This window comes from Puma concolor, chromosome E2, assembly GCF_028749965.1.
Source record: "Puma concolor isolate L17-30 chromosome E2, mPumCon1.1.hap2, whole genome shotgun sequence".
Classification (NCBI taxonomy): Eukaryota; Metazoa; Chordata; class Mammalia; order Carnivora; family Felidae; genus Puma; species Puma concolor.
This window is the reverse complement of record NC_141681.1, coordinates 25,802,997-25,875,085: the sequence shown is the minus strand read 5'-3', so window position 1 is coordinate 25,875,085 and position 72,089 is coordinate 25,802,997. Positions and strand designations below refer to the sequence as shown.

The 72,089-nt window shown below is 39.0% G+C and overlaps 1 long non-coding RNA gene across 1 annotated transcript; it reads left to right on the top strand.

Annotated features, from left to right (window-relative positions):
* The first annotated feature begins 20,448 nt into the window (after positions 1-20,448).
* LOC147573432 (uncharacterized) lies at positions 20,449-46,987 on the top strand. Its single transcript, XR_015244515.1, has 3 exons — positions 20,449-20,493; positions 43,604-43,722; positions 46,255-46,987. It is a non-coding gene; the product is annotated as an uncharacterized LOC147573432 (long non-coding RNA).
* Positions 46,988-72,089: the final 25,102 nt, after the last annotated feature.

The following is a 72,089-nucleotide window of genomic DNA, read 5'->3' as shown; positions in this document are numbered from 1 at the left end:
TCTCTTCTTGTGCTAAATTCCCGTTCTAATGTTTTAAATGCACCAATGAAGGGGCGCCTGGGTGGCTCAGTCGGTTGAGCGTCTGACTTTAGCTCAAGCCATGATCTCACAGTAATTGAGTTGGAGCCCGGCATTGGGCTCTGTGCTGACAGCTCAGAGCCTGGAGCCTGCTTCAGATTCTGTGTGTCCCTCTCTCTCTACTCCTCCCCCGCTCACACCCTGTCTCTGTCTCAAAAATGAATAACGTTAAAAAAATAAAAAAATGAAAAAAATAAATGCACCAATGAAGAATGAGCCAAGGAAACCCTAGGGCTCTACTCTTGACCACAATAAAAGCAGAACCTCAGGCCCATATGCTCGAGTGCTCTCTCTCTCTACCTGTGACCTTGCTCTGTGGCCACAGGTGTGCTATGTAATTTCCAGTCTTATAAGTAATGAACTTTTGTTTTTTTCAAGGTTTCCTGATGGTTGTTGGGCACCTGAGTGGTTCACTTGGTTAAGTGTCTACCTCTTGATTTTGCCTCAGGTCATGATCCCATCTCAAATGTGGGTTTGAGCTCCGTGTTGGGCTCTGTGCTAACAGCACGGAGCCTGCTTGGGATTTTCTCTCTCCCGGTCTCTCTGACTCTCTCTCTCACTCTTGCTCAAAATAAATAAATTTTAAAAATTAGAAACATTTCTTTTTAAGTCTCCCGATGGTTGTTGCTGGAGGGACTCTTTCAGTCATAAGAACTACAAGGGTCTGTCCGTGATAACGTTGGTTTGGAAAGGGGGCATGTCTATGAGAAGCTTACCAAGGTCCAGGTGAGTGTCCACAGGCATTTTTAGTCATTTTTAGCATTACTATAGATAGCCTGATATAGACACAATATGGTAAGTAAGTCTAGTTGGCTTAGCTAATTTCTCAGCGCTGAGTCTCACAAGGATGAAACCAAGGTATGGGCCAGTCTACTTTCTGGTCTAGAGGCTCTCAGGAAGAATCTGCTTCCATTCTCATTCAGGCTGTGGGCTGAATTCAGCTTCACATGACTCTAGGACTGAGGTCCCCCTTGTCTTGCTAATCGTTAGCCAGGGATCCTGCAAAGCCCAGCTTCTAGAGGTTAACTGCATTTCTTGACTCAAAGCTAGCATGGCAGATCAAATCCTTCTCACCTTCTAATCTGTCTGCTTTGTCTCTCCATTGTCTTCCTCTTCCACTGCATCTTTATGACTCCAGCCAGAGAAACTTCTCTGCTCTGAAAGACTCAAGAGATTAGATTGGGCCCACCAGGAGAATCTCCTTATTTTGAAGACCACAACTAATTTTATCACTGAAGTGTCTTTTGATATGTTAAGTAACACATCCACAGCTATGAGAGCAAAGGTTAAAATTCATGGATGTCAAATTCCTGTCAACCACATGAGTCTCCTTTTGAGAGGTGGACCGTTCTTAGCTTTACTGGTGAAGTCCAGTTTCTAGAATTGTCAGGCATGTTGCCTCATGGTCACAAGATGGCTGCTGCAGCTTTAGACATCATGTCTACTTTTAAAGGCAGGAAGGCATGTGTGTTCAGGAAGCTGAAGGAAAATGCCCTTTTCCTGGAGTGAGTCTCTCCTTTATCCCCTACCTCAGCAGACTTCCTATTATGTTTTACTAGCCCAAACTGGTACATGGCTACCGTTTTAAGAGAGGCCACAGGGGCGCCTGGGTGGCGCAGTCGGTTAAGCGTCCGACTTCAGCCAGGTCACGATCTCACAGTCCGTGAGTTTGAGCCCCGCGTCGGGTTCTGGGCTGATGGCTCAGAGCCTGGAGCCTGTTTTCGATTCTGTGTCTCCCTCTCTCTCTGCCCCTCCTCCGTTCATGCTCTGTCTCTCTCTGTCCCAAAAATAAATAAACGTTGAAAAAAAAATTAAAAAAAAAAAAAAAGAGAGGCCACAGAAGTAAGTAAATAGTATTCCCCAGCTTCCACAGTAAAAGACTAGCAAGGGAGAAGGGAATGGGTGATAGCTATTGGGCTGTCTCTCTGTCTGCCACAGATATACTACAGAGGATTAAATATAAGAAGGAGGTTATGAATATATATATTTGTTAAGAAAAAGTCAGCTATTCTTTCCTATGTTCCACCTTCTTGACAGAATTTATTGATGGTATTCTGGGCTGTGTTACTAGATGCTCTAATATTTTCATCTTAAGAGAAAGAACCATTTTTCCATGCTATTAGAGATGAGACACATCCCTTGGAAGCTGAGAAGGCATGGGATGATTGACACTCAGTCTGCATTCTTATTTTATTGAGATGTTACCACGCCACTCATTGGGAAATAGACCGCTAAATGACCTTCACATTTACTAGATGGATTGTCAAGCTATAGGCAATGGCATCCCCTCTCCAGAATATAACTTAGTGCCTGATGCCACTTTGTCAGGAGTTTCAGATTTGATGTTCCAGAATAAGTTGGCTCAAACCATATAAGCTCCCTGCGTGTCTTCCTGCTTGGGTTGAGCATGGTGCATCTCTAAGGTCTCATCCGAAAACATACACAATGCCAAGAAAAATTATCCTTAGTCTGCTGATGCCATTAAACTACATCTCCTTGTTTTTGGAATGTTTTTTTCTTAAAATTTTGTTTTAACGTTTATTTATTTTTGAGACAGAGAGAGACAGACCATGAACGGGGGAGGGTCAGAGAGAGAGAGACACAGAATTTGAAACAGGCTCCAGGCTCTGAGCTGTCAGCACAGAGCCTGACGCGGGGCTTGAACTCATGGACCGCGAGATCATGACCTGAGCCGAAGTCAGCCGCTTAACTGACTGAGCCACCCAGGCGCCCCTGGAATGTTTTTTTCTGATATGACATGTTTGACCTGCTGGAACACTGTGAACAGGGACATCCAATTAGAAGTCATATATGAGGCCTTAACTCAAGGGATTTCGTTTATAGACCTGAGTATTCTCAAATCTTTCGGAATTTGAAAAACATGAAGCCAGTGATTGCGTGTCCTCCCCTGCATGAGACAAATGAGAGCTTTCAATAGACCCCAATTCTGAGACTGTCTTCCTTTTTTAAACTGATCTAAATTTCAAAGACAGAAATTAACTTCAAGTCTATTACTAAGTAAGGAAACAATAACAAGAGCAACTTATATTCTACCTTTTGCTTCATATTTTTTTTTTTTTAAATTTTTTTTTTCAACGTTTATTTATTTTTGGGACAGAGAGAGACAGAGCATGAACGGGGGAGGGGGCAGAGAGAGAGGGAGACACAGAATCGGAAACAGGCTCCAGGCTCTGAGCCATCAGCCCAGAGCCCGACGCGGGGCTCGAACTCACGGACCGCGAGATCGTGACCCGGCTGAAGTCGGACGCTTAACCGACTGCGCCACCCAGGCGCCCCCCTTTTGCTTCATATTAAGTACTGTTCTCACTTATTTAATACTGGTGGTAATACTGTAGGCTAAACACATGCTATTGTTATCTTCATTCTACCGTTGAGGAATCTGAGGTCTTGGTTTGCTCGGACTGTGATTACAAACTACTTTAGACTTGGTGGCTTAAACAACAGAAATTTATTCTCTCACAGTCTAGAGGCTAAAAGCTTGAGATCAGTGTACTGGTATGGTTGGGTTCTTGTGAGGGCTTTCTCCTTGGTTTGTAGATGGCAGCTTTCACACTGTGCTCACACCACCTTCTTGAGCAGGCATGTAGGGAGAAAAAGCAAACTCTCTGGTGTCTCTTCTTATGAGGGCATTGACCACATCATAGTGCCCGCCTCTCATCTAACCCTAATTACCTCCCAAATGCTATCATATCCGGAGTTAGAGCTTTAGTATATGAGTGCTGGGGACACCCGCATTCATTCATAATAGGCACAGAGAGGCCAAGTATCTTCATCATGGCCAAATAGCTAATAAGTCAGGAAACCAATATGGAAACCCATAGAGTCAGAGTCCAAAATCCTTACTCTTAATGAATGTACAGTGTAGCCTTTTTGATGTCTTAGTAAGTAGGATTGGAGGAAATAAACACATGGATCAAAATTTGTATGGAATTATAATCTCAAAATGATCTTCCTTCAATGTGTTCTGTCAGAGGAATATATTTACTCTTTTAGCATATTGACCACAGACTTTATAGTCAGCTTTCCCAAACATCAAGCCCCCAGACTTTAAGCATTCATAAAATTATAATTAAGATTCGTTATTTTTAAAAAAATAGTTCAAAAGGCCTAGCCAAATTTGTTAACAATTCTCTGAAGCCTTTTGTCTTTGCTTTGAGTTAAAGTCACATTAATTTGGTGCAGTGACACTAATTATTGAATCCTGCTAATAGGCTCTGATTGACTTTTCTTGAAATCAGAGAAATTTCTCACAGGTAATTGAACCTGGTCTATCTGTGTACTAATAAGCAATAAACTCCTGCTAGAAGTACAACCAACATGATACTTCTAAAAATAGGGGATAACACTGAGGGTTTATATGTTAACTTAGTATTATTATTTATTATTTATTAGGCCATGGGTCTGAGTGTGACTTAAAATAGCCTGCCATTTTGAATTCTCAGCTATCTTAAAGCATGGAGTAACCGACTGAGCCACCCAGGCACCCCTGTCTAATTAATTTTAATAGGATGAATATATGTATTCATTAGCACCATGATTCTGCTTTTGTGATCTAATCTTTAAAAAATTTTTTTTAAATCCTTATTTATTTTTGAGAGAGAGAGAGAGAGAGAGAGAGAGAGAGCATGAGCAGGGGAGGGGCACAGAGAGAGGGAGACACAGAATCTGAAGCAGGCTCTAGGCTCCGAGCTGTCAACACAGAGCCCGATGCAGGGCTCAAAATTACGAGCTGCGAGATCATGACCTGAGCTGAAGCTGGACGCCCAACTGAATGAGCCACCCAGGTACTCCTTGTGATCTAATCTAAATCTTAAGTTTATGGGCTAAACAAACCTAAGGGTGGAATCAAAGAAGCCAAAGAACAGTTTCATATAGGATGCATCAAACACAATAGAGGTAGGAGGGGTAAACTTGGACTTTAAACTTCAGAACATTCTGATTTCTAGTACTATAACTCACTTTACTGTATCTGTGGTCTTGCATTCAACATGTCTGACATTTAGGGATTAGCCCTGAACAAAATGGATGCATCCTTTGCTTTGAGTAAGCTTATAGTTTAGGGAATAATTATACAATCTATTTCTTAAGGTTCTGTTTGTGTAACTTAACCATAGAAGTTATCACTTCTCTATATAAATCTTCTTTTGCAGATATTTGAAAATGAATCCCAAAGACACTGCTTGGGAATGAGCATTTGGGACACCAAAATGTATTGTTTATCAAAGATAATTTTGCATTGTTAATAGGATATATATGGAAGAATAAATTTTTATGGTGCACAATGCAGTGATTTAATGCCCATATACATTGTGGAATGGTCACCACAATCAAGTTAACTAACATGCCCATCACTGCACATAGTTACTTTTTTTTTTTTTTTTTGAACAGTTGAAGTATATCGTTTTCATTGTCCATCATACCTCAGTAAGGCTGGGGAAAAAAAGAATGTTTTGGTGATATTGCATTAGCCTGTCCCCATCCCCCACGAAAGAAGAGACTGAGATATTGAGGATAAATTATTTCTTATAGAAAGGGAAGGAGGTACGTAGGGAAGAGTAGACTACTGAAAAGAGTAAAACAGACAATGAGGGAAAGGCAACATGAAGACCTTAGACAGGGACATTGGTCTTCCTGGTTCTACAGCAGGCACTGGCTGCTTCAGATACCAACTGGAACACCAGCTGTACGAATTTTAGACTTGCCAGCTCTGTAATCATGCCAATTAATTCCTTATAATAAACCTTTTAATATGTATATGATATATATAAAATAGTATATATGTATACATGTGTACATATGTGTATGTATATGTTCATGTATATATGTATATGTACATGCACTATTGTATATATATATACAATATATAGTATATACACACACATACATATATACTGGATATATTCACACACACACACAACTACACACACATAAATTCTGTTCTTTTTCTGTGGAGGAGAACTTTCTTCTAGACTAGAAGTTTTCTGAGTCCTTTGCAGACACATGCAGATGTCTTTTTAGAAAAGATCTAGGGCAGACATGGAGAATGAAGTGATACCATTCAGGTAAAAGTACCATCAGGTCACATCTGTGGGAAGCCCGGTGGCTGCAACAATAGTTGGATTCGAAATTAGGTGGAGAGGATGTGAAATGGGGCACAAAAGGCATTTGACACATTTACTTATAAAGAAAAGTTATATAGTTTTTAAGTTAAACTTAAGCGACTCACATATACTCTTTTATCTTCATTTACAGCATTGAAATATTCTGGGTGGCTCAGATGGTTAAGCATCTGACTTTGGCTCAGGTCATGATCTCACAGTTCATGAGTTCAAGCCCCATGTCGGGCTCTATGCTGACAACTCAGAGCCTGGAGCCTGTTTCAGATTCTGTGTCTCCTTCTCTCTCTGGCCCTCCCCCACTCACTCTCTCTCTCTCTCTCTCAAAAATATATAAATAAATAAACATTTTAAAAAAATCATAATTTCCTTGCTTATTTCAGTAATTTTTTTCTTCCCCAAAAATCTGATTCTCAGTTCCACTGAAAGTATAAGTGAAAGTACCATTCTGGACATCATAACTGTTTACACAGAAAAGCATCAATGGCTCAAAAAAAAGAAAAAAAAAGAAGGAAGTAAACAAAATACGATGTGTCTTTGTCTTTAGTGACAGGATTTTTATGCAATGCATGATTTATTAAAGGAATTTGAGCTATTAAATCAGGGCAAGAGAGAATGAAAATTCATATCCTGTTTATAACGAGGCTTTGAAAATGAGGCCAATTCATTAAACAGTCACTTGATGAATATTTATCAAGAACTTACTATATTCCAGGAATTTTGCTATGTCGGAAACATTAGTGAATTACACAAATATACTTCCTTCCCTTGTGGAGATTACTATCTAGTGTGGAGCACAAAGAAATTACCATGTGAACAGCTTGCTGGGAACAAGAAGGTTAAATAAAGGTCTCCCAGAAAATCAAATACGATCTTTGCTCTTAAGAAATATAGGACTTCAATAATAATATTGAATAATATACAAGACAAATGCTACAATATACAATACTACATACAAATGCCAAGAGCCACAGATATGCTCTTTTAGCTTAGATAATGGGAATTTAATGTCCATAGGATCAAAAGAGTTAAAAAGAAAAAAAAAAAAAAAACAGGAATGAAACAAACCCTTGATAACCATAGTCAATTCTCAGTAAGAATTGGAACGTCTTTCCAAAAGTTAGAGTCTCTCTTATTATTTATACATTGAGTGTTTAGTCATCTGGTCTCTTTGCAGTACCTACTCTAGTGTTTTTCCATTAAGGCAGCTTAGTCACTGTCTCTTCTGCTTCTATACTTTGCTGACTTCAACTAATTGCTTCTCTGTATAACTTTTATTGTGGGAGGATGATTGGGCTGCAAATCATCCTTTTGAGTAAGCCTATTATGCCAAGTCTCTTATAGGCTTCTGTGCAATTTGTCAGAAGGCAACGTGTGCTGTGGCAATGGAAGGTGATGATGTCTAATGCAATAGCCTGCAGCTACTTCTTTCAGAAGGGAGGGCAGTCATAGAACAATAGATCTCTACATTGCAGAGACAAGATGTATAAACACATTCTTTCATTCCTTCTTTCAGGCCAAAAAAATAAAATAAAATAAATGAAGATATCTGCATCACACAGTGTTCTAATACCTAGAAAAAAACAAGGATGTCCTTGATTATTTCCATTCTTTTTTTTTTTTCTGTTTTAAAATTCTTATTCTCAATTCCATTGAATTGGTTCATAAAATATAGCTTATAACACCAGGGAGCCTCCTTTCTCCAGTAGGAGAAATGGATACCAAAATAGAATCTCACAAATAAATAGGCACCTGAGAAAATATTGGAAATCTCTGTGCACCTCAGATCTGGTTACAATGAACTTCCACTCAAATTCCACAGGTGTATGATCTCCTTTATCTCCCCCAAATTTCTGTGAGTTCCTAGGACATCCTACCTTATTCTTGCCTCCACCTCTATACTTCTATGTTCTCTTATCTGGCTTGCTTCCACATTATGAAAGAACTATGCATAAAAGTCAGTTGTTTCACTGATTTCCACCAAAAAAAATCTGTTAGCTCCTAGCCATTTGAGGTTGATTTTGCTGACAGTTTTATGAGTCATAAGGTAAGGTCACATCTCAGAGGGCATGACCTTCTTCTGCAGAGTCGCGCCATCTACAATAATTTACTTTCCCATATCTTTCAGCTTCTTCCTCAATAAGAGTATCCCAGTTTTATTCAGAGTAGCAATGTGCTCTGTTTCCCAACTTCTCTTTTATTTCTTTATTTTGTTTTATTTTTTTAAGTAGCTCAATGCCCATTGTGGGGCTCAAACTCACAACCTGAAGATCAAGAGTCACATTCTCTATTGACTGAGTCAGCCAGGTGCCCAACCCTGCTTGTCTTTTAGATGTTTGTGATAGGCAGTCTCCAAGATGGCCCACCATGAAACCCACTTCCAGGTATTCAAGCCCATGTATAATTTCCCACCTCTCAGTGTGGACTGGAGTTATTGGCTTACTGGTAATGAATAGAATATGGCAGAAATGGATACACTGTCAATTCTGAGATTAGGTTATAAAGAAGTATGACTTCCATGTTGGATATTTTCTTATATTCTCTCTCAAACTGCTTGCTCTGGGGAAGTTAGCTAAGTGAGTCCTGTGGAGATGTCCATATGGGTGAGTTTGGGAATGTATGTTGTCAGGCATAAAAATACCACATGAATGGACTTGAATATGGGTCCTCCTCAGGTTAACCTTGAGATGACCGCAGGCCCCGTCAACATTGATTGCTTCCTAATGGGACATCCTGAGCCAAATCCACCAGCCAAACCACTCTCAGATTCCTAGCCTCCAGAAATTGTAGAATAATAAATGTTTGTTGTTTCAAGGTCTTAATTTTGGGGGGTAATTTGTTATGTAGCCGTAGATAGGTAATACAATGTTCAATTTAATTGACTAAATATTTATTGAAAGCATATAAAGAATAGGCTTTCAGTACTACTGTTTAGTACAGTGAGAGCAGAAAGAAGAATTAGAAATTGTTTCTGCCCTCAAAGAGCTTCTGAACTATTGGATATAAATCAGGATTTGTATAAATGGAAAGTAAAAAAGAAGAAATCTAGTCAATGAATATCCCATGCCCCAACCCCCCTTTTTTTCTTTGTCTCTCTTTAGCCCTTTCCTTTTGGTCTCTTTCAATTTTATTAATGTGCTTAGCTCAAATAGTGCGTTTTACAGGAAAACCTAAGGACATTCTCTGTATGTATTATCAGGTAAGCAGGTATCTGGATTTCAGCACAGTTGTAGTAAATAACTGGGACTAGAGTATCTTAATTTTTCCTGCTGGAATCAAGCTTATATTTGACAATGTTGTTTTATACCAAGTATAAGAGGCTTAGCCAGCACAATAAAAATCTCTTGAGACAGCAGTGTGTTGCAAGCTTGAGCTGAGCGTTATAAGACATACCTTGGTTTTCTTTGTTTTATTGTTTATTTTAAATGTGCCAGATTTGAGATTAAACTGTTTCACCAAAGAGAGTACAGATTTAGATATAACCTTGTTAATAAGCTGCTTCTGCAGCCTCATTTTTCATTATCCATTGAAGCTCTATGTTCCAGTCAAATGAAAACTTTTGCATAGTGCCAGTGTTCCAAGACCTCTCCTAACCTCCAAACCTTAAAACATACTCTTCTGGAGAGCCAAAGCATAAGAGACTCTTAAAAACTGAGAACAAACTGAGGGTTGATGGGGGTGGGAGGGAGGGGGTGGGAGATGGGTATTGAGGAGGGCACCTTTTGGGATGAGCACTGGGCGTTGTATGGAAACCAATTTGACAATAAACTTCATATATTGGGAAAAAAAAACCATACTCTTCTCTCTGCCTGGGATTCTTTTCTCTGTTTACCTGGGTAAAGCATACACACTCTTTAGAAATGATATATCAGGTCTTCCATGATGCCATTAATAAGTGATTCAGAGAATTCAATCATTTCCTCTTCCCATAGAATTTTTTTTATGATATTAAATCATTTGCTTAAATGTTAAGACCAGAAGTTGGACACCAGAGAACCCACAGTATATATAGACTCTATCCAACCACAGGCATATTTTTTGGTAAAAACAAACATACAAAATAAAAAAAAATAATGTTGAAAATTATAAGAGTTTGGGCTCAAAATTCTCCTAATCTGTCACTGGTCCTTATTGTTTTGTAAATGGCTGGCATCCCCAGTTTGCATTACTTACCAGCCTCTGTGGGATTTATATCTGACACCTGTGACCCTTGAAGATAAGGACATTTTTTTGTTGACTTTCACGTCCATAGTGTATGTCATTGTTCTTGGAACACTGTATGAACACTATTGAATGAATGAATGATGAATGAATGAATGAATGCATGAATGAAAAATTTAATTATTAATCAATAAACAGTCATACTCTAAGCTCTGTATAATTAGGACAAAGTCCTCTCTCTAGCTTTGGTGTCAGATGCAAACTGTTTGCCAGCAAACAGCAAATGGATTGCCAGCTTTGTTCTCCACAGGGAGCCATTTATCAACATTCTGACGAATGAATGGATTCCAAATAAACTCTGGAGAGCCAATCCACTCCCATTCAGTCCCCTGTATTTCTTATCTCCTTGGCATATCTCCTTTAAAAAAAACAAACAAACTCCTCTTTATATTGTCCTTATAAAGGAGATGTATTGTGAAATATTTCTTTCAAATAATTTTGTTCCATTTTTTCCCTCCAGCTCGGAAAGAGAGGAAAACGCATATGTTACATACAAAACTCTTACCGATATCAATGTTTTCATCAATAATTTGTTTTTTTTACCTACCTTACCAGGCAAGGCTCTTTTTTGGCAAGAGATGGTAGCCTGACTCAAACAAATTTAACCATGAAGAATTTTTTGGCTGATCCAGCCTAGAAAACACCTAGTCTTAGCAATGACTCCAGAAAAGTACAGACCTTTATAGCTCTTTGTTTTCTCTTCTTTTTGAATGTGATTCTTCTTCAGACCAACTTTTTCACAGTATAGGAATCCTTTATACAGGGGCTTAAAGCTCAGCACTATCCTTTCTGCACAATCGATACTGAATCTCAAATTGGAAATCACTGTAAAAAGAATCAAGAAAAGTTGCTGATTGGTCCAAGAAAAGACAAGTGCTCTAAGTTGGGCCAATCATGCTGCTCAGAAGAGGATGATGGGCTCACTTCTGGGTCTCCATGCCTTGGTTAGCCAGCTCCTGTGAAACAACATGAATTGAAAGGGAATTTCATAGAAGCTGAAGGTGGTTGGGTGGGTCTGAGCTATTCTGCACACAAAATCAATGAATATCCATGATGACTACCTATGTGCCAGGAAGTATAGATGAAAAGGAGAATAAAATGTTGCCTATGCCCAGAGGAATTCCCAATCAAGTTATGGTGTCAGGTCATATCATTATAAGTAAATAATTATCAATAAAATTTAAATGCAAAACAAGTATTAGAGTCTTGTGATTCAGAAGAGCATAACTCACTGATTTTCTTGTTCTGTGTGTAGTAAATTTTAGCAAATATATATATTGACATTTTCCTTCCTAGATTCCTACCCCATCTCTTCTATAGATCAATTAAAGTGAATTCTCTTTTAAATGGATTTGGAGCTTAGAGATAAGAGGTTAGAAATAGAATCACCTTAGACATAATATAACCCAAAGTGGTTATTTTGTGTCTGAGAAAAGAAGCCCATAAAATTTCACTTCCAGAGAGTCAAGTGTGCTATTTAATACTAGAGGAAGTATTTTTTTTAAGTGTTTTAAGCCTTTCTTACAAACTGTTTTCCTTTAGCTTCTCTTACAGACTTCAGTGTCACTAATGTTCTAATTAATATAAAAAGCAGCATTAAGTTTACTGAGAACAATGGGAAAAAGACCATAGAGTCCCACTTAAGAAAGCTAGACATTCAGGAGTCATCCTGGCTTCCTCTTCTTCCCTCCCTCCCACCCTCATTCTTCATTTATGTTTTTGCCACATCCTGGACATCAGTGTTTCTCAACAATGCACAGAAAAGTTATCTGCCAACAAAAAATTATCTGCCTCAAGATGTTAATCATTTCAAGGTTGATAAACCCCACCGCAGAATTTGTCTCCAAAGAATACTCCATACATGCCCACTGTTCCCTATCATCAACCATACTGTCCTTTTTTCCATGATCTGTTTCGGTCGCTTCTTCATTGGTTTTATTCACTCACTCCATTCCTGTCCCCTATAACCCATTCTCCATAAAGTGGCCAAGTGAACTTTTAGAAAAATAAAACACTATTGTGTAAATACTGCGTAAGCCTGTCTAATAGTTTACTATCACACTTAGGGAGAGGTTGGGAAATAGACAAGGACCAGATCACATAAAACCATGGAAACCAAGTTAAGGAATTTGGGTATTACTCACACACCATTCTCTTTCCTTAGCTCATTATCTTTTTGTCATCTTCCTTCTATTTGAAAAATATCCCAGGGGCGCCTAGTTGGCTCAGTGTATTAAGCCTCCAACTCTTGATTTTGGCTCAAGTCATGATCTCTGGGTGGTGAGATCAAGCCCCTAGGTGGGCTCCATGCTGGGTGTGGAGCCTGCTTAGGATCCTTTTTCTACCTCTGCCCCTCTCCCCTGCTTGTTCTCATGCTCACTCTCTCTCTCTCTCAATTAAACAAACACACAAACAAACAAACGTTAAAAAGAAAAAGAATATTCCAAACTCATTCTGGTTTATGGCTTTGGTACTTTTTAATCCCTCTGTCTGAAATGCCCTTTCCATGGATATTTACTTAATTCACTTCTTCTTGTCATTCAGTTCTCAAAGAGATCTTTCTGTCTACTTTGAAATTGCCCACACCTTCCTGTCCTCTCACTTTCTATTCATCCTCTATCTTATTTATATTTACATTCATATATGTTAAATTTATCTTGTTTTTTTATCTTCATGTAGAGTATTATCTAAAATATGATTTTTAGGGGCACCTGGGTGGCTCAGTTGGTTAAGCGTCCAACTTCGGCTCAGGTCATGACCTCCCAGTTGGTGGGTTTGAGCCCAGCCTCAGACTCTGTGCTGACAATTCAGAGCCTGGAGTATGCTTCAGGTTCTGTGTCTCCCTCTCTCACTACCCCTCCCCCCCCCCCCGTCTCTCAAAAATAAGCATTAAATTTTTTTAATATAATTTTTAGAAAATGGTAAAAATGATATCTCTATCCCCATACTTCATAATGAAAGCCTATGGAGTAGGCAGAAAATGGTTCTCCAAAGGTATACACATTCTACCTGTGGATACGTTTGTTTACGTAGAAGAGAAGAATTAAGGTTACAGATGGTATTGAGATTGCTCCTCATCTGACCTTGAGATGAGGTTATCCTGGATTATCCAGGTGGTCCAATGTAATCACAAGGGTCTTTACAAGTGGAAGAGGGAGACAGGAGAGTCAGTATCAGAATGATGTGATATGAGAAAAATTTGGCTGGCCTTTGTTGACTTTTTGATGTAAAGGGGCTTCCAACCAAAGAATACCAGAAGCTTGTAGAAGATGTTAAAAGCAAGTAGATGGACTCTTCCCTAGAGTTTCCTGAAGGAACATAGTCCTGCTGACATTTTGATTTTAGCCTCATATAATCCCTTTCAGACTTTTCACCTTTCAGAACAGTAAGGTTGTATATTTGTGTTGTTTTAAGCTACTCAATGTGTGGTAATTTGTTACATCAGCAATAGAAAACTCACACAGCCCCTCTCACATTTCCTTGTTTACCTTGTTAACTCTGGGGTTTCCAGGCCTTAGAGAAGTGCGCAGCACTTAATAGGCAGTCAGTTTACTCATAATATCCATGCAGTGAATGAAAAGCATGCATAAGCATAGCTGTTAGGGTTAAGAAACCATAGATTTGAGCTCTAACTCGATTAAACAATATTGATGTTTAGGGCAAATTACTCAGCCCACCTCCCTCAGTTTCAATAAACCCATTTTTAAAACAAAGAATAACTCCAGAATTTTAGGTTTGTTGGGGGATTTTAGGACAATGTCAGAATAGTGTCCTCCATAAGAGTCCTTAAGCAGGCGTTGTGGCTCTCTTCTGTTTGTATATTCCAGAATGTTCTATATGTTCCTGTTCACTTTTGAGTAGGGGGAAAAAGTAAAGACATTTATAATGAAAACAGGTCTTGATCTTTTCTATCCAACCATCCATATTACCCTGTTGAGTTCTCTCCTCCTTTAGAGCTAGAACATGAAATAATTAAAAAAAAAAAGAGGGGGCACCAGGCTGGCTCAGTCAGAGGAGCATATGACTCTTGATCTTGGGGTTGTGAGTTTGAGCTCCATGTTAGGTGTAGAGGTTATTTAAGAATAATAATTTTAAAAAGACTTAAAAAAAAAGAGTACTGAGATATATTTCCTTACTGTTACGATTCTCTGACAGAACAAGAAAGCAAAAGTAAATTAGGATATAAGAAGTAAAATATTTTTTTTTTTAATTTTTTTTCAACGTTTATTTATTTTTGGGACAGAGAGAGACAGAGCACGAACGGGGGAGGGGCAGAGGGAGAGGGACACACAGAATCGGAAACAGGCTCCAGGCTCTGAGCCATCAGCCCAGAGCCTGACGTGGGGCTCGAACTCCCGGACCGCGAGATCGTGACCTGGCTGAAGTCGGACGCTTAACCAACTGCGCCACCCAGGCGCCCCAGAAGTAAAATATTTTTTAAAAAGTTTGAATCACTATGTAGACATTAGATGTCTTCTGAAAAGAGGCAGTGATGAACATTATTAGCTTTAGTGTCAGACTGATCTGTGGCCAGTTTACTTTCTTTAACAAAGTTGGCAGTTATAGCAAATAAGAGTATAGGATGCCCAGTTAAATTTGAATTCCACATAAACAATAAAAATACTTTCCTTTTGGTATCATTAAGTCTCAAATACTACATGGGGCCTACTTATATTAAAAAGAAAGGTATTTTTGTTTGTTTATATGAAATTCAAATTAAACTGTAATTTTAAACTGTAATATATGTAATCCAGCAACCCTAATCTTTATAGCTGTGTGGCTACAGTAAGTTATTTAATGGCTATATGATTCAGCCTCTGATCTGTAAATTGGATAGTCTTGGTACCCAAACATCAGTTTTTTCTGAGAATTAAAAGAGATAAGGTACATGCTCACTTAATAAAGTGATTAGCGCAAGCACTCCACAGATTTGGTGCTAGTTTTCCAGATATCAGTTGAACATTTAAATATATGACAATATGCTAGGTCAGAGAAAACATTACTATAAATTAAAAAGCAGAAATTATGTCATTAATATTTATCTGATTAAAATAAACTTCATTAATTGATATTTCTAACAGGTGCCTGAAACTATAGGCATCTTAACTAAGCTTTTCAAAATTCTCATGCAAATTTTCCTTGACAGAGTGACAAATTCCAATAGCACATAACTTTTAGCATAGTCCCATAATGCATGATCTGTATTATATACTGATGAAATAATGACAAGATTGCAAGTCAACGTAAATAAGACAAAATGGAAGATCTAACCCACTGGCAAAGGAATTGTTCTATGCTAATAAGGAATGAATGGATAACTGGTTCCCTTGCAGGCTCATCTGTCTAAACAGCTGTAGACTTTATGCTTTTATTTATTCTTTTGAATGTTACTAACTTTGAAACTCCATTGAATAGATTAACATACCCATTGTCTTTCTAAATTGTCACATCGCACTGTACGTGGGAGGGTGATCACCACAACCCTTTGATTTTAGATTGCTAAATGTGGGTGTTTTTCTAGGCTGAATGCTCTGTGTTTAATTAGACTAAATGGCCAACCAAACCATTGGTATATAGAAGGAAGTCTCTGAATCTAGCATTTGAACACATAGCCTATAAAGATGCTACATAACTTCCAGTTAATTTAATGCCATGTATTTAGCACAATTGTTGACTGCCAAAAGCTTTGTGTTCTGCTAAATATCAACTTGTTAAGCATTTGATTTCCTTGTGGAAAAGTATCATTTTATTTCTATTTAAAGACAGAAATGGACCGTTTCTACTTTGTGTGGGGTGGGGGGAGAGGGGGGTGTACGCACACACACAGACATATGTGTGTGTTCTAGTTCTTTTATAGATACAGGGAGTGTATTTTTCCTGTAAAATTAATTAAACCAGGAGGCAGACTTTGGTGGCTCTAATACCATGGCAGCCTACATAAGCAAACTAAAATTTAAGCCTATAAATGCTTCAAGATTACAAAATTGAAACTCTGAGGACAACTAATCACAAACAGCCAATTAGGTTTTAAGCGATAGCCCACCAAATAATTCCCTTTCTTTGTTTCTACACTTTCTCTATATGGGTCTTTCCCCTGGCTCCTAACTACTTGTGGTTTGGTGCTGCCCCATTTGAATGGAGTTTTGCTCAAATAAATTCTTAAAAGTTTTGATATGCCTCTTCTACCACTCCATACATAGCCTTAAACTCTTTTAATGAGATGCTACTTTGAGGCTGCTACCCAAGCAAGTCCTGTTTTAATCCTTGAAGAAGCAGATCTAGAAGTGATAGGTTGTAGTGGTATTTTCCATCCACTTTGTCAGGTCTTTCTGCAATGTATTACCATTAATACAGTTTTGAAGCCTAATGATGCACTTTAAAAAATATAGCCAAACAAATATCTTATTAATTAAATAGCAGTGACATGTTCAATATATATATTTATTGAGTACCTTCAACGTGAATGGGGAGTTTTACCCAGGGTGCTGATAATTTTACATTTGTCAAAATATATTAGGAAGGTAGGAACATGTGAGTTTCATTCATCATTGATTTTGTTTCCAAACAAAATTTGCTCTGCTGGACCGCAGAGCAAAGAGAGGTGCTATATTTGCAAAACTGATTAAAGAACCTCAGATATGAGCTTTTAGTGTTTCTAGAATAGTGACTTAATCAGATCTTGAACAGGATTTCATTTCCTAATACTATTAATTACTTTTTTGTCTGTTTCCTTAAAATATAAAACAGATTTGGGGCTGACTGGATCATTGTTCTTGAGTACTGATATCACAGAAATAAACTATTTTTTAAAATATTATTCTTGATTTTTTTTCTCCTGCATGTATGCTTATGTAGACACTTTTCTGATAGGAATCATAGGGTTTAGGATGACATTTAAAGTCAGAATGACATTCTTGATATTTGTGAACTGTGTCAACTTGAGCAAGCAAATAATTCTTAATGAGATTTATATATCTTTATTTTTGTATAAGGATCATTGCATCCACTTGAAAGGGGTGTAATGAGTGTTAAATGAGCAAATACTTTAAAAGGCATAAAAATAGATATCACATATTGAGGTCCTACCATTAGTGAAAAGGACCAAAATCTCCAGTCTAAACTCTTGATGTCAAACATTTCAGGATTCAGATTTTTTCTCAGATTTTAGAAAGATAATAGTGAGTGTATATTCCATATTATATAGCACTGGCATATTAATAATTCAGTATTTTTTGAATATTAAGACAGATTTTTAAAATACTACAATTGACTTACATCCTTTCGGGTCAGGTCCTGCCACACAATGAGTGTAGGTCAGGTCAGATTTTGCATGAACAAGTGACAAAAATGTATTATTAAGAGATTCAGAATTTCATAATGCAAGTTTATCATATATCTTACAGGTGGTAATATATTTTAAATGCCTGGCAAACATCTGGCTATATCCTGGGTGCATATTAAGTGCTCATCCCTCCTTGACCTTGGTTCTTGTTCTCCCCCTAATATAACAGCCCATTTCTAGCTTCCCTGGAGATGTGGGCTTCAATCCAGAAAGCCTCTCTGTGGGAAAGCCGTCCATTTCAGCATGAGTTCACACAGGGCATTGGAATTCCAAATAGCTTTTCCTCTGCAAGATTTCTGCCATTCCCTAAGCCTTCTCCTCTCTTTTCCCTCATCCTATACTTCCCTTTCTATGACTTTCCTACTTCCTGACATGTTCTTATTTGAAGATGCCTCTGGCAATAAAGTGAATGGGTTAAGTCTAATTCACTAGGAATATTCCCTAACAAAGATTTTTCCAAGTATAGTTATGATAGGGAAAAGATAGGATTCAGTAGGCAGAGAGGGAAAGGTTAGGACTTGAGGTCCCTGGGTGGGGAAAAACACATATTTTGGAACAGTGCTGGGAGCAGCTGACCACAGCAAACCCCCTGGGGTATGAGGTCCCTCTTAAGAATTTAACAGACGCCACCTGTTCCCCCTCAGGTCCCCTCAGCAATTTGACGATCAAAATACCTAGCTGAACCATAAAACTTATACATGGGACAGTATGACCAGTCTGATTCCTCACACAATGGAGTCGAGCCAAGCAGGAATGGACAACCCAGCGCCTAGAGTGATCCAGCCAGTAAGGGTAGGACCTGAGAAGGAACAAGGCGGAAGGGACGGGGGTGCTGACCAGAACCATATAAAACAAGGACCCTTGCCTCTAGTTGCAGGCATTCACTTTCGAACGCCACCTTTCTGTAAAGAGAGCTTTCATACTGTTCTTCCTTTCTGATCTTAAACTCTAATAAACTTTTTCCTGCTGCTCGTTTGGTGTCCTCCTCTCCATTCTTCAAAGCGGTGAGACAACGAATCCCGGGTATTGAGATAATAAACTCCTGCAACACAGTCATCATTGTTATCCCTTTTCGGAGTCAGTAATGATTGCAGAATCTGGTGAGGGTGGTTTGGGTGCAAATAACATACACACGCGCGCACACACACGTATATACATAAATGTGTATACTAATAAAGATGTGTCCGTACATCATAATATATGCATCCATTTATATCCATATCTATGTATCACACATATACCATATATGTATACACACACATACACGCACATAATTTTCCCCTCAGGCTTATAGACTTAAGACAAGACTGAGCTATGTCTTTCTGACCTATATTCACTGGCAAGCCGTGAATGTCTCCATGATTAGTCTGAGATTAGCCAGTGATGGAGACAGGAGAAAAGCTACCTCCTATGCCTTTAAAATCTCCTTCCTTGAAGGGCACCTCATAAAAAAACACTCAGTGGATATTTAAAACAGTTTAGGCATCATAATAGGCTCTATTCTGGGTCACTTTGTACACCCAAATTGTTTTTTTGAGACTATTAACAATGTCATGCTGAGCAATTTAATAAACACAATCAGTGGTAAAGCCTGTTTAACTTTTGTTTTACTGGTTTGAAAAATCATCCTCGTATATATCTACTCATGGTTATATGCCTGCTTACTTAACTAGGGAATCTTGAAGAATAACTTCTGCATGTATGATAGGGATCTTTTATTCGTGGGTGACAGAGCCTATTTTGCAGTTTCTATTCACACCCAAATTGTTCTTGAAGAACAATTCAGGCATTATTTGTGGGGGCCTCCCACATTCAGAATAGGTTAATAGCCAATGTCACCTTCACTGGGCTGTTCTTTGGATAGAGACCATTAAGGGAAATAGCTATTTCAGTGAGTGGCATATTAAAGTTCTAGCCCAGAGCTCTGTCTGCCCCTGGTTCCAATATAAGTGATCGTGGCTCAGTGAGGAGGTTGCATTCCTACCATCTCAGGGTGTAAATACAGAGGAATCTAGCCACAAGGCTGAAGCTTGGGGAAGGTGGGGGCCGGGAAGGATCAGAAGGAGCAAGATGCCTTCTCACTCAAACTCCTTCAAGTACCTGTGTCCACAAGACACTCATTTCCTGCCCATTCACCCATCTCATACCTACCAGCCCTTTATACTTTCCATTAGCTCTTCACGCGCTCATTCATAGACGAGTTTACTAGTTCAGACCTGAAGTCCTCTTTCTGAGCTAATTTCTCTGCCCTCCATTTATTATGCCTCACTATCTGTGCACATGAAATGTTATTTTAGAGTTAAGTGTTAGCAAAGCTTCACTTCTCCCCAAGAAGCTAGTATGTTTACTGCATGTGGAAAAATTTTTAAAAATTATGAAACTAGCCATGTTTCCCTTTAAATTTTCACTGCCTGGGGCTCAAGGCCAACTATGTACATGAATCAAGAGTCCAAAGACTCATGGTAAGTATCTTTTTTGGTGTTTTGTTCACCACCCAGGCCAGGTCTAGAGTTCACATTCTAACATATACCTTTCCTGGCCCTCATCTCTTATTTTAACTCATTTGATCTGTTCCTGTTTTTGACTCCAGTTGAATAGAACTGGATTAATCATAATCCTGTGTTCATATTGTACTTACGTTTTCTTTTCTTTCTTTTTTTTTTTTTATTGCAGGTGATCCTGTAGTACAACAAATCCTTTGTGGAATGAGGCAAGGTATAAATAAATTACGAGTAAGTAAGCAATAACTTTGGAGCAGGAAGAAAAATGAATACAGAAGCAGGACTAGGAAGAAGGAGATCAAAATTACTGTGCATGACAAACTAGACTAGGGTGAGGTGGCATTTCCTGGGAACAAGGAGAGTAAAGAAATGTGAGGCGATGGGCAAGGTGGAAAATAATTACCGTTCCCACGGAGAAATTCTGTGTGGGAACCGTCCATCAGTTTGTGGGACCAGAGAAATCTTAGGTTCAATAAATGGGTTTGTTTGCCTTTAAGAATGTCCCTCTACCACAGCAAACCTTTGGTAAACCTTGCTACCATAACAGCCTGGAATTGGTAAGACACAGAGAAATGATAGTTTCCACAGTGAGACTTGACAGGCCATTGCGATAGGATGGCAGGATGAAGAGAGAAAGCTTGGATTGTTAGAAAATGATAAAGCAAGTAGTAATGGGGCCCCGTAAGGAAATAGTTAAGTCTCTCAACACATGAGAGAAGAGATATTCTCTGAGATATTCACCTTTTCCTTTTCTCTGCTTCTTCCATTTTTTTTATCCCTCTCTTTGCTTTCCTCTCTCTTCTGTAGCTTTCTTTTCCTTCCTGCCATCAGCCCCTATTGCCTATTATCTCTCCTTCTCCCTTCCTTCTCAGAAAGTGTTTGACTATCTCCTAGGTGTGGAGCCTCTGCTAGGCTGTAGGCATTTAGAGTAAAAAAGAATGCATGGCTTCTGACGTCCTGGAGCATACATTTTAGTAAAGAACATATAAGAAAAATTAGATTAAAAATAAAATGAGTAGAGTTTATGATTAGTGCTATAATGAAAATAATCAAGGGATACAGAGAGAGTATATTAGACAAGTAGGGTGGAGTAGGAGCTATAGTCATAGGGAACATATTTCTTAAATTGCATGAATTCATACCGGAATCAGTGGAAGGCTCCCTCAAAAGCTGGAGTAATTTGGGGCATCATATCTCATTTCAATATATATTCTTATTATATGCTGTTGAAATTGGGTCTAGGAAGGAAAGTAAATGGGTTTATGGTTGTGCATTTTCTACTTAGGCCTTGGTTCCCTTATATTTCTATTTAGCTATTCAAAATGTGATGCTTTTATGTAAAAGCAAATAGAGTAGCTGTCAACTTTTAAAATGTAAACCTATTTGATTTTTCTCTCTGCCTCTCTGTCTCTGTCTCTGTGTCTCTCTCTCTCTCTGTCTCTCTCTCTTACACACACACACACACACACACACACACACACAGCATCTATGAAGCAGTCAATGGTCCACCTTCTAAATAAATTGATACTGTTCTTCTTATTCCACAATAGGAGAAATTTGCAGAAACCAACCATATTATGGGTTGAATTTGTGGACTTTATGACTCTGGACCATCATTTTCTTTCATCCATGCTTTCATGGAATGTATTAACCTTGGATGTTTTTGTTAAAATTTATTTCCAGGAAGTATTTTAATTTTTCCAAAGTAGGAGTCTGACCCTTTACAGTTAGGAAACGTTACATTAACCCTGCAATGAGTAAGACAGGTTTTGAGGATAGTTTCTAGTTATTTTGGTGAATTAGCCTTTGAGTAGGTCCTGTCTCTCTAGTGACTTTCTTGACCAGCATGCTCATATTTATCATGACCAGAAAGAGACAAAAAGGAAAAGGCTAGAATTCAAAGTTAGTTGTAGACTATGAACCAGAGAATTACCATTTTATACTGTATTTTTAAAAAATATAATAATAGGGGCGCCTGGGTGGCGCAGTCGGTTAAGCGTCCGGCTTCAGCCAGGTCACGGTCTCGCGGTCCGTGAGTTCGAGCCCCGCGTCGGGCTCTGGGCTGATGGCTCGGAGCCTGGAGCCTGTTTCCGATTCTGTGTCTCCCTCTCTCTCTGCCCCTCCCCCGTTCATGCTCTGTCTCTCTCTGTCCCAAAAATAAATAAACGTTGAAAAAAAAAATCTTTAAAAAAAAAATATAATAATAATAATTACAGGAATAGTTCCCACTTTCCTGCCATTCAGGCATTTTGCATAAATTGGCTGTTTTTACTTCTCAGAACCTTACAAAATTAGGATTATTGGCCTTTTTATATGAAAAGAGGAAACTGAGGCTTGAAAAGTTAAGTCAAAAAATTCACAGCTAGCTTGTGTCAATTAGAAGGAGGTTAATTAGAGGTTAAAAAGAGGGAAATTGGATAAAGTTGACTTTCTGACTCCACAACTCCAAAATGTATCGTCTTCACTGCTGGGCTGTGGTACTGCTCTCTAGTCAGAGAAAACGGTAGACTTATCCACGAATAGCCGAGACTTACGGCGGGGGGGGGGGGGGGGGGGGGGAGCTTTTGCAAGGTAGATGCTCAGAACACACTGAGTGAGGAAAAGGAGCTACAGCATAGTAATCTAACAGGAAATAGGGAGTGAGACGTGTGTAAAAGCAGCTGGCAGATATAGTAGGTGTCTAGGCCAAGTTATTGTATCATTGATACAATCCTCATAATATCTGCTTGAGAGTAGTTTTATTATCTTATTTTGCAGACTAGGAAGTCAGATTTAGAGAAGGTAAGCAACTCGACACTGACTGACTGAGCGACCTTGCAAAGAGCCTGGGTTGGCACTATCGTTTTAAAATGGAGAAAAAACAACCCCCTGCGGAATTATTATTAACTAATGTGAGCTTTCAAGTCAGTTCACACAAAATGGCTGTTAGCGTAACTAGTGAATAGAAGATACTTGCTAATGATCACAGTTCCTGTTTATTATCACCATCACTAGCACCTAAATCTGCTGCTCTATTTGCTTCATTTTAGGAAGGTCTCCTAACAACGTGGCCCTTGTTTCTCTGCAACAGTGAATCATCACCCACTGTAAAATAAAATCTCTCTCTAGAAGGCAGGAAGCATTGCCAGCATGGGTGGAGAATGTCAGAGGACAATCTTTAGATGTATGAGAAAAGTTGGGGCACCTGGGTGGCTCAGTCGGTTAAGCATCCGGCTTTGGCTCAGGTAATGATCTTACGGTTTGTGAGTTCGAGCCCCGCATTGGGCTCTGTGCCGACAGAGCCTGGAGCCTGCTTTGGATTCTGTGTCTCCCTCTCTCTCTGCGCATCCCCCACTTGTGCTCTGTCTATCAAAAATAAATAAACGTAAAAAAAAATTAAAAGATGTACGAGAAAAGTAGTGTTCAGTAAGTTAGGGAATGTGGCGGCCATGAAGATGCTGTTCTCAGAACTCCAACTGCAGGAATCATACCCAAGTCCTGCACCCTGAAGTTCCCTCACAGTTTTTGCACATGGAACTGGGCTTCCCACTGGCTTCTCCAAGCCCAGGAGACTGGCAGACACTAAAGCAGGCTGCTTGCTGGGAGACGTGGGACCCTCTGACAGGAGGATCCATGCCTTGGCTCTAGGAATTACTGGGTTTGGTGAAACTGTGTTACAACAGTACTGCAGTCTGAGACTTCTTCTAGGCATTCTTTGCATCCTGCATTCTTTGTTAAACCTGAACTGAGGTCTCATAGTGCATCCAGGCTCCCGCTCCCAATATTTTCCTCACACTGACTCTGCTTCTAACAAACACAATTTCCCAACATCTGGATTTCCATCCCCAGTTAACATGATCTTTGAACAATTCATTTATTCTTGGGTGTCTCATTTTCTCCCTCTCTCTCTCTCTCTCTCTCTCTCTTTTCTTTTGCTAAACTGAAAAAAGACAGGGTTATAACAGACAACTCTATTAATTGCTTTCATTTTATGATTCTAGAGTTATCAAATGCTGGCTATAATGTGGATTAGCACAGTGTTTCTTATATTTCAGTGTGAGATCATAGTGGTGCTAAATGGTTATTCCATGTGTAAATTATTCTTTGATCTAAGAACAAATATTGTTTTATCAAAGAGTAAATATTGCTTTGATTTTTGGCTCATGGATACCAACATATTGCAACATAACAACAACAAAAAAAGTATCTTTGAAGATTTGCCATCATTAACACTTCTGATCCAGAACTACTTATATAATTTTGGAGTAAAGCATGAAATCTTCCTAATTGGCTTCTTGTTTTCCAAATTGAAAAACAATTTAATTAAACAAAATTATATGTCCATTATTACCATCAAAAGCTGACTCAAAATTCAACTATTCTCTTTCATTAGTTTTGAACTAGTGGGAATAGTAGCAGTGTTTTAAATCCAATCATGATAAAAACACAATCTTACTCCAAGGTAGATTGCTCCTTCCTAAGTCAATACCTGATTCTTTAAAGGCACAATAGTTGGATTATTCACTTAAATGACGAATAGATCAAATATGGGATTTTTAATACAGAATGGAAAGGTTATGGTATTTGTGCTACAACTATAAGAAGCAATAGGTATTGTCTGTCGTTAATTAAGAGGCGAACACTGATAATCCATCTTTATCAATGGATTGGAACACGAGCTTGAAAACCAGCTAGATTTAATCTAAAATGGAGTGTTGAGATTTTCCAAAATCTCTTACACATTATCTCAGTGTAGGACTATTTTTTATAATCTTGTTCTAAGGCTATGATCAATGAGAACTTTAAGAAGGATTTAGTGGTGATGATAGGATTTTCTTCTCTTGAAAGATGTCACACTGGGGGAAAATGCATTAATGGAAAAGAATTTTTGAAACTTATTACTTGGCCAAATTTTACAATACATGGTTAAGACCTTTGTTATCAAAATATTTTAAAACCCAGTTTATGAAGGTAATAATCTTGATATGTTCAACCTTGATATGCAAGAACTGAAGTAATGGTCTTTCCAGATTTTGTGGTATCCCAAATTAAAATGCAATGAAATTGTGCTTAGGCAAAGTCTGTCAGTAACATGTTTATTTAAATCCGTCTTAGCTGTGAGAATTACATTCAAACTTTATTAAAACAATTTACATTTTAAACATTTTCATTGCATTTGTGGCTTTATACAAATTTGGGTTCCATTCAAATGAATTAAGGAGAAAACAGATGTATCATTAGTGTTTGTGGATATCATGTCCAGGAGTAAAAGCATGCCTGCTGTCTGGTAGGAGTCACCTGCCTAAGTTCAATTTGGGATAAGATTAGCTACCACTTCAGTTAGAAAAAAAAAAAAAAAACACCAATTGCAAAAATATTAGCCATCTTGCTAGATGAAAGTCCAATTATGAATATAGGGACATAATGCCAGCAACATTATTCTGAGGGTTCGTACCATTCATCAACCCCAAGGTGAAAACTGAAATATCTAGTACTGCCATAGCAGCTTGGCTTCATTTGGCAGGTTGCATTTGCAATTAGCATGAACATTTTTAAAATTTGATTAAAAAAAAGTGGTTGGCCAACATTATTTCATTTTCCTTTTTAAAGCCATTTATAAAGTACACTAAATTCTCTACTTCTCCATGGGTAGAGTTGGACTCAATAAATGTTCATGGAGAAGGTTGCATTTCAACCAGAATGTTCTTCTTTGCTTATGTACCCCTTGCATGCACCATAGTGACTGTATTTCTCCTCTCTCAATCTCTCTCTCAAAAATAATAACTACATGTGTATGTAGATATGTATATGTATGTATTTATGTATGGTGTGTGTCTGTGTGTGTGTGCATGCACGTGTGTGTGTGTGTGTGTGTGTGTGTTTGTGTGTGTGTTTATGTGAATCCTTTAAAGAATCCATGAAGATTTAATTGTTTTCAAACACCTGATCTGATTATTACTAAGCAGATTCTTCATTTGGAAAGCTTCTTTCCTACCTGATACTAGCTGCATTTTAATTCTAATAAAAAATTTACCAATAAAGTACCATAGGTTAGCAAGGCCTTGTTATTTATTTGCACTTCCAGCTGGACATTTTGAAGTCTTAGTTGTCAGTTATTCATTGAAAAAAAATATATTTTCTTTTTGAAGGATGCCTGGCAATATTCCTGCCAGCCCGTAGCTTTGGGTACTATAATGGTTTCAGATTTACCGTGTCCTGCCATTTCTTTATCCTCTCCATTTCTTTGCCTTATTCTTGTCTTATTTCTTAATTGCTTATTTTTCTTTTGACTTTCTCCCTTACGGCCAGCTTTTCAGATTGAACTCCTTCCACACACCCCCACACTTTTTTCTGGCCAACTATTTTTGCTGAAAACCTGGGCTTTCCTTGCTCTCCATTTTAGGCATTTTTTTTTCTGATTTATGTCTAGAAAAACATTGTTCTTCTCATGACTCCAAAAATATCAGCATATTACAACTTCAGCTAAGTGTTTCTTCCCATGCCCTGCTCACCTCTTAAGAAAGTAGAAAACTACTCTCAAATCATGCTTGTTATTGCTGTTGGTAGTAGCAGAAATAGTAGTAGTAGTTGTTGTTTTTACACATTTGGAGAATACACGGCAAATACTTGGAATTTCCTCAACAGACATAATTGCATTTAGTGAAAGCATCAGCACCACCTAATTAAACAAGCCAATAATCTACAGTTCTCTTTAGACTAGAGATTTCAAATTGGCCATTGATTGGCTGTACTCATATACGGTTGTATTTTCTTTAACCACAAAATTAAAAAAAAACAATCAGAACAGTTTAGAAAAATATAAAAATTGTCATTTTTTTGTGGTGGAAAAATTAGTAGATTTGGCAACAATTGGCTTTGGCTGACAAGTACTGCCCCCTTTAATTCAAGTCTACTTTCTTCTTTTGCTAGCCCCTACTGTTCTTTATCATTTCATACCTCCTCCACCTCACTTATTGATATTTCCTGTTCGGCCGCAGTAAGAATTTGAGTTTTTGAAGTATGCTCAATCCATGTTATTTATTGCTTCTACTTGACCAGTAAGTTCTGGCAATTGTATCCTCTGAACTGAGCATGGCAACCTTTTTCCTTAAAGGGCCAGATAGTGAATGTTTTAGCCTTTGCAGACCCTAAGGTCTCTGTTGAAAGTTCTCAGCTCTGCTGTGGTAGCCACAAAGCAGCTATAGACAATGCAAACAATTGTGAAAGACTATCTATATTCTATATTTATAAAAGTAGGCAGAAAGCTAGATTTGGTCCACAAGCTATAGTTTGCTGAATCCTGCTGTAGATGATCATGTGCTAAAATTTGTGGTCCTGAACACCACGTGAATGTATGTGTGTGTGTGTGTGTGTGTGTGTGTGTGTGTGTGTGTGTGTTTGCATTCCTTTTGTCTTTGTCTTTCACATAGTCTGAGAATACTTAAAAAAAAAAGTAACATTCAATGTTGTTCTGTTACCTAAAGACAGAATCAAAACTCTGAATAGAGAAATTTTCATGAGCTGATAATTTCTTCTAGAGGTGTTTCCACTACTTCTCCCTTTAAAATATCTTAGGTTCTATGCACCTGTTTTTCTACCTGTAAAATGGAAAGGAGGGAGGAGATAATAACCATTTGTCATAGATTGTATGAGGGTTAATGGGATAATGTCTATAAATTGGTAAGCATAAATAAATATTCAATAAATAGCAGCTGGGGTACAGTGGTGGTAGGCATAGTGGCTGTATGTAAGTTTGAGAGACATTGTGCAGTTGACAACCGTTGGGAGCCATTTTGTGCACTAACAAAAATGTGGTATTTCATGGAATTTTGGAGTTTAAAAAGTATTTTAAATGTATAATTCCATTTAATCCTCGGTCATACATTCTCCAATTATTTATTTAGCCGTTCTTCCTAGCACAGTAGCTAGAACATAGTAAGAATTTAAATGTTAGACAATATTGACCACATGAATAATTTCAAAGAACTTACATTCTGGATGAGAACCCGATGGTAAATCAATACATAAAGTTGATGATTGTATATTATGGTGAGGATTCTTTAGGTAATTAAAAAGGTCACATAATGCAGGTTAAGGGGTAATTTGCTACTTAATTTTGATGGTGGGCTACTGGAACTGTATTCCACATGGGTAACATTATCCTAAAATATAAAATGTCAATGAGGGCTGTGGGGTTGGGCAACCAAGGTGGCCCTGTTTAACCTTGAAGGGCCCCAGGAATATCCCTGGAACATACTTTAAAAAGGTTCTTGGAATTCACAAAGAATTTATTTACTTCCTTGAGGAGCAAAGACTTGAGGAAGTTAGTAAAAAGAAATAGTAAAATAAAAACGACAGTCTTCTATCATAGACTGTTGGCAGATGGGAAGCAGTCATAGAACAAAACAACAACCAAAGGACCTTGGCCTGACATCTTGGTTAAGTGCAATAGCACTAATGGCAAAACAACTTGTCCAGTGCTTTCTTCAGTATTTCTTAACAGAATTATGGGGGACGGAATGAGAGTAGATGCAGTCACATGTTCAAGAAAGTTTAGTTCATCCACCTTTGATGAGCTGTAACATATATTTGAGGAAGGAGTATGTAGTCACATGGTCATCAGAACTTTCTAGGTAGAAAATGAGAGCCGTGTGATAGATTTTGGTCACTTTTTTTTTTCTGTATACAAAGGGAAGCCATCAAATCGTTTGGACCATCTCCTAATAACCCAGAGTATTAACTAAAAGAAGTATTTACTGTGAAGCTCTTATAAGCATTGCTTGTATTAGAGGTATTATGTATACATTACCTTATTAATCCACTTAATAGCCACAGGAAGTAAACATTAATATCACTACTTTACAGATGAATACACACCAACTAAGTCTCTGAGAGAAATATGAAACAATTTAGGGGAACCTGTATTTCAGTCCAGACATACATGCTTTCACCCACACCTCAGTTCCTTATATTATATATACGAAGTTCTGACCACATTGATTGAAATGAATATGCTTTCCCATTGAACTGGTACCATGAATGGTAGTTATGCTCTTTGCTATATTACCCTATCTTACAGCTGAAATGATGGAGAATCTGTTTGAAATCTAAATGGGCTTTACCATCTCTATCTGAACAGGGAACTCAGAACTCTCAGCCTCTCCTGGCTCTTTGGAGTATGCGGTGATCAGAGAAGAGGCTGTGGGAGTGTCCATGCTTAGAGAGAGCTTTGCAGACACAGAGAGGGAAGACAGGTGGAAGGGTTTGCACCAGCAGCCCTGGCAGTGGACATGGGTTGGGGCCGGGAGAATAGGGTTGTGAGCATGCCACAGTCTTGAGTGCCAAAAGCATTTTCAGGCCCACAGAGGGTCATGGGTGAGCCAGGTCAGTCAGTGGTCTCATAATCTTTATCAGAATGCCAGGTGTTCAAAAGTCATATACTTACTTGTGTGTGTGTGTGTGTGTGTGTGTGTGTGTGTGTGTGTGTGTGAGGGACTCTGTCTGCAATCTTAAATTGAGTGAAAACGACCACTACTTTTTTCCCTGTGTGTTTTTGATTGTTTTGTTTGTTTGTTTCGATCTGAAAGACTGCCACTTTTTCTGCCTGGCAACTCCTATTAGCTTTCCTTGACACCACTCACAATCCTCCCTTTTTGCTCTGTGCATAACTCTGTCGGTGTGTTCACCACAACACTAAACGTTTTTATTCGGTGTATTCATCTGCAGGTATCTCTTGACTCTAAAGCTGCTTGAGGGCAGGGCCAATGCTTTATTTAATCTCTCCGTCCCCTGTACCAATCCCTATAGGTGTAGCACCGAGGCTCTTTGATTTGGATTGAATGAAACAAATGGCAAACGAATATTTGCAATTTTACCATATGAAGGCAAAATGGGGTTAATTAGTTGAAGATTCTAGAGAAAGATTTGATGAAAAATTAAGTACTGCTTCCCCTCCCTCTGATTTCCCGGTTTGTGATGAAGGATGTAAAGCTGTCGGGGTTTTATGAATCTTGCCACTAGCCAGAAAACCTTTCAAATATGATTCAATTTCATGCAAACAGAGACTCAGAGCAACTTGGCAGTTAACTGCTAATGGCTTTTAAGGGTTTAAGTCAGCCCTAAACATTATTCCAATGAGTTTTTGTGGTTTAATTACCTTAAAACATTAAGTAGTCAAAGAGCCCATCAATATAGATACATTTAGAGATATCAAATGTGCACTGCTCACAAATACCGCCTTGAAGGTGTCTAATACAGAATCTTATTTTGCCAAAAAGCATGTAAAAATAGTTTAAGTTTACCTATTTGAGCCTAATGATGTGTGCCATCATTAAGCTGGGAGAAATGTGAATTCAAAATGATCCTCTAAACAGCAAGGAAGACCTTTACAAAGCACGGGACAGAGCAATCTCATCCTTGCCCTGTTCTCACCCACACCACATCCACTTTAAGCAGTGTATACATTTAGTAGTTCTGATCCCAGGCTTCGGATTTCAACGGTTCTGGGTTCAAATATCGCCTCTACAGCTTGTAGGGAAGTTAAGTAACAGGACAGTAAGTCTCAGGGAGAATAATAACAATAATCATCCAGCTAAATTTTTATGAAGATGTCAGGAAACGATCCATATAGAAATATTAATAGTAACAGCTAGTATGTGTTAAGCATTCTTTTATTTTAAAAAGGCTGTTCTCATGGTTTATGGAGGAGGGAAAATAAAGGAGCTTGAAGGTTCACTATCCAATTTTAAGCCTGTAAAAATGGACCTAATATCTTCATTGTGATTTTCCTTATTTGAAGTTTAATTAAAGAAGCCAAAGGTTGTCACTTATTTTATGCACTGTTTTCTTCTGCAAAACTCATCCTTATCCTTGGACTCACAATAACTTCATTACTCTTTTCAAGTCAAATCACATTCCAATCTCAACAATTCAAATTGGCCTAAGATCCCACACTAACAAAATGTTAATATTTATGAGTAATGCATTTTGGGTTCAGAGATAGGGAGAGAAACCTTCAGGGAAGCAGAAATGAGTTATTGGCCTGCTATAGAATGTGTCATTTGGAAAGAGCTTCATTGTAGGGAGAGATGATTCAAATGCACAATTTCAAGGGGCAATGCAATCTAGTTTACTAATCTCTCATTATACTAAGGTGAGGCTTTTGTGAACACTGACTGTTCATTAGCATCTCGATGCCACAGAAGAATCCAGATAATGGGTGCCAGTTTTATTCTCATTATTGAGCAATTCAAATGTTTGCATTTCTTTCATTAAGCCATCATTTAAAAAATTAAGAGTAGCAAAGGGTAAAGGTGGGTGATTTGAACCATATAATCATGGGCATTTTATGTTAGGTAATAGTTATGTATTTTTAAATTTGAAATTCTCCAAGTAATGTATGTGCATACCTCATGATCTCTGGAGTCACACGTCTCCCTTCATTTCTTCTTTCTTTCACACATTCTGTTTTGCTCTCTCACCAGACAAGCTGATCTCTCCCCTATGATAGAACTCAGTTCTGAGACTGTGCCTGGAATCTGTTGATCATTTCCGATCTAATGCATGTAAAAATGTTTTTGCCTGGTTACAAGAAAAGGTAGATTTTTTTTCCCCAAAATTTTTATTTAAATTCTGGTTAGATAACATATAGTGTAGTATTGGTTTCAGGAGTAAAATTTATTGATTCGTCACTCACATATAACACCCAGTGCTCACCATAAGTGCCCTCCTTAATACCCATCACCCATGTAGCCCATTTCCCACCCAACTCCCCTCCAGCAACCCTCAGTTTGTTCTCTATCGTTAAGAGTCTCTATGGTTTGCTTCCCTCTCTCTCTCTCTTTTTTAGGTTTTTTGTTTGTTTGTTTGTTTGTTTGTTTGTTTGTTTTTAACATTAGGAAGGTAACAGGGAAGTTGAATAGGCTAGTAGAAAGCTACAACTTAACATCTATCAGTAGCTGGACAAGCCAGTTTCCCAAAATTGGCATAAAATCCCTTTATTTTTTTAAATTTTTTTTTTCAACGTTTATTTATTTTTGGGACAGAGAGAGACAGAGCATGAACAGGGGAGGGGCAGAGAGAGAGGGAGACACAGAATCGGAAACAGGCTCCAGGCTCTGAGCCATTAGCCCAGAGCCCGACGCGGGGCTCGAACTCACGGACCGCGAGATCGTGACCTGGCTGAAGTCGGACGCTTAACCGACTGCGCCACCCAGGTGCCCCAGCATAAAATCCCTTTAAGTGAGGGAAACTCCAAATGCTAGCTCAGAGATTTCAATTAGATTTTAATATGGGATCTTAATTGATATTCAGCTATGGGAAATAGTAACTTAACAAAGGAAAGAAAGAATATGTATAAGCTTTTCTACTTCTTTACCTCAGGCCTCCTTAGGTTGAATCTTTTAGTAATCCCATCAGCCAATGCCCTGATACAAGGTAAATAATAGTGCTAAACAGCAACAACTTCAGTTCCCAGTATCTAACTGCATCTGGATGGTCCTTGAAGTGTTGGGGGAAGAGGAGGTTATATGTGAAAAACACAAGACTGGTGTGAGGACCAAGGAAGTAAATCAGCTAAAAGGCATGTGTAAGTTATATTGCATAATATAAATCTAAGGTGCCATTAGATTAACAAAATAATGATTCACCGTGAATCCCCAAAATATTTATCAGATTTTAATTGCTCTAATACTAATAACAGTAGTAGTAAAGGGGCCCCTGGGTGGCTCAGTCAGTTAAGCGTCCGACTTCAGCTCAGTTCATGATCTCACAGTTTGTGAGTTCAAGTCCCACATTGGGCTCTGCACTGAGAGCACAGAGCCTGCTTGGGATTCTCTCTCTTCCCCTCTCTTTTCCCCTTCCCTACTCACACTCTTGCTCACACACTCTTTCTCGCTCAAAATAAATAAATAAGCTTAAAAATGGATATAATAATAGTAGTAGAAAGTACTAGGACAATTATAAATCTGTCTGTATTGTGCTATAGTTGATTAAGCATGGGTTTGAAGTCAGACAGACTTAATTAACCCTATGGTTTCATTCTTACAGCTCCATGGCATTGGGCAACGCACTTTACTTCTATAAGATGTGGATAACAATTTGCATTTCCAGAGTTAGAGATAGTGTATCTAAAGCATGTAGCATGGTGGCTGACACATAGGTATTCAATATTCTAGTCCTTATTTCAAGAAATTTCCATCATAAAAAGAGAGAATGAGGGGCGCCTGGGTGGCGCAGTCGGTTAAGCGTCCGACTTCAGCCAGGTCACGATCTCGCGGTCTGTGAGTTCGAGCCCCGCGTCGGGCTCTGGGCTGATGGCTCAGAGCCTGGAGCCTGTTTCCGATTCTGTGTCTCCCTCTCTCTCTGCCCCTCGCCCGTTCATGCTCTGTCTCTCTCTGTCCCAAAAATAAATAAATGTTGGAAAAAAAAAAAAAAAGAGAATGAGTTTCTTTAGAAGTAAAACAGTGTCTGTGCACCTCTAAAGGGGCCAGAGGCAAGGGTGGCAGTGAAGCATAGATAGTGGACGGACGTGGGTCTAGATTCTGGCTGGTTGAGTGAGGTCTGGCCAAGGCTCTGATGAGACATGAAGACAGACGCTTGTGCTTCAGGTTATTTTAGTTCTCTGTTTTATAGGATACCGCAAGAAGACATTTCCACTCAGAGACCCCTTGTTTCATGCAAGCACACCATTAGACTCACTTAAAAGCTGATAATCCCTGCCAGCATCACTAGCCTCTGCCAGAAGAGGAATAGAAATCAAGTTTCCCTGTTGGTTTTATCAGAGAAGAAGCTATTGAACAGTTCCTCATGTTCATCATTGAAAGGGCTCTAGGTTTTTGTAGGTAAATTGCTGAAACTCTCTACGTTTCAGTTCCCTCCTTGGTAATATGGAGCCAACAATGAAACCTGATAGACAGGGATACTGTGTGCCATTTCTATCCGCACATCAAGCGCCTGTCACAGGGTCTTTTTAGGTGAGGTGTCTCAGCCACTCCAGCCCCCGCTAGCAAGATCTCATCCGTGACAGGGTGAACCTGAGATGGTATCCGAGCCCCTAACATCTTCTTCATCTTGCTTCCATTTTCACTATGTTCTGGATCATGGTCACGAAGTAATATCAAGCTCTATTCCTTCCTCTTAATACTAAATAATAAGCCAGTGCGTTGAAACTGCTGTCATTAGCTGCTGTTAAAAACCCTACCTCTGGACTCATTAAGGAGGGGTTAAATGGTTTCATCCAAAACCTTCATTGTCATCATGCTCACTTGTCACATGTTCTCTATATGGCCATTGCTGAAGTCTGAAAGTTTGTGTCTCCCCCTCCCCCCAACTCCTATGTTGAAATCTTAATTCCCAAGCTGGTAATATTTGGAGGTGAGGCCTTTGGAAGGTAATTAGGTTATGAAGGTGGGAGCCATCATGTTTGGGATTTCTGCTCTTAGAAGAGAGGTGTCACAGAGTTCCCTATTCCTTCCATGATGTGAGGACACAGTAAGAAGTAGGCGTGTGCCATCCGGAAGAAGGCCTTCACCAGAACCTAACCATGCAGGTGCCTTGATCTCAAACTTCTAGCCTCCAAAACTGTGAGAAAGACGTTTCTGTTGTTTGTGAGCTACCCAGTCTTCAGTGTTTTGTTATAGCAGCCTGAACAGACTAAGATAGGCGTCATTGGGCTGTGTTACACACATTATCTCATTTAATCCCTAAAACAACTTTACAAGGTAAATACTATTATTATTACCATTTTATAGATGGGGAAGATGCAGCTTATTTGGGTAAATAATATGCCCCAAGTTCTAGAGCTAATACAGAAGAGGCTGGAGTTTGAGCCATGTTTTCTGGTTGTAATGTCCATTTATAGTTCTTTGTATGATTCTCTCATCTAAGGTCAAGTGACTAAAAGTAAGTGGCTTAAAATCATGAAGAAATTTTCGTACGGCATAACTTGGCCACTGATTGGCCATCACTCCAGTGTGACAATGATGAGGTTATTTGTCCTTTTTTTTTTTAAGTTTATTCATTTTGAGAGAATTTATTTTGAGAGTTATTTATTTTGAGAGAGTGAGAAAGAGTTAGCAAGGGTGTCCGTATGCTACGGTATGAGCAATAGAGGGGTAGAGAGAGAGAGAGAGAGGAGAGAGAAAATCCCAAGCAGGCTCTGCACTGTCAGCACAGAGCCCGATGTGGGGCTCAAACTCACAAACTGTGAGATCATGACCTGAGCCGAGATCAAGAGTCTGACACTCAACCAATGGAGCCACGCAGGTGCCCCTATTCATTTTAAACCTGAAATGTCTTTTTTTTTCTCTGAGAAAAGACCCTGTTCTTATTAGAATCAGCAGCATAGCAAGTGTAAGCATATCTTCTCACAAGTGTCTGTAGATAGTATGTTCCTGGATTGTTTTAATTTATAGTAGAACTGGAAGAATATTATGCACATCAGTCTTATAAATAATGTGACATAAATAACAGCTGCATTTAGTGCCAAAGCAATTATTTTCTTCTGAAGTAATCGTTCATTTCTTAGCGGGACCTGGAAATTTGCATTCAGCATGGTCTCCTTACATATTTGGGTGAGGCTGCTTTACTCAATTGCCTGGATGTTTAATACCTGAAAATAATTAGTTTTTATTTGAGAATTGTCAAGATCTACTGGCACTTTTTACTTTTGCCTGGGATAAGGAGCAAGATTGTATTCACAGTAGTGGTGTACCAGGTACTCGTTTTGCTTTCAGCCTTGTAGGAGTGCTGCAGAGTTGATACAATGAATCCCCAGTGCCTGGTGCAGTGCTCCGCTCTTTTGCGTGTCAACTCCTTGTACAGTGATTTGGGGAAAAAACATACTATATATTGGGCTCTGTACTATATCCTGGGTACACAATGGTGAATACAACAGAAATCAACAGACCTAAACTCTGATCTCAAAGATATTTTTGTCTAGGGTAGGATGCAGGCAATAGAAGTGTAAAAAATATGAATTTCATGGGGCGCCTGGGTGGCGCAGTCGGTTGAGCGTCCGACTTCAGCCAGGTCACGATCTCGCGGTCCGTGAGTTCGAGCCCCGCGTCGGGCTCTGGGCTGATGGCTCAGAGCCTGGAGCCTGTTTCCGATTCTGTGTCTCCCTCTCTCTCTGCCCCTCCCCCGTTCATGCTCTGTCTCTCTCTGTCCCAAAAATAAATAAACGTTGAAAAAAAAAATTAAAAAAAAATATGAATTTCAGTAAGTGCTATAAAAATTGAGACGATGAAAGCGAATTGCTTAATGATCAGAGACTATGAGGGCTTCATTTTATAAGGAGGACTCGGAAGTACTAGAAGCAACTTGTCCAGGAAAAGGGCAAAGCTGTTTTCCAGGAAGGGAGAAGACAACGCATTCTTCTCTAGAGCTGGAAACAACTTGATGTTTTTGAGGAACTGACAGAGGCCAGTATAGATTGGACATAGTAAGCAAAGATGAGTTATAGCTCAGGGAGAGATCACAGAAGGTGCCAGAAAACAAGGAAGCTAAAGAAACTTTCAAAGTTAAGAAACTTTCTCTGGGCCACCTAGTTAATTAGTGATCCTTTGACACCAGGTTTCTATGACTGCAAATCCCAGCTTATGTATTATGTACCTTATGTATTATGAGGTCCTAGAATTGAGGCATTCAGTAACATAATGATGAAACATAATGATGAAAGCTAAAGTGATTTGGTTCTTCGATGTCAAACATTCTTCTAATCGCTTTTCATGCACAAAAGAACTTAATCCTCGTGTGAAAACTGTGTGGTATTTTATTCTTGGTGCAAAACAACATTATCCCCATCATACATATGTATGGAGGCTACATTACTTATCAGTATCACACAGCTAGTCATGGATGGACTTGAATTTGAACCAAGAGTCCTAGGACACTTTAGAGATTCAACTTTAAATGCTCAGCTTAATGACAGATTAAAACTTTTTTGTTATTATTATGAAGCTATTTACAACTTACCCAAACACTGTAAGAATAGCACAGTTTCTTTTTCTTGAGGTAAAGCTGTTGATATGATGCGTTACCACCCCTGAAAGCCTTACCAAATGATATCTACAACCTAGACACTCTCTTCCCTTATTACAATACAACTATTAATATTGGAAAAGAAAAATTGATACCTGTTTTCTGATTCAAGACTCTGTTTAAGTTTAACTTCTAGTGCCAGTAATGTCTTTATAGTAAAGGGATTCAGTCCAAGATTATACATTGTATTTTGTTGTCATGTCTGTTGAGTCTCCTTCAATTTGTAGAATTCCTCATTCTTGGTTTGGCTTTCATGACCTTGTCACTTTTGAAGATGATAAGTCGGTTGTTTTATAGAATCTCCCTCAGTTTGGGTTTATCTGATATTTCCCCATGATTAGATTCACGGGCATGCATGTGACAGAAATATTGCCGTGTTCTTGTCGTTGACTCCAGTCAGGGGCTATAGTTACAACTTGTCCCAATTTTGAAGGTAAGAATGTCGATCACCTGATTAAAGTGGTGTCTGTGGGTCTTCTTCACGCTTTTTGTGCTCCAACACCCTGCATGGGCTTCAGCTCTCACTCACAACACTCCTGCGCAAATTCCTCCCCTACCCATCTGAATTTCGCATCCCTGTGCCAGGCCACTGTGGCCACTCATTCCCCCTCCATGCTTGTGCACTACTCACCTCCAAATGAGTATCCCTTGCACGCACGCAGGCTCTGACCCTCCTAAGCTTATTCAATCCCATCTGATGGCTGTTGGACAGAATTGTAAAGTAAGGAGGAAGAAAGGAAGGGAGGAAGGAAGGAAAGAAAGCCAAATCATAACTTTTAATTAAAATAAAAGACATAGAGAAATCAATTGTTTTCATTTGAGAAAAGTGCCCAAAGTGATGCTAGCTGAAACAATGTTGAGCACATTGTTCTTTCTCATTACACACCACAGAAATTATTGCCCATGCCCAAAGAACAACAAAAACCAAAAAGCATTGTTCACCTGAATTTGCTTCTTTCAACAAAACATAATTAGGATATGTTTCACGTACAGTGAAATATCCATCATTAGCACAAGGGCCAACCTTGCACATTATATGCATGTATTATATACATATGTATATGTATATATATATATGTATATATATGTATTATATATATATATGTGTGTGTGTGTGTGTGTGTGTGTGTGTGTGTGTGTGTGTATATATATATATAATGGATATTATGAGCTATGATCCCTTAGTCTGCCTCATTGTACCTGCTGTTCAGTTGTCTAATCACTGTTCTCAGGAAGTTAGGTGTTTTTCTAGTATGAAGAGGCTGTAATTAATCATTATGTATCCCAGTTCTTTTTTCTCTGTATTCTGGACAATATAGATATGCAACTGGAGAGTGCAATTCTGCTTGCCCTCACTTTTAGACCATAACATTGTTCACATCTGCCTTGAAGCCCCCTACCCATAATGGCATTAGCAGAGTAGTTTTGAGAACAAATTTTGGGGTCAAGCCCAAGATATACTATTTGTAACTTGACTTTGACCACATGGCTTACTTAGGTAAGCTTCAGAATCTTTACCTTTAAAATAAGTATAATTTTGTGATGTTGTGAGGAATAACTTGGGTAAAGTGCTTAGCACTGTTTGGTTCAAGGACTGGAAAGCATAGACTTAAATGTATCAAATGCTTATCATACCTGACAGCTACTCTCCTTTGAACATGATAGCATTTCATTAATTTCTCTCTCATAACAAGAGCTGTGTTTTATTTGTGAATCATAGAATCCCACTGGGCTGGGATCTTAAGGGCAGCAACCAGGTTTCATTGTTATATCCTCAGCACTTAGTATAGTCACTCGTAACATAAAAGGTACTCCATGTATACATGAATTGAAAGATGGAGGGTGGTGGAATAGTGGAATTGTTAGATGAATGAGTATGTGGATGAAAGAATAAATGCATGAAAGGATATGTGGACAAAAGACTAAACAATTATAACAAAGAATTCAGCATTTATTGAACATCCATTATGTGCCAAACAATTAGCAATTTTACATATATGTTATTTAATTGGGTTATTATGTTATGGGAGAGAAAAACGAAGCTTAAGAGAAACTAAAACATTGTTCAGACTTTTGACTTTACCAAAAGAGCTCTAAAAATGTTTCCGTTTTGATATGACCTGCAATAGAGTCTACCTATTCAACATGATAGAAATGTTTGCTATTTATTCAGGAGATTGGATTGTGCAATTATTAAGAAAACTGAGCATAGTCTAAACTGTTGAGGTGGATAACTATCCATTAGAGAAAAAAAAACAACAACAACAAAAGACTGGGTGAGTATTTCTAGATACAAACGAGCCTGTGCACTACCCTGGAGGAGACACAGTTTTCTTTATTTTCTTTTTCTGGATTCAATCCAGTAATGTCAGAGATGAAGCATTAAACCTATACAATATCTTTGAAGGGTAACTCTGAGGGATTATGTGGGCACAGAATTTATAGGCTCCCACAGATCACTGCTACAACATTATCTATAGTTTCTTGGTAAAAGTCCATGCCTGTGAGTAGGAAGATGTTAACTAAAATGTGACGAGATGGTGCTCACAATAGAAGAGTAGTTATAAGAATCCGAAAATAAAAGCCCCATGGCCCATAACCCATTCCCAGAGTAAATATTTGCAGAATGTGACTACATTCTAGAATCTACAATCTGCATCTAGAATGTAGTTCTAGGTACTTGGGAGGTAAAGCCCAAGATGTATGTCGCCTGCCCTCCGGTGTCTCCTTGTCCGCAGAGGTGAAGATGCTGGGAAAATGCATAGTTTCAGAGGTATAATGAACTCTTTGTGTATAATGCTTTGTGTAGCAGAATGAAAGAGACACAAGTGAAGCCCTGAGAATATGGTCCTTGATGGGCTGAAGGAGTTGGTGATGTTGTGGCATCAAAAATAGGTGGCTTTTTTTTTTTTTTCATTCATGAAACATGAGTGGAGATCTGCCAGAAGGATAAGCGAGGCCTATTCTGAGAGAGGAACCACAATAAGATAGACTACTACACAGCTGGGATTCAAAGTGTTTCCCTATGACCCTAAAGGCTGCATATGGCTCTGATTTTCACTTAGAAAGGTTCGTTTTTGGAGAGTGACCTTTGAGTCTGAGAAAGCTGAAGTAGACAGAGGTCAGACCATGAACCATAGAGGGGAATGCATAGAAGCACATGTGTAACCCTATTTCCTGTCATATTTGAGCCCCTTGAAACTATATATATATATATATATATATATATATATATATACACACAGATACATATATATATACTAATTATATATACTATAGACTTAGATATAATTTCCAAATATATACACATATATGCACATATGTACACAATACATATACACATATATGTAATTACATATGTGTTTATTTATCTTGAGAGAGAGAGAGAGACAGCACAAGTGGAGGACAGGCAGAGAGAGGGGGACAGAGAGAATCCCAAGAAGGTTCTGCGCTGCCTTTGCAGAGCCCTGTGTGGGGCTCGAACACATGAAACTGTGACATCGTGACCTGAGCCGAAACCAACAGTCAGTCCTTAACCGACTGGGCCACCCAGACGCCCCTATATACTTTTGAAGTACGTGTTACAAGCAACAACTTTATCAACTAGTAGATGCACACGAAAGGGGGATCTTGATCATTATTTCCTCCTTCCATTTTATAATTTTTGTTGTTTTCTTTTACAGGAATGGTCACATTTTGACTGATCTTACTCCTTCTTGTTTCATTTCATACAGTACTCAAATGAATGATAAAAAAAATTTCTTGTACCTTTCCTTATTATTTTGAGTATTGATGAACTGTGACCTTAATAGAATTAGGAAAGTTGTAGCATCTCAGTGAATGGCCTGGTAAGGAGCATGGCTCAGTATTCATTTTTCCACCTCCATGTCATGCTGTGCTTCTTGAAATCAGTTGTGTGCTGATGCTTAATTAGTCCCCAAGAGGAGACTTTTCTAAGGACTTTCAGGTATCATTTAGCTTTTGTGTGGAGTGTGCTATCAGAATGTCCTTTCTGGCCTGTAACTTCCCCGTCTACATCATCATTCCTAGAAACAGATCTCCTGGTATGCTCTGACAGTGGTTTCTGAAATTCCTGTTGATATCCGAATTTTTTGGAAGAGCCAAAATAAACAAATAAATAAAAATAGATTTGTATAGCAAAAGATATGTATTATCCAAATCCCTTAATTTATTATGAAATGAGAATGAACATATTGAGCAACACTTAACTCACCAAAATGCTGGCTCCATTGCAATTACCATTCCTTTTCTCTATTAGACTGTATTTTGTGCCACTCATATTCTGTATTTGAAAGGCATCTTTAGTTTTCCTAAGCAAATTATTAGGTTTTCAAAAATAAGATAACACAGTTTGGTTTTTTTGAAAAGTAAAGAGCCCCTTCTAGACTCTCCCTTCCCTTTGTTGGAAGCAGTAAGCCAAGAACAAAAGAATCACAGTGGCATGTCTAAAGCTTGGAGAATTTGCTCAGAAAAGTTCCCCAAACACAGGTCTTTTAGGAGCCAGTAAATTAAACACCTGACACACTGTCTCATTGGCCCCAACACACAGGGTCATCTGATTATGGCTCCTCATAAATGGCCAAATTAATCTCAATCCCTTTAAAAGGTATAATTCCTGTAGAACCCAAGAATATGTGGTTAGTTACTGTCACTCCTGAAAAGTTCTGTTTCTCTGGTACTAACTGATAAAAGACGGGGATTTCTCAAAGTCAATCACTCAAAATAAAGAACTTAAATCCGTTTTAACATACCTCTGGGAAGCAGATCTACATTAACCTCGTCTAGGACTTCTCTGGCAATAATAAGGTTTAAGAGAGTGCACAGCCACTGGTGATTTCTGCAAGTGATACAGTGAGAGGACAGAGACAATGAGGCAAACATAAAATGGGACCTGGGATTAAGGGATCTTCCACTCAGCCATGTGTAGAATGTTGGAAATTAATGTGCTATTGTTTAGCAGGCAGCTGTCAAGTTATTGTAATTTGCAAAATGATTTTTTTTTTTCCTCTTCTCCCTCACTGAAGGCATGTTAGAAATGGCTTCATTTCTGAGGGATGACAAAGTTAATCCTATCTTGAGTTCCATTTGAAGAAAGTGACACTCAAAGCTTGTTTTGCATTTATCAAATGAGCCAGTGAGTTCAACATTTACTGAGCACCTCTGAATGGAAGACTCACGGTTGGATACCAGGGTTATAAAGATGAATTGAGAACAGTCACTTCCATCAAGATATTTAATGTCTGGTGGGAGTTACAAACAGAGCAGAACTTTGTAATTTTCTTTTCTGGAAATATATGAGTAGAGGTCAGCAAAGGGTAGTAAGGGAAGACACAGATGGACCTAATGGGTAGTTTGAAAGTTTAAGAGCAATGGAATGGAGACAAACCCAGAGAAAGGAGACTAGTGCCCAGGCAGGGTCCTGGGTTGGGTATGGGTCTCTGAGGTCTTTAACATATCCAGGGGCAATCTGTGTCTCCACAGAAATATCTCACTGTATTAGAATTATATAACGGTGTTTATTAAATACAATTTAATTACAAGCCCTTGAGCAAGAACTGTGTTTTATCGTCTAGCATCTAGCAGTGTGTGATATCCTGTGTGCACAAAGTAATCAAAAAGTGGCAGAAATTTAGCCACGCCTAAACAAAGATTTTGAGAACACTATTAGTGGCACAAATCTAAGTTCACAAGAAACAAAACACAGGGCTATGACTGTGATACACAACAGCAGTTCAGAAGCTAGGACAGCAGTAAACGCTTCAGGAAATGGGGATCTAAGGTGGGCAAGGAGCAATCATCTGGCATATCGGCTCTAATAAATAAAGGGATGCTTAGGAATAGTTCATAAGAGGTGGTGAATTGTGAGGGTGCAGGGCCAGTTGGTAAGTTTACCAGTACAGGAGTTGTTCAGATGAGCTGAAGAAATAACTAACTAAATAAGTAAACAAATAACAAAAAGGACCTTCATCCCTTTGCATCCGCTTTATGCCAAGGCATGCCAGAATAATGATTGCTTTAAACTTCCATGACCTCTTCCCTACATTGATCTGCTGATGAAAATCTTCCAATCATAAGGACTGCACTGCACCCCAAATAGAAATTCCATAAAGTTTATTTTGATAAATTGTACTCATTCTGTACCTGAGAAGCCTACCACAGATGGAACATATATCAGATGATTACCTGGGTTCCCACTTGCTGAGGATGTCCTACTTGCCAGTTGGTCAGAAGTGATCAGCCACTGCGGTCTTACTTTGATCCATTGTATTTTATTTTTTCTGCAGCCAAAGAACTTGGCGTCCAAACAGAAGTGTCGTCACTTGATAATGGATATACTTGAATCTGCCAAGCTACCCATTCAGCAGCAGGATATTTGACAGCCTTTCTGATTAAAGAAAAGAAGGTACTTTACAAAAAAGTTCTCTCATGTTCATGAATTTTCAAGGTGGGACTTTTATTTTCCATCTGGCATCTGTTTGTTTCTAATTTTCTCACTTTAGGTGAACAAACTGTAGGGGATTTAGGGAGAGTTCAAAGATATTCTGAGGCATAAGGGCAATCACCTGTACCACTTTTTTTTTTTTCAACGTTTATTTATTTTTGGGACAGAGAGAGACAGAGCATGAACGGGGGAGGGGCAGAGAGAGAGGGAGACACAGAATCGGAAACAGGCTCCAGGCTCCGAGCCATCAGCCCAGAGCCTGACGCGGGGCTCGAACTCACGGACCGTGAGATCGTGACCTGGCTGAAGTCGGACGCTTAACCGACTGCGCCACCCAGGCGCCCCTGCACTGGCTGTTTCTTAAGTAACTTTAATTCAAAACAAGTCAATATGCCAAAATGCGTATTCTCCCCCCCCAATCATGAAGTTTAATATGCATTACATGTACTTGAAAGGTTCCTATAGCATGAACACATATAATAGGGACCTTCACGTGCTCAGAAAGAGGCCTGTGCAAAATGACACTTAAATTGAGATGTAAAGTTTAATGATGAGTTAGCCAGATGAAAAGGAACAGAAAAGAGTTTTCAAGGCAGGGAAAATAGTATACGCAAAAGACCTGTGGTTGGAACTGGTTGTGGAAGTCTGAAGAAAAGGCCAGTGTGAATGTAACGCAGAGAGCAGGGAACAAATGCAGCTGTGTCCTTGCTTCTGATCTTTCTCGAGCATATAAAACACCTAGGGATTTTCTTTTCAATGCAGGTTTTGGTTTAGCCCGTTCTAAGTGGAGACAGAGCAGAAGCTCTTCCAGAGAGACCTCCCCATGATGTCAGTGTTCCTGGTCCAAAGACCATGCTCTGCATAGTAAAGTGCTATATGGAGTTTGGTTTCTGCCACTATGACCAGAACGGGGGATTGTGTTGTTTATTTCAGCATTACCTAAGAAAGGGTGGGGATGGGACATTAGGCATGCCAAAATAACAACTTTGTCATTCTCTTATTTCTTTCTCTCTTTTCTCCTCACACTCTTTCCCAATTTTTATGTTTAGTTTCTATCCAATGCAAATGTAGAGAGAGGAGCATTTTGCGCTACTGTAGAGAGCCTTTTCTACCCAAGGAGAATGGGGCATGACTCCTCTGACTAGTTTCATGGCAATAGTTTGACCAATCTTTGTAGCTAGGACGAGTCATTGACCCATCATGGGTCATAAGTTTATACCCTGGTCAGGTGTAACCTGATTTACCCAAATATATAGTTATCAAGATATGAACACTGAATAAAGAATAATTGTGAGCTTATCAATGATCCCAATTTATGTCTCCTAATAATATCAAAACAAAAGAATAAATTTAAAGCTGTAGTGTAGGATTTATTAGTGCTTAGGCAAGAAGCAGAAGGAGATGTCATTTTACCCTTTAATAACTCTATTTATTTATGCACTAACACAGGTAAGCAATCGTTATTTAGAAGGAAAGCAAGAAAATGACAAATTAAATACTACTACTACTACTAACCTCTCAAAATGTACATTGGAACTAAATGAACAGAATTCTATTCTGAGTTGCTCTAATTTTATAGACAATTCCTGTGGGTGTTCAGAATAGAGTCAGTAAAGGTCAACAACATTACATGTGATCCAGGACCTTATCACAAGCTCCTCCAGCATGTGAAGAATTATTATGAGACCAGGGGCTCTTTCTTCTCCTAACAGCAGGTCCCTTTTAGTGGAGAGAAAACAACAGTTGAAAAGGAAGAAGTCAATGTAAGAATGCTATATCAAGGTCACTGTGATATGGTTATTAAAACAACAACAACAAAACACTGCAAAAAGATGCAAGCTTGACTTATACTACTGTGACCCTGGGCATATCGTTTATTCATTTATAATATGCATTGATTACATATCATGATATGTCCTTGATTTTAAGAGGTTTGGTCTACTAAGGAGGACAATAATAGTTACAAAAACTTCTATAAGAAGAGAACTTTGACAGGGAAGAATATCATAGGGAAATGGAGAACTAAAACTTGCCTATGTCAGTCAGAGAGACCTTCACAGAAGTGGAACCTTTTCAGGCATTTCAGCTGAGGCATGAAGACTTAATTAGTGGAGGATTTTCAGGCTGCAGGAAACTTAAGACAGAACAAAGAGCCACTTACAATTTCTCATGATCTCTCAGGAGACTACACAAGTAGGTCAGAAGGGCAGGTGGATATGGTATGTGAGCATGTGTGGGGGGGAGCTGAGGCAAGAAACAGGATTGGGGATGAATTATGATGAAAGTAGATTAGCCTGAATAGGTAGAAGGGAGATACCACAACATGATTTCTCTGCACTTCAGTTTTTCACCTTTTAGATCAGCATGAGAATGCATATATGTTTTCTCATTTAATAGTTGGAAAAACCTCAGAAGGTAAGCGTCTGGCACTTTGCCAACACTTAATGAATATCAGTTGTAGGGGGGGGAATAATTTTCCCTTTACCCTTCCAGGTTCTTGGCTGAGACTTCCCTGTAATAAAAGATGGATCAACATGAAAACAACAAACTGAAGTTTAGTAACAAGTATACATCCTGCATACATGGAAGAGACCCAAGAAAACTGTGTAACTCCCCACAGTGGTCTAAGCCATCACCTTAAATATCCTCTCTACCTAAAGACAGAAGAAGATGATGCTGGGCCAGACCGGGAAGCCAGTTCTGGGAGATTTTTAGACAAAGCACAGTAACCAAAGGTATGATTTTTGTGCAGATTTAAGTCACTGCCTTCTCCATTGATAACAGTTTCATTGATTTAGTCATCCATTGATTTAGTCATCTCCCTCTTCCTGATACAAACAAGATGCCTCTTACAAATGGAGATTTCCTTTATAAATGTAAATATGTCTCACCAAAGGATAACTTTTACTTTGTTTTCGGAGTTTTTCCTGTGCCTGCTGCTGGTTATTAAAAATAACCAACCTAAAATAGTCATTTTGCCAAAAATGCATATTTTGTGGTGGCCAATTCTGCTCTGCTTCTGTTGAATGAGAATCCTATTGATACTGAAAAGTAGAATGAGGTGTGTTTGTGTGTGCATGTGTATGTGTGTGTGATGCACAAATACAGTGGCAAAACTTCCTGTAAGGAAAGAGATGGAAAAGAAGTACCTTTTCTCCTAGATTTTCTACCCTAAAATAAAAAAATAGATAACCAAAGAATATTCTAGAAGAATTTATAAACACTAAAGTTTGTAGGGGAAATATTATTTATTTTATTAAATTTTATTTAACTTTGTTTAGAGTTTCAAGTACCAGATAGTGTTGGTAAATGTTTCAGAATAAAGATCCTATTTGATCCTAACTGATCCGATACTTCCAGATCTATGTAGTCATAGAGCAACTCCACTAAGAAGTTAATTGCTGTCCTTATGTTCAAGTGAGGAATTATGTGTATGTGCAGTTTGGTGGTTAGAGAATTGAATGGAGTTTACACTGTTCAGTAGCAGAAACCATAATCCATATGACTGTAGTAATAGCCGTCTATAAAACTTAGCTGCCATTCTCTCTTCGTGAACTCAGATCCCATACTCTAGCAGAAGTAGAAGGAAGATCTAAAAGATGGCAATAAACTCTGCTGTGCTTTTTACTACTTTTTAAAGTTTATTTTGAGAGGGAGAATGAGAGAGAGTGGGGGAAGGGCAGAAAGCAAGGGAGACGGAGAGAATCCCAAGCAGGCTCCTGATTGTCAGTGCAGAGCCCAATGTAGGGCTTGAAATCACAAACTGTGAGATCATGACCTGAGCTAAAATTTAGAGTTGGCCACTTAAAATTAAGAGTTGGCCGACTGAGCCACCAAGGTGCCCTTGCTTTTTAATTCATTCTCTTCATTAGAGTCCTGTAGTGATCTACATACTTGTGTTTAATGCTCCATTGTGACTTTGACATCTCTATATATCTACCAATTATATTAAATTTCTCCTTTTGAATATTGCATCTGAAAAACAAAACACAATAAAACAAAAAGAAACACACAAATACAGATGCCCACACAAAACAGTGCCACAAATTTATTCAAATGGCAATGATAGAAGGGAATACAGGGAGAAGACAGACAGATAGGGAGGTATTTTGCAGTTTCTCAAGATAATATGTTTGTACTTTGATTTGTGTGTGTGCGCACATCTTTAACATTATTACCTCCTCTGAACTTTAAGGACATGTTGGGGAGGACAAAATTTTTACTCTTCTCTTCAAGATTCTTTTGGTTGGTCTAATAATTAAATTGACATGGAAGAGGGGCATCCGGGTGGCTTAGTTGGTTAAAGGTCCGACTTTGGCTCAGGTCATGATCTCATGGTTCATGCACTCACACCCCACATCAGGCTCTATGCTGACAGCTCAGACTCTGGAGCCTACTTTGTATTCTGCGTCTCCCTCTCTCTCAGCTCCTCCCCTACTCATGCTCTGTCTCTACCTTTCAAAAATAAATAAATGTTAAAAAATTTTTATAAATTTAAATTGATATGGAAGAGATGAACAGGAGAAAAACAAATTTAATTACATACATGCAGGGGTTCCATAAGAATATGAAACTCACAGGCAATCAGGCAGTTGAAGTTTATAAGCTGTCCTGAGCTAAAAAGAAGTGGGTAGGGGTCTGGGACTTTAAAGGAAAGAAGACAATTCACAGGAAGATGAAAAAGAGTAAATATTTGGTAAACAAGTGTTCACTGGATCACACAGAAACCATGGGACATGGAGAGGAACTTTAACGAACAGATTTTGCTAAATGCCTCTTTGTCTACCACCCACATTTCATATTACAATGTAGTTACCTGTGGTGATAGCTCTCTTCCTGAAGCAGATCCTCTACCTATACTCTTTTAGACATTTAGGAGAAAGGGCAAAGAGTCTTTCTGAGCCTTCTGTTTCTCAAAAAGAATCAGCCTAAAATAATCCACCTGCCAAAGAGACACATTTTGGGGTGGCAGATTTTGTAACCCTACAGACATGTCATGGTACTCCCACAATTCTGCAATAAATTTACAATGTATTAAGAAAATGAAGCAAGGACTCATATGTTCATCTGTGTCAATATGATATATGCTTCATGTGACCTATGGTTTTTAGACGTGATCTGTCATATAGGTGCTCAGGAAACATCTATTGAATGCTTAATTAAAGTTACTTACTTATCAGAGAGGAAAGGGTAGTATCAGTATAGGTAATTATTTCATTATGTCTTTATTTCCTGCTTTTTTTTCCCCTTATATCCTTCTCTTTTGATGAAGCAGCCTGTCCAGCTTTTCTCCTTTCTTTCCAAAAAATTCTGTTCAATTCCAAAGGCAAATGGCAGAAGATTTTCGAATGTGTGGGTATATATGTATGTATAAGCCTCTGTGTGTCTGCTTGCATGAGTTTCATTGTGTATCCATTAGTATGTATGTATGTTCCTATGTATTGATATAGGCATGAATTTGTGTACACAAGCTGTTTACATGCACATAGATGTATATCTGTGTACACGTGTCTGCATGTGTGAGCTTGTCTCTGTATACACAGGTCTATGTGTATCTGTATGTATGCACTGTATATCACACATACAACGTGTGTGCTATGTGTGCATGTCTTTATGTGCGTATTTTTTAATCCATATGTATCTGTGTGCCTGTGCAGACATATGTGTGCCTCTGTGCACATATGTGCCTTTGTGTATATATGAATTTGTGTGTGTCTGTGTATATAGTTACCATGTGCATGTGTGTCTACTTGTGTTAGTTTGTGTGTCTATACGCACGCACCATTAAACCTACTTCCTACTTTTTAAATAAATGAAAGTGTTGCTTGCAGAAAAAATAAGCCACTTAGAGCCTAATGTTCTGGAAAAATTCATATTAAAAGACATCTGCTTATACCAAATTCTGTTTTGTCTACATTTAGCCACAGGTGTTAAAAAAATGATAAGCACTTGGAAAGCAGACAAACCAAAAACGGTAAGAGTATTCATATTTATCTTAGCTTTCACAATGAATCAAACTATAAACAATGAAGAAAGTGAGTTTTCATAAGTGAGTTCTGTTTGGTATAAATGGGAGTCATTTCTCATAGAAATGTGCTGACAGTAGGCACATTCTGAAAGCTTATAGTGCAATGAATCTGCTTACCTGATATTAATTTACTTTTTATAGTTTTTTAAATACAATATTGATTAAATTAGCATTTGGATTAATGACCTTTTAAATTCAGAGAGACTGTACCAGTACTGTCTTAATACAGAATGATCCTTGTAAGACCAAAATGTTTGAAAATCAGGGTATTTTCTAAATATTTTATACCTATATTCTGCATCTATGATATATATTCACAACATATGTTTATATTAATTTATACTATATAAACATATATACATAAATTTTTAGATATTGAGGTGTTATGCAGATATGCACACATGCATGTATTTGTTATATATATTTATATACAGACACATATATATGACATAAATCAAAGTCAATTAATGTAAGTTATCTCAAAAATTCTCTTTGAGCCCCTGATAAATGCTATATTATTATGCTAGATACAGAATACCAAGTGACAAAACACATGCCCGGACTTTAAGGAACTCATTGAAAAATGAAAATATGGGATCCTTTGTTCAAAAAGCAGAAAAAAGTGTTTTTAAAGGTACACACAAAGATTTTTCCTGTTTTCCATGTTCTCTTCCTCTTGACTTGTCATGGTGTTTTGTTTTTTAATTCGCTAGCAAATGCTTGTCTAAGTGTAGAAAAACTAAAATCTTAAGTTATTAGCATGCATTTTACCATTCGTCTTTATATTGTGCAGTGACAGTTTTAAATTCAAATATCAGAGCATGTAACCTTTATGCAGAATTGCTGAAATTACCTAGTCTTAATACATGGTTCATCCTTCAGGGGTGCCTTGAACTTCCCAGAAGAGAGGAACACAAGCCAGTCTCCCAAAGTTTGGAAGGAGGAAAGGAGGAGGGCACCAGATAGGATGTTCTGGTGATGCAGAGCAGGGGGATACTTAGGGAACAAACGAGGACTCTCACAGGTACGTTGCCCCTCTTATCAGCACATCAGACCTTATTGCCAGTGTCCTAGCCAGAGATGGTGTGCGAATTTGAGCTAGGCATCTCCCCGTTCTCATGAGCCAATCACCTCACCATGGAAGATGGGCAAACTCCCCAAGGATCTTTAAACCTGGTGCCTGAAAGTGCTAGGTACCTAGATAGAGATTACCAAATCATACTGCCACCAAGAAGCAGCCTCCCTATGGCCAGACACCTGCCAGATAATCTGGGGTCCTGGCAGGTCACTGTGGGAGGGCTGCCACCAAGACCCTCCCCAAGAGACTATGGGTATGTGCACCAAGCCTTCCCTTCACCTAGAGGAGGTGAATGGAGGCAGCAATGGGGAGGCAGGGTGGGAAGGGGAGGCTGGGCTGGGATCCCAGAGGTAAGGGAATGGACAGCTGAGAACCTGTTCCTGGGAGGCTATGGGAGGTGGAACCGCTGGTGAACCAGGTTCCAAGACCCAGGCACATGTCCCATTAACCCATCTTACAATGCACAAATTCAAAGAAACGAATAAATATTTCAAGATAGCAACTACAGAGAGCATTAACCCTTCTGGAGAAGGTGAAGGGACTGGTCGCATACCCGTAACACCAGACATGAGTAGACAAGATATAGTTCAATGGAGCAATAGAAACATATACTTGAGTACAGATTTGTCATGGAGAAAGGTGTTAAGGGACAGTTCCTAAAGAAGTGAAGACCTGAGCTAAATTTTGAATCTGAATCTGAGTTCTTTGAGCCAGTAAAGGTTGGGAAATGGCATTCCGGGCACAAGAAAGCCCATATCCCAAGCCTCAGAAACGTGGAAGGTCATGGCATATTTGGAAAGCTGCAAATGATGATATAGTGGCAATGTGTTTGTGTGTGCTTGCTTACACGTGTATGGACGGTAAACAAAGGTGCAAGGGGAGTAATAGGCATTTGGGAGTTGGTTTGCATTGTGATAAAACTTGTATTCCTCTATAGGAGCTTGGAGCTCTGTAGATACTTGCGATGAATTAAGACTTGGTATGTATACTCAAGCTCAAAAATGAGACCTTCGGTTGACAAACAGCAAAACAGAACAGGGTACATTATACTCTCCAGTCTCAATGTCAGAAATGTGTCATTGATATGCAGCAACATCAAGCCAGCAAAGGTCTTAGGTTGAATGGGAAGAAAAGAGTTCACATATTAGACTACTTTGTTTTTAAGAGTTTTCTGATTTCCCCCTATTAGGGCATGTCATTCATGTTATTAAATAACTTTTGTTAAATTGAACTTGGCAATGAGGTTTTAGGCCACCATCACTATAGGTATATGCCTGCATAACACCCCATATAATTTTCTTACTAAGCAGAGAAATCACTTTTAAAACTATCTCCATTTCATTTGTGTTTGATTTTTTGGGGAAAAAAATGCGAGAAATAAGCATTCTTTTTTCCTGTCCTTTACCTTGCTTATAAAGTTAGGATTGTAAATCTGAGATTACAAACAAAAGCAGAAATATTTGCATGGCATATTCTTTGTCAATGACTCATAACAAGAAGAGATTTCAGTGTTTACCATGAAATCTACTTTCCAAAACACAAAACTTAGGGGATCCCTAGATCTTCTTCATCTTCTCACTTTATAAAAGGTCCTGCTTTCAGCATTCCCAAAGTATGCATAGTCTTCTTGTTTTATACACTCCTGAAATCCTACATTAACTTGCCCCAATGGTGGAGAATATATTTGATTATGTAATGCTGACATTAAAAGCAAAAGAGCCAGTTATTTACCAGCAAATTGAGTTTATCTGGGAACTGCAGAGGAATTGAAATTCAGGGTGAACAAAGTGTGATGAACCATAGGCAAGTCCAGAAGAGTGAAGAGAGGGACTTGCTTCTATAGGAGAAAGGAGGAAGCTGCATGGGGCTGTTTTGCTGATTTCTTACTGACTAATCTGTTGCCAGTTCAGTTGGTGAAATCCTTTCTTCCTCCCGCTGGGGTGTGTCAAGTATGCTTCCTTCTGTGGGGGAATTTGAGCTGTGCTTCTTGCTGTCAGTGGTGGCGCCTGAGAGCTCCTCCTTTAGGGCTCCTCAACTCCATTTTAAATGAGGTTTCCTTTATTTATTTTTTTGCAATATATATGTTAAAATATGCTTAATGTAGTATCCCTTTCTAGTCAGATTTCAAATATAACGGGGACCATGTTTTTTTATTCCCTTTGGCACATACAGGCCACTAGCATTGATGTTGGCTAGTAGGCAGCTTTTAATATTTGTTGTATTAAATTGAAATCCATTACATGAATTAGCCAATGGTAATTAACTCATTTTAAAAATCATAAAGTGGAGGCATAGTCTTGAACTTCTTTCTTCAAAACCGGTATTTAATTTCTTTTTTTTTTTTTTTAAGGTGTAGCTTAGGTTACAGATTCACAGCCTGAGTCATAGACCCCTTTATCAGGAGTAGGATGTGTGCGAGTAGATCATGTAGAGGTAATGTTGAATTATAAGAGGGATCCAGCAATCCACAAGCATGTTAAGATTTCGCAGTCAACGAACCCTAAGTTTTAACTAATATTATGTAGATGTTCATGGAATTTGAACTTGTTAGGGAGATCTCTTTATTTCTAACAGAGTGAGGAATCCATGGTCTGTTTGAGGTTAAAACATAGTTTATGAGTGTGTTTCTGTGCATGTATGTGTGTTTGGGCTGGGAATATTGTTGGTAGAGATGGGATGCATTCTTTTTTTCTCTTTAATATTTATTTATTTTTGAGAGACAGAGACAGACAGAGCGTGAGCGGGGGAGGGGCAGAGAGAGAGGGAGACACAGAATCCGAAGCAGGCTCCAGGCTCTGAGCTGTCAGCACAGCCTGACACGGGGCTTGAACTCACGGAGTGTGAGATCATGACCTGAGCTGAAGTCGGGCGCTCAACCGACTGAGCCACCCAGGTACCCTGGATGCATTCTTTTTTCCTAGAGTGTGTTACTATTCCCTGTAGAACTTGGCTATTTTTGTCACCATCCTCATCTGCTTTACTTTTTTAACCTAACATTTTCAATAAATTATTATGCTGAGCATTTACCGTGTGTAAACGCAAAACAAGCTGATGAACATGCACTCACTTTCATCCTTAAAACAATCCTGGCAGATAAATATTCTTATCTCTATTATGAAGACCTTGAGGCTGCCAGGGAGTAAGAGACTTTCTCCAATTCCTGGAGTCCTTGATGGGCAGAATCTGGGATTCAAACCCAAGTCATTTAAACTGCAAAGCCATTGTTCTTTCCCCATATATGTTTCTCAAAATGTTGTTCATGGATCAGCTGTAGCAGACTCACTGGTGGGCCTAGAGTCCTGGCTAGGAATGCGTTTGCACATATTTAGAGGGTGTCATTCATGGGATATCCCTGCCCAGCCCAATCTCCAGGACTATAGAATCTCTGGAGAGGGGGACCCAGGAATCTGCATTTGAACAGGCATGAGAACCACTATACCACATTGTGCTGTTATGTAAGAGAAATTATAATTGATGGAATTTTAAGTCTACATTTAAGATCAAAATTGAGAGAGGTATAAAATAGCAAAACAGGATCCAATGATTGCTACAACAAGAAGTCACTTCCTTCTATCTTCCTTCACCAACTCTCAGGTTCATATTGCTGAGTATATACCGGCTATGAACATTTCCATTTCGGGCTGATAGATCTGAGCATCAAATTCTATCATTAGGCAGCATTTCCTGTGGCTATATGTTAGACATTGGAGCTGCTGCATGTATAATAAGTTTTGCATGTGACGTCAAAGGTCTATTCTCAGACCTTTAAGCTGATTGGGATTTTCTTAGTCTTTATTTTGGGAAATAGTTTAATCTAATCTTTATATATGCTAAGAAAATGTCAATTTTAGCTTCAGTCCAAATACTGTATAATCACAGCACTCTGATGTAAACTCCGGAGCTGAACTTGAGCAAACTCCACACATTCCATTTTGTAACGTAATAACCAAGCTTAAATCTGACTGCACTGGGAAACGACCAAAAACGTAAGGGCAATTTAAAGCCTAATGATCATATTTGCTGCTGCTGATGGCGATGATGATGCCTGTTCTCTAAAATGACTCCAGCCAAGGAAAGCAAAGTAATTGATTCTGAGCTTCTAATTTTAAATTAAAAGGAAGGAATGAAGGATAGGCAGATGGAAGGGAGAAAGGAAGGAACAGAAAAAAGAAAGAGAGAAAAAGAAAATTGTTTTATCCAGCAACTGATCTGCAGTTTTTCCAAAATGCAAAAAAGTTTCATTTTCAGTGGATATACTTCTGTCTTTCCTGGTCCAGATCCAAAATCAGAAAGACAAAGTTGATTGCTCCTCACCTGTGTTGTATCTGCTCTGCATATCCAATAAATATTTATTTCTACCTTTTTGGTCATCGGCTTGCTGCAGGAGGCAGCATAAGCTTAGGGGTTAAGAGCATGTGTACTGTAAACAGACTGCTATGAATCAGGACCCTGCCTCTTTACATTGTGTAAATAAATTTAACCTCGTCGCTCTTGGCTTTTACTCCTTTCCTAAAGGGAGGGATGATAACACCTCGTATCGTTTTGAATATTAATAAAGATAATATATGCAAAACGGTCTGCCCAGAGGTTGCTACACGTTATGTTCTCATAGACATAAGTTATTAATAAACCCACATAGATTTTAGAACAAAAGGCTGGTGAAGACATTTATTAAGGATGATTGATTTGGAGATCCAGCTTGAAAGAAGTTGGTCAGTGGGCTAAGCATAGAGTACAGGTGTTGATGGTATCATAGCTTAACAAGTAGAGCATTTACTTGACAAGTGGTGCTAACGTAGCTCGTTGGAAGAAGAAAAGGGACTTTACATCGATCATTTGACTTCTGGGAGCACACACTGGGCTCTGTGCTCCACGTTTATTAATTCTTGCATCCGGGTTTGAAAGGTTGAGAATTAACCAGAAAACAATCACCACAAAAACATGGAATGAAGAATTTTATTTTGTGGGAGGTCATTGATTATAGTAGAAATGGTAGTCTTAGAGTTTCTAACATTTCCTTCCTCAAAAAGCCTGAGCAAGTCATTTTACCTTCTTTTGCATCTGTAAAATGTAGCACTGCCTGCTACATCCCAGTGGGATGCGAGCACAATCCTGAGACAATGAGCAGAGTATTTACACAATATTAGAATTTATAAAATAATCTTTCAGACATTATAATGTTTCGTTTCATTTCATTTCATTTCATTTCATTTCATTTCATTTCATTTCATTTCATTTCATTTCATTTTATTTTATTTTATTTTATTTTATTTTATTTTATTTTATTTTATTTTATTTTATTTTATTTTTCCTGCTCTTCCTTATAAACAGGTATGTCCATAGTGTCACATAAAACTGACCTATAGAGTTGCTACAACTCCTCTACACCAATACACTTATTTATTTATTTTGAGAGAGCATGCATGTGTGTGCATATGAGTGGGGGAGGGGCCGAGAGAGAGAGAGAGAGAGAGAGAGAGAGAGAATCCTAATCAGGCTTCACACTGTCAGCACAGAGCCTGATGCGGGGCTCAAACTGATGAACATGAGACCATGACCTGAGCCTAAATCAAGAGTCAGACACTTAACCAACTGAGCCACCGAGGTGCATCCAATACGCTTTTTAAATGTCTTTTTGTTTCTCAATAACCTACTCATTTTACTTTGCAGAATCCCTCTTCTGCCCTGTTGGATGAGTTTTTGTTATCCTTTAAGACACATCACTCTCTCAAAAATAAATAAACTTAAAACAAAAATTGGGGGTGGGTAGCCTGGGTGGTTCAGTCAGTTAAGCATCCTACTTCGGCTCAGGTCATGATCTCATCATTCATGGGTTCAAGCCCACATCGGGCTCTGTGCTGGCAGCTCAGAGCCTGGGGTGTGCTTGGATTCTGTGTCTCTCTCTCTCTGCCCCTTCCCCACTTGTGCACACACATACACACACACACACTCTCTCTCTCTCTCTCAAAAATAAATAAACTTAAAAAAATGACACATCAAAATGTCCTCATCTCTCTGAAGACTTGCTCTCTCTATCTAGTCTCCTATATCTGGCCATTACCTCTTTGTGGTCACATAACAATTTTCATATGCCTCTTAGTACTCGTATCAAATTACCTTCTAGTTTTCTGCATGCCTGTCTATATCTGTAGACAGCTAGCTTCTTGAAGAAAAGACATATTCATTTTTGTATTCATTGTATCTTGCATGTTATCTGGCAGAGACATGTCTTCATTTAGTACACGCTTGTTAAATGCAACAATATTCGCCCACTAATATTAGTACCATTAATATTAGAGAGGCATTCCTATTTCAGTTTTGGACACATTACCATTAGGGAGAAAATCAGATATCAAAGAAGAAATTCCCATTATGCTTCATGTAAAGCGTGAAAAAAATCCTGATATATCTACCATATACCAAGGATAATGGTGCAATTTTAATATAATGTAATAAAGAAGCATTCATAGCATATATTATGTGAGTCATATCCCTTCTTCAAAATGTATTGTAGGTATTTCTGGCTCTAAATTGTTAAAAAGGTCTTGGGGCTTCTTCCTGCATTCAATGCCTCCCTCTACCCCTCTACCCTAAACACACGTGTATCCTAAATTCAAACACTTCTTGATCTGAACTCTCTCTCTTTTTTTTTTTTTCTCAGCAGCTATTCACTTTTTCATTAGCTCTAATAGTCCCAGTAGAACTTTGATCTCACCATTCTTTCATTATATCCATTTTACATTATCCTACATTATATTCAGGAGTTGCCACATCATGGGCATGCTGACACCAAGTAGGGGTATAGTTAGTAGTTTCAACACACTCCTGGTAAGGTTGATTAGCACTGGGCAGCTGAGCATATAGTTTAAAACCCTTGACCAATAGCACTTGGATTTCATTATGGCCTCATGCCCGTCTATAGCTAAGTGGACATGAAATCAATATGCACTCATGGAAAGCTGGCCCTGATGAGATACATTCTAAATAATGCAGCATATTGTAACAGTCGGATGGTGCGTAATTCCCTCCATCTAAAACAAAATTGATTTTTGTCTTCTAACTATTATCCCTGCTCTGCAGAGGGATCTGTTTCACTTAGTTTCAAACATTTCAGCCATGCACCATAAACAAACACTAAAAGATTCCATAATATTCTCAAGATCGTCCACTCTCAGCAGCAAAGAAGTGCCACTAAGAATGCTAATGGCTAAGAAGTAATAAACCATCAAAAACTCCATTGCAAATGCTCTGAAAATCCCTTTCCTTCCACAGCTCAGCAAGACACAGCTCTGTTTACACTCTCAGGCCATGATCCATAAAGTTGCCTTTGGCCTCAACTGACCCCCTTTCTCCATGTCAGAATTGGAGAGAAGAAACACTCACAAGATGGAATAAAGAATTGAATGGTCTACTTCTTGTTTCTGCCAAGTTAGTGTCTGCTACAAAAAGTGAAACAAATGAAAAAAAAAAAAACCTAATTAACTTAAGTCTAAGTAAGTGCTTCTTATTAATATGCATATGAATCTCCTGGTGATCTTGATAAATTTCTGCTTCACTATTTCTGAGGTAAGGCCTGAGATTCTGCATTTCTAACAAGCTCCCAGGTGATGTTGATACTGCTTGTCGGAAGACCACATTTTGAGTAGTGTGTTAGCAGAATTTTAATGAAGCCCCTCCCCAGCCAAGGGGAAAGGAGTTTGCTGTTGTAATTAAAGTCTCAAGTCAGTTGACCCTACGATATGGAGGTTATCCAGTGGAGCCTGATCTAATCTCATACGACCTTTAAATGGCAGGCTCTAGAGGGAAAAGAGGAGTCAAAGACATTTGAAGCGTAAGAGGGGTGTGACCGGCTGCTACTTTGAACGTGGAAGGGGCACATGAGAAGGACTCTGTCGACTTTGAAGAGGTGAGCATGGCCCCTAGTTGGCAGCCAGAAAGGAAATGGAGACCTCCAAACTGGCTGACACCTTCGATGAGCTGGATTCCACAGCAACATGAATGAGGTTGGAAGGGGGTTCATGCTCAGAGACTCTGGAACAGATAGCTGCCTGGCTGCTTTCTGCCTTGTGAGGCTCCACGTGGGGAACCCAGCTTGGCCGTGCTGTGCCCAAACTTGTGACCCACAGGAACTGTGAGATAATAAATGGTGTTGTTTTAAGCTGCTAAATAGTTGGTAATTCGTTACACAGCAACTGGAAACTAATTCAGGTAAGAAGGTTCTAATTCAATCCAACCAACTAAAATTTTGCCATTCGTGTCTGGGTAAGAAGTTCTGATCATTTTTCCCTCAAAACCTAAGGACAGTCTTTTTTTTTTTTTTTTTTTTTTTTAGGTTTATTTATTTTGAGAGAGAGAGAGAAAGGAGGAGGGGCAGAGAGAGAGGGGGAGGGAGAGAATCTCAAGCAGGCTCTATGCTGTCAGTGTAGGGCCCAACTTGGGGCTTGAACCCATGAGGCCGCAAGACCCTGACCTGAGCTGAAACCAAGAGTCAGAAGCTTAACCTACTGAGCCACCCCACCCAAGTACCTCTAAGGATAGTCTTTTTAAGACAGAGAACAAAGAATTTGCCGTCAACAATTTACATGTAGTAATCTCATCATAAATCTCTCACTACTGCAATAAATTGTCAAACTTCTCTGGCCTTAGTGTCCTCAATTTAAAAAAAAAAGATTAATAATATCTGTTCTAAACAACTATCGCTAAAGATAGGTTAGGAATCACAGACAAAATAATGAAAAAAAGACGTGTAAACTGGAAAATGCTTGACATATATACAGAATCAGATACGGCACTCGTTGAAATTATGCCTCATTGAACTTTTCTCTGGTCATAAAAAAAGTTCTTGAGATGTTAAAATACCGTAGCTTACTGCTCAAAAATCCCATCATTCTAAGTGAGACTCGATGAAAGTGAACATAAACACTTTGAAAATACCTTGTTGTCATCTACTCTTTTTATCGGAGATAGTAATTTAACAGCAGAGTCTCAGATACAAATGTATATCATGTCTTCTTTAAGAGCTGTAAAGTAAAAGCTGTATTTTATTGGATTAATTGGAGAAACAAGTCCATTCCAACTTTCTTTCTCCTTTGCTGTCATATGCACTTAGGTAGATTGTAAATTATTCAGGTATTATTTGCAAACAAGATTGTTCTCAGGTGAACAGAATGGAAATTGCTGAGAGAGGATATGGGTGAGCTGTGAGTTAGGAAAGAGCTGTGCAAATGTGCTTAGGGTTAACAGAAGAGTTATCTAATATTTAATGTCTTCCCCATGCATCGTGCCAAATCATTATTTTATGGCAACCTTTCCTCTGTTTTTAGTGTGTGTTAACTTTCTGCAGTGAGCAGATGTGGCCACACACATTCTGTTTGGCAGAAGGCAGATGCCAGCCCCTGAAATGGGTGCCCAGTTCCAAGGGCAACATCTGGATCCCTGGCTTGGCTGTGTTCCTGTCTGTGCTTGTGGCTATAAAATGCCCCCTGGAGACATTTTATGATTAGTCTGCAACAGAGTTGGCATGAGTGTCTTGTCTCCCTGGCAACCATTTTCCCTTTGATTCTTATACATCTGCTCAGTAATATACAGTATTTGGGAAACTGCTCCCCACCTCATTTCCAATCATAAAGCAGATGACAGGGGGCTTTTGTTGAATGGCATATCATTTTCCCTGGTGTCTAAAGCTATTGTTTTCCAGCACACTTGCAACTGCATCAGATTGCAGAGTGAGCCCTCTCTGCAAGGCCAGTAGGTTTAAGACAAAGTGTTAGACTCTAATGAATACTCAGTAGCACGTCTTGAACCTGTGAGGATTTCTCAGAAGCCAGGAGGGAGGAGGCAGTTGAAGCAGCCTGACCAGTCGTCTTTCTTGGATGAGAAGGACCTGGTTGGATGAAACTGTATTCCTTTATTCTTCGTTTTTAATATCTTTCCTCTGCTCTCTCTCCCCTCTGCTCTTCTCCCTTCTCCTCTCCCTTCCCCTCTCTTCCCAACCCGTCCACCACTACCCCCTACCCCCTCCACCATTCCTTAAGGCAGTAAGAACTCAGACTTCCTCATTGAAAAGAGCATTTGCTATGCCTTTATTAACTCCTTATCAGAAAAAAAAAAGCTATTATTAACCAGGTAGTATCCCTTAGACTGCTCTTTTGTCTGTAAAGAAATGGGGATGTAGGGATGGGATTCAGGCATTTGCCAACACAAGATCAGTTATTAGCCATTCCCCAGGTGAAACAGGAGAAGAGATTGATTTCCAGCCCATCCTTCTTTCCAGCCCATCCTTACCATGTCTGTAAATAAGTACTTGGTATGTGTGCAGAAGGAAAAGAGTTAAAATTTCAGAAGAATCTACTCTGGGCAGGAATTTACAGAAAATAATTAAAGTAATTACAAGTACCCTTTAGGATAGGAGTGTGTGATCCCATTTTATAGATGAGGAGGTGCAGCTCTGAGAAATTTAACAGCACTTTTATTCCAGTGACTTGTGTAATGGGAAGAGTACAACGTATACCAAGGGAGGATGCTTAATCTAACAGGATGCGGTAGAACATGCCTTCAAGAATTAGCTTAACATCACCACTTTTTAGGAAGAAACAGTTGGAATTATCAGGGTGAGATTAAAGATGCTTCCAGAGAGAGAGGGGATATCTTAAGCTAGAGCCCAGAGGCAAGCATTAGAAGTCACAATTTGTGGGGCGCTTGGGTGGCTCAGTTGGCTAGGTGACCAACTTCGGCTCAGGTCATGAACTCACAGTTTGTGAGTTCGAGCCCATGTTGGGCTCTGTGCTGACAGCTCAGAGCCTGGAGCCTACTTTGAATTCTGTGTCTCCCCTCTCTGCCCCTCCCCTGCTCACGCTCTGTGTCTCTCTGTCTCTAAATAATAAATAAACGTTAAAAAAAAATTTTTAAGAAGTCACGATTAGCACAGGAGCTGCTAAAAATAAATAAATAAATAATTTTAAACAACTCAACTCTTACCTCCACTAATTCATGGGAACAGATCCCAAATACTGCATCTCATTGGAAACTTCTGTAAATTATCACCTGAACATTCCCCCACTCCTCTTCCCCTCCCCACAAAAAAAAAAAAAAAAGAAAGAAAGAAAGAGAGAGAGAGAGAGAAAACTGTAACAGTTACTAGCTAAATAGATCATTAGGAAGCTAAAAAAATATATAGTTCATTTAGGAATGATGTCAGCCTGAGAACAGGCTGTTGTGAGGCATGTGTCTCTGTTTTATTCAGCTGCCTGCTTACTGCCAACCTTCCATCAGCCAGCAGCTTGTGAGTAACAAGGACTCTTGCATTATAGAACTCAGAACAGGATCTGGCCCACTACATTAATGTTTAAAACACCCTGTAGCTTCATTTCCGTTTTCTTCTGGATGTCATCAACATTCTGTCCTTTTGTGTTGCAAATATATTATGGAAATGACAGCTATATGGACCTTTTCAAACTACAATCTTGAATGGATCCAGATTACCAACCGACCCCCCCCCCACCCACACACACACAAAAGCTAAATAAATGAATCGTGAATGAAAATATAATTTCAAAACCTAAAGAGTGCTTATCATAGCTAGGGAAAAGTCCAAAAGCCAGCTAAGAGTGCAAGCTTCTGCTCCCCCCTCTCATGGTATGACCTTCAGTTACTCAGCCATATGCACTGAGGACATTTAGGTTTCACCATTTCAGAAATGAGGATTCATAAGACCAATGACTTCATCAGAAAGTTGTGAGAATTAAAGGAAACAATTTACAGAAAATGCTCAGAAAGAACCTAATAGTAAAATGGTAATTGTAAGCATTCTGGCTGGTGGGTTTACAGGAAAGCCAATGTTGAGACGGAGGTTAACACGAAGGAAGATTATTAGAAGTTATCTCGGGCTCTGCACCAGAGGGTAAAGGCAAGGAAACTGGACTGGGGAGAGGAGGAAGGTGGGCTGGAAAGCAGTCATGAGAAGGTGTCTGCCAATCCCAGGGAGAGCTCCAGACCTCAAAGAGCCCTTTTGAAGTGTTGTAGATTGGGGTGAGGGTCTGTTTTTGGGTAAGGCAGCTGTCATTAGCCTTAAGCAGTCCCCAGACCAGGCTACTCCAAGTAACTGAGATAGTAATTTCTCCCTCTGTGAGGTCAGATCTGGGAGGCACAGTAGAGTATTACCATGAATTGGATAGTCGTTGTGTCTTGTTATTGCTTTGATGATTCTTCTGGTTCTTTTGTTCATCTTGAACCGTTTTCTCCCATCTCTTACTTCCTTACACAAAAAATAACATCTGTGGAGACCAGTGCAATAGTATATATGGAGGGCCATATAACACATATCTAAATATATAAAAGGTAGGGGCGCCTGGGTGGCTCAGTCGGTTGAGCGTCCGACTTCGGCTCAGGTCACGATCTCGCGGTCCATGAGTTCGAGCCCCGTGTCAGGCTCTAGGCTGATGGCTTGGAGCCTGGAGCCTGCTTCCGATTCTGTGTCTCCCTCTATCTCTGCCCCTCCCCCATTCATGCTCTGTCTCTCTGTCTCAAAAATACATAAACGTAAAAAAAAAAAATTAAAAAAATAAATATATAAAAGGTATAAAGCAGGCTCCCAGATAATTAAATGCATATGGGCACTGTATCTTTACAATGACCTGGAAGACTAAGTAGGAATTTAGAAATTCCAGACTGCATGGACTGGGACAGGGTGGTATAGGGAAAGCCACTCCCAAGGACACAGACCATGATTGGCTCCCTTTCCCGTCCCAACTCAGGCTTCACCACAAGAAGCTCACGTGAATATGTGTGAACTCCCAGCCTGCCTTTCCGAGCACTTATCATAACTTCCACAAATAACTGTGCTTTGCTGTCCCTCTGGGTGAGCGCTGCATACTCTGGTGATGTAATCCATTCTCAGAAGGGCAGACTTAGGGAAGGTGTGTAAAGGCATCTCAAAGCAAGCTTGGGACAGTTAGGGAAAGGAATTCTGGGGGGCTACACACCTGGACAAGATCTAGAAGGGGATACCTGCAGGCGGGCCTGTCCGTTTGGCCCTAGAGACAGCTTATTCTGTGGAAAGATGCCCAGCTGAAGGACCAGAATGGGAGCTCTCTAAAGCTTGCATAAGGTGACCTAATGTCTTGCTAGCCCACGATGGAGGGGTTCCTCAGTTGTAGGATATTCAAGGCTGGAATCAGCCAAATGAGTAAACTGGTCATCCTCGTAGGGTCCAAGCCAGAGTCCTGCCTTCTCAGATTGAAGGACGGTACTATGCTTACACATTCCTCTTCCTTCTGCCCAGGAAATATGCACATGCTGTTCCTTCTCTGGGAGGCAGGAGTCTCCATCCTCTCTGTCTACATGCCTAGTTAACCCATTCTCCCCCTGCAGATCTCAACTCCGTAGTCTCTTGCTCAGGAAAGACTTACCGGATGTCTTTCAGAGTGCAGTTTGACCTAGTCTGATGCTCATATGGCAACATGTGCCACCACCTAAGAGTTTATCATGGTGGCAAGTGCATGTGCATATCTCATTGCAGGCAACCATCTTTCCATCATCAGCAACCTGAGCATCTTCCACATATGCTACTTTACAGAGTGCAGCCGCTCATTCTCAAGTGCCCAGGAACAGACATCCTCTTCATTTGTAGGTCAGAGCCTTGGGGTGTGCTGGAAAGGGCGGTCATTTCTTCTCTGGGCTCTGATTGGACTATTTATTAAATGCTTGGATAGAGAAAAAGTCTTTCAGTAAAGTTCTCCTGTCACTGTGTGGCTGAATAGAATTTGAACAATTCCCTGGGGGTGCAGTACATCGCCTCTTTTGGATTTTGTGATAAACTTCTTTTATCCAGGTAGGATGGTAACCCTGCTTAATTGATTAACAAACATTGACTGAACCTGTATAGCGCCTGCCTCCTCCAATATATACCATCGTTTAACTTAGCAATTAGAGCTGTAATGTAAGTAAAACAGGGTCATGAGGCCAACCCCCTCCATTTTAAAGAAGGCATTCAGGGAAGGCATCTCCAAGAAAGTAACATTGATCTGACACCCATGAAGACAGAAGAAACGAGCCATTCAGGTATCAGGGAGAACGCATGGCCATGGAAAGGGCCATGAAGTGGGTATGGTTTTGCAGGTGTGCCCCAGAGAAAGAAGAGCCCAGCAGCTGAAATCCACACACAGAGGGAAGGGGGAGCAAAGGTGTGGGAGGACCACATGGTGACCAGAATTCCAAGACCTCTTTATGTGGTGAGGAGTTGGTGAAGAGTAAGTGACTGCTTCTACCCCACCACACCTGCAGACTTATTATGTGGGGTCTTAGTATGCAACATCTGAGACTTGACATTGACATGCTGACAGGGGAGGAGAGGACACCCAACCCAAGTTTCCAAGGAGGAGGCCAGGTGAGGCAGGGGACTATGAAGTGAAGATGGACATGGAATGAAGAGAGGTGAGACACCAGGAAATAGTAAATGCTCAATATATGCTGGCTCTCGTCATTAAAAAGCCAGGCAGTCTGCTAACTTTTAAAATTGTAAATGCCACAACTATTTGCCTTATATGTGTAATGGGGATAATATTTCCTCTCTAATAGAGTAGTTAGTTTACACATGTTAAGTAGTTCCTTCAAGGTTAGGCAATTAGTAAATGCCTGGGGCAGGATATGAAATCAAATGTATGGACCCTGCATCCCAGGATCATAACCAGTTACACCACACAACCACCTAATGAGAAGGGAAGGGCAGTGTGGAGGAATGTAGGGAATTCTGGCTGATGGATGCTTGGAGCATGTCTTTTGTGAGCAACAACATTTTAAAATGTAATAGTAATGGGGCACCTCAGTAGCTCAGTCAGTTAAGCATCTGTCTCTTGATTTTGGCTTAGGATATGATCTTACAGTTGTGAGATTGAGCCCCACGTTGGGCTCCGTGCTGAGCATGGAGACTGCTTAAAATTCTCTCTCTCTCCTCTCTCTGCCCCCTCCCCTGCTCTTACTCTCTCTTTGCCCCTCCCCCTACACATGCACGAACCCTCTCAAAAAAGAAAAAAAGAAAAAGAAAAAAATAAAATAAAAGATAATAACTAATTCTATCATAAAATGTTTCTGGGGCACGTGGATTGCTCAGTTGGTTAAGCTCCTACTTCAGCTCAGGTCATGATCTCAGGGTTTGTGAGTTCGAGCCCCGAGTCGGGCTCTGTGCTGACAGCTCAGAGCCTAGAGCCCGCTTCAGATTCTGTGTCTCCCTCTCTCTCTGCCCCTCCCTGCTGTCTCTTTCTCTCAATCTCTGTGTCTCTCAATAATAATAAACATTAAAAAAAAAGTTTAAAAGATTTTTCTGCAGAAATATAAAATAATAAATTATTAGAGGGAAATTTATATAAAATCCCAATTCTTGGAGATATAGATAAGTCCTGTGAACACTGATAATTATTGTCTGTCATCTTTCTGTAATATATTAACATATATTTAAAATAAAATGTCTAAGTTGTACTATACTCCTCTACTTACTTACATGCTCCCATGACATTAAATGTACTTTGAAGTTATTACCCTGTTGTCTGTATAATACCTTACCATAGATAATTTATTTTACTCATCCCCTTTGTAATCACAGTTTGTTTTTAATTTATTTTTTATTGCAACCAATATTGCAATGAATAGTCCTGTAAGTTCATTTTGCAATATATACAAATATCTAATCATTTTATTGTACATCTGAAACAAGTATGTTGTATGTCAATTATACCTGAGTTAAAAAAATGGGAACAAAAAAGGGTCCTCATAAAATAGACAGTGGGGATAGTTGACCAATTTGTGAATCCCACTGAATTTGATACCTAAAAATTGTTAAAATGGTAACTCTTATGTCTATTTTGCCACAATGACAATTTATAGAAATAATTTTAAGTGTATAAAAATCCCCCCAAATTATTAAATGATCAAAAATTAATTTTCTCTATATAGTTTGATAGAGCTGAAATATATGCATATGTTTATATTTTATATATATTATTCAAGCAACATATGATCTACCTTCTTGATTTTTTTCTTTCTGTTCTCTCTCCTACACTGTTGATCTCCCATGCCTAGATCAGTGCCTGGCTTGCAATAAGGATTCAATAATTCATTGTTTGAACATAATTCCTGGTTAAAGGATATGAGTAAGTTTAAGAGAAAGCATTTTTAAAAGGGATCAGAATCGTGCAAACATTAGGACTTTTCCAGGGTACAAACTAATTCAGCTTTAGCCTTTACACTTTGGTGGGGAGGGAGGCCGTGTGTACACATATTGTAAAACCAAAGCCATCCCTAATTGCCCCGTATTCAGACAGTCCTGGGGTGCACTCATTTCCCGATATTCAACAGAACACCAATCTTCACTTAACACAGTTAATGATATAATTTTTATTTTTAAAAGGGAGAGCTGATGTTCCTACCAGCTTCAGAAGATGTTTCAAATCTGGTTGTGGAGCCATTCTATTTCCAATTAAGCAGTGGGGGGATTCAATTACAAGCTGTGGGAAGCAAAGAGTTTGTGTCAATAAACCAGCAGTGGTATTAAGGGTGGTTTTCTGGTTTGCAAACATTAACAGCTTGAAACCGAAAGGCGTATGCTTTTCAAATTATCTAACCATGCTTCTCATGTAGACAGGATTAAGAATACCTGAAACCCAGCCCGGGGTTTCCTTCAAAAGCATTTTCTCTCCTGGAAGTCACAGCAAATTTGTGCACTAAAGTAGTATATTAAAGGGCTCACTGGGAGCTTGTTAAGGAGGTTAAAGCGATTTAAAAAACAAAAAAAAAACCAACTATCTGGAAGAAGGCAACATAATTTGTAGCAGGGTCTGGTTAGAGAAGAAAAGGGGACTATTTACTTAGAATAGAAAATTTTTTAGTATGATAGGGTTTTTTGGAAATACATACACTGCATACAAAACAGGAAACTGCGGCCTCAAAGGGTGAAAGTAATATCCCAGCCCCGTCAACTAACTGTTAAAAATAAATTAAAATGAAGACCAGACTTGAAAATCTCCCAGACACAACCATTTAAGCTGTGTGAGCAAAACTAAATCCAGCTTATTTCATGAACATAAGTGAAATATAGGTGGTTTCTTGTAAATGCTTCTAATAATCATAAACAAAACTTAAGTCATCTTCCCAACGTGGCAGAAGATATATCTTCGTCATTTTTAACCAACCCTCTGCCATATGGAAGCCCCCGTTGTAAAAACCAATCATTGTAAAGGTGAGACGAAATCCTTATTGTCACTTCATAAGCCATCCTGTAACATCAGGCCTTTGAACTTCATACCAGGTTTGGGTCTGAAGTCTTCCGTGAGCACTTTGTTTCTTTGCCAGTAGAGTTCTATCAAGTAAAGCTCCCTGAATTTTCTTTTGACATCATGAGTAGGTATAAATTGCCTAACAACGTGTCAGTGTTCTGCCAGGAGTTAGATACACAAACAGACTAATCCTCAGTATCTGCCTTTAAGGAATTTATAGCTCATCTAGGATCTATTCCTCCATCTGAAGTTCTTTTTCTTCAGTTCTCCTAACTCACCTAAAGCATGCTGATGACCTTCTCTCTTGCCTTTTATGTTTTTCACTATGTCTTCCTACTTGGAAAGACAGCAATTTAAAATTCTTTCATTATACTTAGTTTTGAAAGACATTTTTGCTTATATGACTGGTTGAGAGCATTTAGCCAGCATGTCATTCCCTTTGGAAATGAAATTTCCCTTTTAGAAGGGAACACTTCCCCCCCCCCCAACCTATACCGTTTGTTTCCAAAACAAGGGCCGTATCCATTTAACTTTCCCCAAAGCTGAAACTAATTCCAGCTTCTCACAAATTCCAAGGGAGGAGAATAAAAATTCACCTGGTTGGTGACTTTCCGAGACAGAATTCAGCCTTTTTCCCCCCTCATTCTGTTCTGCACATATTCGAAGTAAGTTGGGCATCCAGTCAGAGCAGCCTGCTATAGTCTGGCTTTATAGCTTAATTCAGGACTGAAGAGATAACATACCTTTTTGGTCTCATATTGAAAATAAACTACATTTTCTAATCGGATTTTGGGGGTACCAAGTTTAAGTTTTGACCTCCACGTGTCTATTGGAGTGTCAATTGGTTTTGACTTGGGGAGGGTAGAAAGAGGGTTTTATTGGACTGGGGAGAGAAATCCCGAACCACATTACCTATGTTGGGCCGAAGAGCAACTGTGTATGTAGTAGCTTTATTTTCCTGCTGAAGGAAAAGGTTTCTCAAGGCTGGGAGAACCATAGCCACCACATGGCTCCTGGAGACAGTATTTTCCTGGTCAGCAAGGTAAGAGACTGATGAAATAAGGTGGCTTTTGCTTTTCTAGCTTCTGTCAAAAGAAAGAATGGGTTGTGAACGGGACGAGATTAGTATGGGAGAGAGAAGGGAGTAAGCAGGTGATACACAAATAAATTAAATCAGGGCTTCACAACTTGAATCCTGCAAGGTAATGGATAATTGAAGCTATTCTGGAGAGCCTCAGGTAACTAGGGATGGCAGAGTGGAATTTTACTTGTGCCTTGTTCTCTCCCCACCCTTTTTTTTTTTTCTTCTTCTGGATCTTCTATCATTTGGAAGGTGTGTGTGTGAGAGGGGTGGTGGTCTTTGATGTATTAAAATGTTATCAATGATTTTTCCCCCTCCAAATATATCTATACTCATGTATAGATCAGGAGAAGCTCATTTTTAACTTAGACCATCACTTTTCCAGGATGGAATTGGGAACTTTATGTGGGTATGTGTACAAGGATGTGTGTGTGTGTATGGATGGATATATATATATATATATGTGTGTGTGTGTGTGTGTGTGTATTTACATATATATGTTTGTATGTATATGTACATATATAATATATATCTGTATGTGTGTGTGTGTGTGTGTGTACAAAAAAAAATCACATATAACCTCAGGTATGTGAGGACAGGGGGAAGCAGTTAGGAAAAGGGGCAGAAAAGGACCAAGAAAATTGGATGTCCACCCTCCTTTTTCTACATGAAAGAATCAATAACATGAAATGGATTCTGTATGACATCATGGTAGACTAAAGAATGGCTCCCCAAAGATATCTGCATCCTAATTCCTGAAACCTCTCAATATGGATTTTGCAAATGTGAATAAATTCAGGATCTTGAGATGAGGAGACTATCCTGGAATATCTGGGTTGGCCCAATGAAATCATGAGGGTCTTTATAGGAAAGAGATGGGGAGTCAGAGTCAGAGATCGATTAGGGATGATGGAAGCAGATGTGGGGATATGAGGCAAGGAACGTGGGCAACCTCCAGAAGCAGGGAAAGATAAGGAAACCATTTCTTTCATAAAACTCCCAGAGTAGATGAGCCCTGCCAACCCATTTTATACATCTACACTCCAGAACTGTAATAGAATAAATCTGTGTTGCTTTAAGCCACTAAATTTGTGGTAATTTCATATGGTAGCAATAGTAAGCTGATACAGGGATGCTTACTAAGTGGTAAATGAATCAATATTATACAGTTCTTATTTCCACATATTTGTGATGGAGTAAAAACAGACTTTCTTTTTCTACATGTGAGGCCTTCTGAAAGGTGAAGGCATTTAAAGGGGATATTTGCCACTATTTTTCTTCCTACTGAGAGATTTTCAGGTATATCCCAAGCCTGGAAGTTTCTGGAAGACTCACTGCCAGGGGTTAGCCAATATATGCTTCCTTAGGGAGAGTCTTTGAGAAATTACGAAAAAGAATAAACACCCCTCTTCTTCTCTATAATCATTTAGTGAACTATTATTATGAACAAGCTTTTAAACACAAAGGATCAGATTTACAGCCTAGACCTAGGCTTAGGCAGAGGGGAGGCAAGTTTAATGTGAGCAGTTCCAAGAGTCTGGCAGGTTGTGAGTGTTGGGATTCATTAACAGACTAAAAGCCCGTTACATACCGTGGAGCCATTCTTTTCTAAGCGTTCAGTTCACTTCTTACATAAGGAAATAACATTTAATAGCTTATTCAGGAAATAATTGGATTTTTAAAACCCTAAAATTAATTACAATATAAAATTATTGCATTTTTTCCTTAAACAAAATAGAGTAGTAAAATTTTGAGTGTCTTAACTAAACTCATCTTTTTTTTCCCAGATAAACTTCTACTTCAAAGAAGTTCAGATTTTAATAGTTCTTAAAATTATCTTTATAAAGAAACTCTAAACTTTACTATTATAGTTAAAATTAGATTATAAAATCAATCTAATATAAATTGAATCATTAATTAAGTCAATTTTAAAAGAAATAATTCAATTTCATTAAGGAGTTGTTACACTGATATTACAAAGTGAATGGATTCCTGTAATTAAAAAGCATTGAATTCCATATGACCATTTATCTTTCCCCCTCTTTTAACCATTTTGGTGAATTTCTAAAACAGAATTTAATTAAATGCTGAAACAAAGGCGTGATTCAAAATTAAAATTCTGTGGAAGAACTCACTGGCTAATCATCAGAGCAGTCCCCCTCACCCCCAATATTTTGAGAACCCATAACCATGTAAAGTATATATGAAATTATGAGAATGTATAGAATACAATGGCAACTATTGAGATGTTACTCATTATCAGTGTGTTCCCCACCAAGGAAAGGGTTCCTTTGGGGCACCTGGGTAGCTTAGTCGGTTGAACGTCTGACTCTTGGTTTCGGTTCAGGTCGTGATTGCATGGTTTTATGAGTCTGAACCCTACGTCAGGCCTGCTGCTTGGGATTCTCTCTCTCTCCCTCTCTCTGTGCCCTTCCCCCACTTGCTCTGTCTCTGTCTCTCTCAAAATAAATAAACTTAAGAAAAAAAAAAAAAAGGAAAAGGATCCTTTTGTAAATGTTTTAGACCAACTTTTATTAGGCGATTGATGTTGTCTAGGAGTTTAGACTTGAGTTTAAGCTCTGTTTTCCAGAGTTACATATGGTAGTATTTAAATCTTACAGAAAATAAGTCACACATTTGGATGATCATAATTTTGAAGAAAGAGACTTTGAGGTCAGATAGACTTTATTAGTGTTACTGAGCTGTGTCTCACCATTAACTCCATTGAGGCTCAGTTTCTTCATCTGTAAAGGTAGAAACAACGTCTCCCATGTGGAGTTGTTATGAAGATTACATGTAATATCACTTGTCACATGTCCACTGCATGTCCTGGAACCTAGGAGATGGTACGTAGATACTAGCTTTTCTCCCTTTTAC